We start from the raw sequence: 72089 nt of genomic DNA, 5'->3' as shown, positions 1-72089 counted from the left end.
TAGTAAATAAATGTTTTTTGAATGGATAAAAGGCTAAACCTCTATATTTATTTATTTATTTTTATTGTTGTTCAAGTACAGTTGTCTGCATTTCCCCCCACTCCAGCTATCCCCACCTCTCTCCCCTGGTCCCATCCCCACATGGTTTTGTCCATGTGTCCTTTATAGTTGTTCCCGAAAACCCTTCCATCTTTTTCCCCCGTATTCCCTCCCACATCCTGTCTGATTACTATCAGTTTCTTCTTAATTTCAGTGTCTCTGGTTATATTTTGATCGCTTGTTTGTTTTGTCGATTAGGTTCCACTTAAAGGTGAGATCATATGGTATTTGTCTTTCACCAACTGGCTTATTTCACTTAGCATAGTGCTCTCCAGTTCCATCCATGCTATTGCAAAGGGCAGGAGCTCCTTCTTTCTTTCTGCTGTGTAGTATTCCATTGTGTGAATGTACCATAGTTTTTTGATCCATTCATTTACTAATGAGAACTTAGTCTGTTTCCAGCACTTGGCTATTGTAAATTGTGCTGCTATGAACATTGGGGTGCATAGGTTCTTTTAGATTGGTCTTTGAGGATATAATCCCAGCAGTGGAATTGCCAGGTCAAAAGGCAGTTCCATTTTTAATTTTTGAGGAAATTCCACAGTGTTTTCCACAGTGGCTGCACCAGTCTGCATTCCCACCAACAGTGCACTAGGGTTCTCTTTCTCCATATCCTCTCCAAGACTTGTTGTTTGTTGATTTGTTTATGATGGCCATTCTGACCAGTGTGAAGTGGTATCTCACTGTGGTTTTAATTTGCATCTCTCTAATGGCTAGTGATGCTGAACATCTTTTTATATATCTCTGGGCTCTCTGTATGTCCTCTATATTCAACATGAAAGACAAAAGGTACAACTCTTGAGGAGTGAGTCTGTTCCCCTGATCTGTATATTTGCCTGACCCCCCCTCCCCCCCGCTTCTTTCCATTGGATTAGTTTGTTTGTCCTGGAAGTATGTGAGCTAATTTATACCCAGGACTATAATACTTGAGCAGTGTGCGCTATCTTGTGTTCAGAATCACCATGAATGACAATATCTGCTCTTTCTACTTCAAAGGTGGTTGTGAAGATTAAGGGGATAATAGATAATAAAGTGATTTTTTAAGATGCAGTGTGTTATAAATATGTAGGAAATTAATGTTATTAAGACTGTGCTAAGGAACTTTATGGTTCCTCAAGGCTCAATAGATACTGTGGCTATAAAAGAGAGAAGAGTCTTTAATCAGAATCTCTAGGCCGACAGATTCACCACTGAGCTCACCAAAGTGATTCAGAGAACAGATTTAAAGTAAAGAGACGTGGAGAATTAAAATTATAAGACTGGGCAAGGGTACACAGGCCAAGGCAACCCAAAAGAATACTGAGGGATCTTAGTATTAATATCAGGAAAGCAGAATTCAAGGCAAAATATCTTAAACAGGTCAGAAAGGGAACTTTTATAGTGATGGTGAGTGTGGTTCATACTAGGATACACTGTCATGAGTAGTTATGCACCATGAACATAACCCTAAAACACAGAAAGCAAACTATTCATAAAAATCACCCCAACATCAAGTTTATTTTTTGGAACTTTGGCAGACCAAGTGGGTACAAAGTTAAAGAGGGTGTGAACATAATTTATATGATACTCCTGGTAGAAGTATATTGAAGCTTACAAAAAATATGTAAATCTTTTTTTAAAGCAACCATGGAATAAAACTTTACCATAATGTAAGCCTAAAATACCCCAATAATTTATTCAAAGAAAAATAATGTTGAGCTGGGCTGTCAAATATTCACATCTGGCTGTTGAACTCTTGCAATGTAGAAGATAAAGAAAGGAGGGAAATAAAAACTACATTGTACAGGAGGTTTTATAGTCAAGTCGGAGAAAGAAACCTACCAATGTACAATGATATCTAATTGCTCTCAGTATTGAATGTCTACCTTGAGCCAAGCAGCAGGGGCTCACCTAAAAACACACTATAAGGGTGGCATAATTGTACCCATTTATCAGATGATTAAACAGACTCATCAAGATTAAGTGACTTGTTCAAGTCCAAACAGTAGATGTGTGATCAGAATTCTGGCTCTAATGCCTGTGCTGCTTCCAGTTAATCACACTGGTTCCATAAAATGTTCGGCTACATGGTTGAGAGTCCATGGTTGAGAGGATAGAAATGTGGAGGATAGAGAATGGAAAAATCTAAATCATTACATTTGCCTTGTTTTGGTTGGCATCCCTTGATTTAGTTTTAGGAATTCCAGTCTCCTCCTTTATAAAAAGACAACAGTAGGTGATTAAAGCCCCCATTTAGAAGGTGGCAATGAAAGGTGCTTTGAGCAGGTCAACTTTCCTGGCATGATGGGTGATACTAGTTCCTTCTAGAAAAAGCCTCCCATTATGGAACTGCACGCAGTCATATGTATGGAGCACCTGACACATGTCCCATTAAGTTACCCTGAGTTTAGGTCAAGGAATACTCTAAAACTTACTTCACATTTGGGCAACATTACTAAAGATTTATTAAAGCTTTATTAAAATAGACTTCACCAGAATTTATTTCCTCTTTTATTTTAAGAGAAAGGGGGAAATCATTAAAAAAAGAATTAATTCATTCATTGGAACATTCTGGTCAGTGGAATCCATCTGAATATATACTTTGCAATCTCCTTCTGTGAGCTGGCACCAGGGACAGACAGAGCTGCAAACACCAACCTTGGGAGGGACCATACAGACTCTAGTACTGTGTTACTTTTCAAGTTTTAAGAACAGACACTCTCCCAGGTCAACTCAGGAGATACTCAATAGTAGATTACTACTTGAATGGACAACCCAAACACCAGGGAACTCAGAAGACCCCTTAGCCTGTGGTAGGGGTACACAAAGGAATAAGGAGGAATAGAATTTCAGTTACACAGCTAGACCCCTCATGGGGGCACTTGAAAGTTCACGACCTTCCTAGAACACTAACTGACTACTGCCACTCTTTCAGCCACCACTACCAATTTCTGTTTAATAAGCATGCCTATTAAGGGCCAGGCACTATGCCAAATACTTTCTAATTCTGATGATTTTCTCATTTTCATATTGTCTACTACTTCATGGCTGTTATTTTACCTTCTTGTACCTGTGTGCTTGGTATCTGGCTCTGTTATTACCTTCTCAGATCACTGTGCCTGGATTTCAAAAGGTTATAGAACTCCCTGATTGTTCACTTCACTGATTCATTTAACTGGTATTTATGGTTCTCTGGCTATGTGTCAATGTTGAGTTCAGTTCTGAGGTTTCCAAATTTAGTGAGAGAGTAATGGGGGAGGAAAGGAGGGGTGGAGGAAGGCAGAGGGAGGGAGGGAGAGGTAGAGAGAGAGAAAGAGAGGAGATAGGCAAAGAGATGGAGAAAAGAAGAAGAATGAGGCAGAGGGGGAGGGGAGGGAAAGAGAGAGAGACCAATAAACAATATGATTTCATTTTTAAGAATATTCTTTTTCATGGGTTGAGGATAATGCATCAGGAATCAGGGATGGGAGGAGGTAACAAGGAAGAGGTGCAGACAGGCAGGAGTCTATTTCAGAATCCATGTGAGAATGATGGTCTGGATTGCAGTGCTGATAGAAACAGAGAAAAGAGGGAAAACGTGAGATCATATTAGTTGTTGCTTGGATATTGGTTTTTACTGAAAGAGTGGTTTCTGGTTTGATCAGTCAAATTGATAAGCTAACACTTGCTGAGGAAGTCTAGAGAATGGGAGGCAGGCAGGGAACAGAAGATGTGAGTAAGAAATTCTGGACATTCTACATTTGAAATATCAGGGAGAAAGACATCCCATTGAGGTGGGAGAGGACACCAGGTGATTGTGGTGTTACGGAAGCTGAAGGAGAAGCATATGCTAGGGAGGGAGTAGTCAGCTGTGACAAATGCTCAGAGTGTGAGTAAGATGAGGACAAAGAGATTTCCATTGGATTTAAAAACATGGGGTTATTGATCGTTGATCTTAACATGAACTGTTTTTTGTTGGGTGGTGGGAGTGGAAGCCAGAACAGGGACTATTGAGAGTAAAAGGTTGAAGATAAAGTCCTCTTTGTCCCACACTTCCCGTTTTATTCTGATATCCCCATCACAGGAGCAACCGCTGTCATGGATTTCATGTCTGCCCTTTTACTTCATTAAAAAAACACATACACAGATAAATATCCAACTCTTTCCCTGTATTTTTAAATTTTCTAGAAAAATACATTAAGTGAAAAAGAGCAATAATGGGAAGGACTTGGAAATATTGTGTGTAGATAACTGTTGTTAGGTTTGGCTATGAATAGGGATAGAGGAATGCTGTGGATGCTGCAGGGGTCAAGACTTGTGGTAAGAGCAGACACTAGAGGTTGTTTGCTTATTGATGGGAATTATTTAGTAGAGAGACGGGGAGACTAATCATATTCCAGGAAATGGCATAACTAAGGAAGTGAGGTCCTTCAGAAGGCAAGGATGACTCCATGGGATAGGATTCAGAGCCAAGAGGAGGGTTGGTTTTTATGAGGCCTGAGGATACTTCCAATATCATGGTGGGTTAAAAAAAGAAGAAAGTGAGTATAGATACTGTGGGCTTGGGCATGGGTGGTGAGAAGTTGGAGGAGTTTGCTTCTGGTGACATGTATTTTTGTCAACTAAGTATGAGGCAAGGTCATCAACTGACACTGTGGATGGAGGAGAAGGTGTGGGAGGCATGGGGAGAGAGGAGTTACTGATCTTGGTGAGTGGCGAAGTGAGCTTGCGAGAGAAAGATGGTCAGCTCTCTGGGCAGATGTGAGAGCCCACTGGTACTTGGAATTGTTACGTTAACATGAACCTCATCAGCTCAGTTGCGTGATCATTTTCTCCAGCATCATACAGCAGCTTGGGGCAACCACAGAGAGGGGAGATGGCTGGTGTATCTCAGGCAAGAATGATAAAGGGGGCTGTGGGCGAGGGGATTTGCCAGACAGTACTTAAAATGAGTGCTCATGAATCTAGGGTGGTCAAGAAGGGAAGTAAAGTCAGGAGAGACTAAGGGATGGTGAAAAAAAAATGATAGGGCTTGAAGTATAAGATCAAAGAATTGTGGGAGTTGTGAGGGCTATTCTGCAGCATATAATTTAAAATGATGGGAGGTGATGGGCAGAGTGTGGGATGTTTAAGCTGATATTTTATATGATATAGTTTCTGTTGGTAGGGAGATCCAGGATGTGACCGTGGGGAGTGGGTAGCTGAGATAGAGTGGAGCAAAAGGTGAAGGAGCTGAGATACCAGGGTGCTGGATGGCCCATTGTGTGATGTTGAGACTGGTGAGAATAATACAGAAGTTGGGATAAAGAGGAAAATCAAGCGAGGAGCTCAGGTCTTTAAGGATAAGGGAGTGGTCAGGTGGTCAGTAGATAATAGCAACAAGGAAAAGGTGTGAGTTCGTGAGAGCCAGAATGTTTTATGAGTAAGGGGGAGGAAGGGTGTGGAAAAAGAAATGGGGAAAAAGAAGGACACCCACTTTATCTTAAGACTCTGTGCTGTGGGATAGAGAGAACAAAGCACCTCCCTGTTGAGAGGCCCACGGGAAAAATGGTGTCTCAGAAAACAGCTAGATTTCAAGTAAGGCAAAAAGATGAAAAGAACTTACCAAGAAAAGTGATGATTTATTACTGCTTACCCTGGACTAGGATTTCCAGAGGGTTACAGTAGAAGGTTTGTTGGGAGGGATTGGGTTACATTAGGAGATGTATAAAGCAGCAGCATGGAGATGTGCACGCACTTACCCTCTGTTGCCCTGCAGAGCCAGACTAATTCATAGACATCTGAGCATTCTATATGCTCCATCAGGGGTGACCTATTCTTGGTCAAATCTTCTAAGGCCAGATAGTGGTGATTTGGGTACAGAGTGTGGCTTCCTATGCTTAAGAATCTACCTAGAAGTTTCCCTCAGCAAAGGCTGAGGTCAAGGCAGACTCTCTTAGAGCAATGAATTCTTTGACACCACTCACCTCTTAGCTGTGGTTTACTTTCCACAGTTTTAGTTACCCATGGTCAATCACTGTCCAGAAATATTAAATGGAAAATTCCAGAAATAAGCAATTCAAAAGTTTTAAATTGTGGGCAACCTATGATATGATCAAATCTCATGTATCCTGCTCCATCTCATTGGGGATGTGAATTACCCCTTTGTTCATCGTCTCCAGACTCTCCATGCTTTCTGCTCATTAGTCACTTAGTAGCTGTTGTAGTTATCAGAGCGACTGTCATGGATTCACAGTTCTTGTGTTCAAGTCACCCTTATTTTACTTCACAATGGCCCCAGAGTGTAAGAGTAGTGATGCTGGCAATTTGGATACATCAAAGAGAAGCCGTAATATGCTTCCTTAGGTGAAAAGGTGAAAGTTCTTAAGGAAAGAAAAAAAAATGTATTGTAAGATCTGCAGTAAGAATGAACCTTCTACTCATGAAATTGTGAAGAAGGAAAAAGAACTGTGTGCTAGTTTTGCTGTTGCACTTCATACTGCAAAAGTTATGGCCACAATGGGTGCTAAGTGCTTAGTTAAGCTAGAAAAGGCCTTAAATTTGTGGGTGGAAGACACGAGCAGAAAAGATGCTCTGATTGACGGCAATGTGTTGCACCGGACAGCCCTGAACCTGTGCCAAGACTTCAGCAAGGGGTCCCCTGGAAGGAGTGACACTGTGCTGTTTACTGCACGTGAGGGATGGCTACACAGACCCAGGAACAGGTTTGGATCGAAAGATAAAAAACTTACTAGAGAGGCTGTGACAACTGATGAAGAAGCTGCTGCCACATTTCCTGCAAAGGTGAAGTTGATTAGGGTTTGATACTATCCTCAGTTTCAGGCATCCACTGGGGGTTTTGGAATGTATCCCCCATGGATAAGGAGGAAACTACATATAGAACCTTAATCAATCCCAACTCTTTTTTTCAAAACAGAAGTTTTCTCTATACCTGGAGCATTGGCAGTGTCTAGTATAGATACGTGATTATTTTAAAAATGTTAAATAAAATGTCAATAAAATGTCATCTAATCCCCCTTATATTAGCAAAAATAATAAAGATTGGTAGTACCCATGGCTAGTGAAAGTGTGGCACCAAAATGTCTTTAATTTCCATTATTGTGTATGGCTTTTCCTCCATTGTTGCTGCCGAGTAGTTCATTGCATGAATGTAACACTATTTATTTATTCATTCTTCTGTTGATAGACATTTGAGTTGTTTGCACTTTAGGACTATTATAACTAAAGCTGCTACATTCTTCTACCTGTCTTTCTGTGGATATACGAGGTCTGTCCGGCCATTGTTAATATAATGAGAACAGTTTGTATGGCATGGATGTAACCTGGCAGCCAAGGAGAGTGGACTGGAGTGCACATGGGTGAACAATGATGACTTCACTGTACTAGTCAGTGGGGCACAGTAAACACCCTTGAGTGATCATGTGTACTGTGTGGCTGTCACATTAAAAATGACTGAGCAAATAAAGCAATGAATCTGCATCAAATTCTGTGTTAAGCTTGAACATCCTCCATGGAAACTATTCAGATGATTCAGAAGGCTGCAGCTATGGGCAACTGGTGATTGGCAGCTTCATCCAACAATGTGCCCACTCATGCGTCACATCTTGTGCAGAGTTTTTTGGCACACCCATGTGATTTGGCCCCGCTTACAGCCCAGATTTGGCATCCTGCAACTTCTGACTTTTCCCAAAACTAAAATCACCCTTGAAAAGAAATGAAATTCAGGGAAATACCAGAGGGCAGCTGATGGCGATTGGGAGAACTGTGTGAGGTCCCAAGGTGCCTACTTGAAGGGGACTGAGGCATCATTGTCATATGTACAGTGTTTCTTATATCTTATATCTTCTTCAACAATTGTCCTATTTTCACATTATATGGCTATATGCTGTCTGGACCTCATGTGCGTATGACCTCAATTCTTTTAGAAATATGCCTAAGACTAGAATAGTTGGGTCATAAGGCAAGCATATGTTTAGCTTTAGTAGATATTAGCAAACAGTTTTCCAAAGTGATTGTACCATTTTCACTTCCCCCAGCAATTTATCAGATTTCTAGTTGCTTCACATCCTCACTGACACTTGATATTGTCAGTCATTTTAATTTTAGCAATTCTGGTGCATGTGGTATCTCCTTGTGGTTTTAATTTCCATTTCCTTGACTACAAATGATACCAAACGCCTTCTCATATCCTTATTGGCCAAATGGGTATTCTCTTTTTTGAAGTTCTGTTCAATTCTTTCTCCAGTTTTAAAATTAGTTTGCCCATTTAAGATTCATATATAGATGTTTTTATTTACATTGGGGATGTGACTTCTTTGTCATATATATGTAGTAAACATCTTTCTAAATATCTGTGGCTTTTCTATTCACTTTCATAATGTGTTTTGATGAATAGAAGTTCTTAACTTAAATGAATGTTAATTATTCATTATAGTTGTGTATTTCATACTACAGAATATGTTTTTGTCTACCTCAATATTATGAAAATATTCTCCTCTATTTTATTATAGTAGCTATATTATTTCATTATTTACATTTAGGTCAATGGCCCATCTCAAATAAATTTTTATGTATGTGCAAGGTAGGGATAAAAGTTCATTTTTCATACAATTGTTCCAGCATCATTTATTAAAAAGAACATTGTTTCTCCACTAAGGTTTTTGTCACTATTCAAATAATCACATGTGTGTGATTAGATCACACTGCTTTGATTATCTTAACTTTATAGTAAATTTTTAAAATTTTATTTTTAAGTGTATTTTATTGATTATGCTATTACAGTTGTCCATGTTTTTCTCCTCTTTATCCCTCTCTGCCCTGCACCTTACCTCCCACCAGCATTCGCCTCCATTTTAGTTCATGTCCATGGGTTGTACATTTAAACTCTTTGGCTTCTCCATTTCCTGTACTATTCTTAACCTCCTCCTGTCTATTTTGTATCTATCAATTTTGCATCTTATTCCCTGTACCCTTTTCCCCTTTCTTCCCTATCCCCCACCTTCTGATCACCCTCTATGTGATCTCCATTTCTGTGATTCTGTTCCTATGGTAGTTGTTTGCTTAGTTTGTTTCTGTTTTTGCTTCTCAGGTTCAGTAGTTGATAGTTGTGAGTTTGTTGTCATTTTACTGTTCATAGTTTTGATCTTCTTTTTCTAACATAAGTCCCTTTAACATTTCATATAATAAGGGCTTGGTGATGATGAACTCCTTTAACTTTACCTTATCTGGGAAGCACTTTATCTGCCCTTTCATTCTAAATGATAGCCTTGCTGGACAGAGTAATCTTAAATGTAGGTCCTTTGTCTTTCATGATTTTGAATATTTCATTCCAGCCCCTTCTTGCCTGTAAAGTCTCTTTTGAGAAATCAGCTGACAGTCTTATGGGAACTCCTTTGAAGGTAACTGTCTCCTTTTCTCTTGCTGCTTTTAAGATTCTCTCCTTATCTTTAATCTTGGGTAATGTAATTATGATGTGCCTTGATGTGTTCCTCCTTGGGTCCAACTTCTTTGGGATTCTTTGAGCTTCCTGGACTTCCTAGAAGTCTGTTTCCTTCACCAGATTGGGGAAGTTTTCAGTCATTATGTTCTCAAATAAGTTTTCAATTTCTTGCTCTTCCTATTCTCTCTCTGGTACCCCTATGATTCAGATGTTGGAATGTTTAAAGTTGTCCCAGAGGTTCCTCAGCCTCTCCTCATTTTTTTGAATTCTTTTTTCTTCATTGTGTTCTGGTTGAATGTTTATTTCTTCCTTCTGCTCCAAATTGTTGATTTGAGTACTGTTTCCCTTCCTTTAACTGTTGGTTTCCTATATATTTTTATTTCACTTTGCATAGCCTTCACTTCTTCCTCTGTTTGGAGACCATACTCAACCATTTCTGTGAGCTTCCTGATTACCAGTGTTTTGAACTCCGCATCTAATAGGTTGGCTATCTCCTTGTGGCTTAGTTATTTTTCTGGAGCTTTGATCTGTTCTTTCACTTGGGCTATATTTCTTTGTCTTGGTGAACCTGTTATGTTATAAGGGGTGGAGCCTTAGGTATCGCCAGGGTGGAGCAACCCACTTCACTGTATTGTGGACTGTATGTGGAGGAGGGGTCAGAGAGAGAACAATGCCATTTGTTCAGCTGTCGTCCTGCTTTCAGTCACTTCCTCTGCTACCCACAAATAAATTGGGTCCTTCTGGTGCTGATTGCGTGGTAAGTGGGTTTGTGTACGTTCTAGGACCTTGTGGGTCTCTCCAATGAACTCTCCTGTGAGACTGGCAGTTTATTCCGCTGCCACAACCCCCACAGGTTTTTACAGCCTGAGGTTCTGAGGCTTTAGTTTCCTGTGCTGGGACCCTGGGTTGCATGGTCTGCCATGCTCCCTAGTTGTTCCTCCTGGTTTATCCGCACCGAATGTGTGACTTTCCATTCCACCAGCCACTGTCTTGCTGCATGTCCTCTCTGCCCCGGCTGCTCCTTTCTGCCCCTCCTACCAGTCTGGATGAATGTTTTTTTCTTTGACTCCTTGGTTGTCGGACTTCCATAAAATTCAATTTTCTGGCAGTTCTGGTTGATTTTTGTTTTTAAATTTGTTGTTGTCCTTCTTTTAGATGTGCAAGGAAGCAAATCATATCTACCTATGCCTCCATCTTAGCCAGAAATCCCCAACTTTATAGTAAATTTAAATCTGATAGTGTAAATTTTGCAACTTGCTCATTTTCTTTGAGGCTATTTTGTCTATTTTAGGTTCGTTGCATTTTCAAGTAAAGTTTATAATCAGTTTGCCAATTCCCATACACAAAATACCTACAGGGATTTTAATTAGAAAAACTTTCATTCTGCAGATCAATTTGGGGAGAATTTACATAATAATATATCAAGTCTTCCAATTCATATACCTGAAATATCTGTTTGTTTAGGTCTTTAATTTCTTTCAGCAATATTTTATAATTTTTAGTCTAGAGTTCTTTTACATTTTCCTTTAGAGTTTTCCCTAGGTATTTGATATTTTGGGGTACTACTATACATGTTGTATTTTTTGAATTTTTTCTAGTTGTTTGTTGTTAGTATACAGACATGTAATTGATTTGTATGTATCGACTTTGTATTTGACAAACTTGTAAATTTTTTTGTAGACCCTTTGTAATTTTTAAAATATAATATTTGTATTATCTGTTAATAAAGACAGTTTTACTTCTTTTGTAATCATTGTACAATTTATTTCTTTTTCTTATAGCTCTGGCTAGGATCTGCAGTATAGTGTGGCACAGAAGTGGTGACAATGGACATCCTTGTCTTGTTACCAGCCAGGGGCAAACACTCAATATTTACCACTGAGGATGATTTTAATTGTAGACTTTTGGTAAATATATTTCTTCTGTTTCTTAGCTGAAATATTTAAAAGAATAATGGGGGTTAGTGAGGAACATCTTTTCTAAATGTTTCTTTCACATGACGGAAACTTAGCATAACTCCATTTCTCTCTGTGCTCTTGTTTATTTTGACACAGGGATGGTGGAATGACTTATTTGGGAAGAGTACAATGGGCATGTTCCTCTCCAAGGTTCTCTTTATCTTCCTCTTGGGGGACCCCTGTCTTGTCCAGGATTCAGTGATGCTGTAACAGGCAAGTTTGTCTAAATCTGGGATTTGGCTAGTGATGCTGGCCCATTTGACTCTTAAACTAAGCTACATCCTCCAAATTGACCTTTCACAACCATAAAGTTGATATTTTAATTTCCCATCTGAATTTTAATTTTCGCTTTGTTCCAGAGGTTTGATACAGAAAGGAAGGACTTGCTATTATTTTCTCCCCCTGCCCCCCAAATTTTAACAGTTATGTCAGGGGATACTTTTACTTTTTGATGCACTAGTTTTAGTATTTTTAAATAAAACAAATCTCTTTCTCAAGGAATTTTTAAAAATCTGTTAAGGCAAGGTATTTTTAAGGTATGATTTTCACAAACCATTTAAGCATGCTTCCCTATTCTTCCTAGACCACCTGTGACCTCATCTCAATTACCTTTTATTCTCCTCTCTCTTCCTACTGTGTCTTAACCATGCTTTGGACCCTTCCTCCTTGAAGGCCTGGGCTTCTCCTCAGCACCACCATGTTTGCACAGCTAATTTCTCTTCTGGATCCCCTTCTTCCCTGCCGGGCCAAGGGTGGGGTTCTCCAAAGTCAAATCCTGCAGTTATCACAGGAGTTCTATCCCTTAGCAAGACATTCTCAAGACAGGCCCTGCTGTAAATTAGCCTCTCCAGGCCACATTTCTGTATCTTTAAATTGTAGATATCAATAGGACCAACCTCATAGTATACCTGTGAAGATTAAAAGAGACATTTGGGCCTTGGCTGGTGTGGCTAAGTGGATTGAGTGCTGGTCTGTGAACTACAGGGTCACTGGTTTGATTCCCAGGCAGGGTACATGCCTGGGTTGCAGGCCAGGTCCCCAGTAGGGGGCATGAGAGGCAGCCACACATTGATGTTTCTCTCCCTGTCTTTTTCCGTCCCTTCTCCTCTGTCTAAAAATAAAATGAATAATTTGTAAAAAAAATAAAAGAGTCACTAGGGTAAAAAGCACTCAGACTAATCTGTGGCACTTGTTAGCTGTTATTATTAGCTGATATTATTGCATTTGTTGGGCTTTTTAATATATCATTTTATACTTTTATCAGGAAGTTTTGAATATATATAACATTTTCCAAATTCCCTTTTAAGTTCTACAAACACACATATGAGTTTTGTACTTTTTTTGCATTTACTTTGTGCTAGTCATTTTCACTATTTGCAGTAGAATAGCAAAATGATAATTTTGATAGTTCAGTATTTTTTACGTGTATTTCTGAAATACCATGAGCCTGATCCTTTTTGAAGTTTTGCCATTTTGACGATAATGGATATGTCTCTATTATGGGGAGATTTAACTTCTTTAAGTATTCAGAGAAAGAAATGTGGTTTAGAATGAAAACTAATTTGGTTGCTGAAACCTGGGTTGAAGTCTTGGTTTTTCTATTTATTTATTAGCTCGGTGATTTTCCTCTCTGATTCTCTCTCTCTTTTTTAAAAAAAAATTACAGTTGTCTGCATTTACCCCCCACCACTACCCACCCCCAGCCATCCCCACCTCCCTCCCTTGATTTCACCCCCCCCCTTGGTGTTGTCCCTGTGTCCTTTATAGTTGTTCCTGAAAACCCTCCCCCCTTTCCCCGCATTATCCCCTTCTCTGATTCTCAGTGTCTCTATGTCAATAAAATGAGGATAGTAGTGCCTTTTTAATGCAGCATTTAGCTTTCTTCTGTATTTCAATATTTAGATTAAAATACTATAGTAGTATTTTTTTGACAAAAATATGATTTAAAAATAGTGGGAACACCAGAATACTGTAAACCTGTATTGCAATCACTAGTGCGCTTATATATATCTCATATGCCTACATATATAAGCATATAGGCATATGAGACATACACATATGTATGTGTATATGTGTGTATATATATGTAGGTAGGTAAATAGGTAGGTAGATAGATAGGTAGATAGTAAGTATTGTTAACAATTGCATAAAAGGGTATAGACGGAACAATGTTTACCAAAGATTGTTCTTTGAAGATGCCAATAGACCCTCTCTGGTGGGGGAGGGACTTACAAATATAGAAAACTAGCAAAACTGTTCAATATCCACAAAATAATAATCAGTTGCATTGCATGGGGCACAACTTTCATTTTTATGAAAAAGAATTTTTTTGCTATCAATTTCCTACAACTTTCAGGATTGTAAAAAGTCTCTGAGACAACAAAAGCTTAAAATAATCTGAATTCATGAGCTAGTCAGTACTCTCACTGAACTTCAGTCTTTTACAATTTTTCTTTGTCCTATATGCTTTCTCAAACAGAATGCTGTTATTGCTAATCTTTTATTTAAAAGGAGTCTTGGGTTAATTATTTTGGAAATATAAGTGTATATAGCTCATTTAATGAATATTTGAACAGAATATTTTCAGTTGGAAAATAGATGGAACTAAAAGGAAAAATTCAATATATGAAGGTGATTTTTGTAACGGAACTAAAGGGGCTTGTTTGCCTGCACACATCAAAGCCCAAACACCAAGAGGAGTTTGCAGCAAAGGTTGATTTAAGGAAATGGTGCCAAACTCAGAGTCACAAGTGAGCTATTACTCCAAAATCTGGCTCCCTGATGGTTTCTAGGGCGTGGGTTACATAGGGGACTAAGGGAGTTAGGATTGTGATTAGGGTCATGACCTCTATTGATTGGTTGGAACTCAGGTAAGGGGCAGTTGATCAGTGTGTCTGATCCTGATGTCAGCCATGGTGGTGCACTGCCTGGTTTTGCAAGGGTGTGTTGTTGGTGGGGGTTGTTCCGCTTTTCTGGGTCTGAAGCTGGAACATAGCTGAGGCCTAGATAGTATCTCTAGTTTGACTGAAATTCTGTCTTTGGGTCAATAGACCTGAGACTTTGTTCCTAAGATTATTTGATACTGACAAGAACCACCTTGTCCTGGAGGTTTAATGATTAAGGGAGTGGACATGCAAGGGAGAAAGAGGCAGGTGAGGTAGGGTGTTGAATGAAGCCAGTTTGAGTCAAAAGGAAAGAAAGGGGAAAAGTTCATATTAAAGGAATGAAGTTTCTGTGCAGTTAACAATTTCAGCTTCTGTTCAAATCAAAAAATATTTCATAAGTAACTACCATATCATTCAAAGAGGACTAATAATGATACCCTGTCTTTATTGGACACTTACACTATTCCACCACCCACCATGTTGGCTTTGTCACAATATTTGAATATAACCCCATGTCTGATAGCATATTTCTGGAACACTGGATAATTTATTCTGGAAAATAGCCACATATAAGGCTCCATAGTTCTCCTAGAATTCATTAAGTCTCCTTTACTAGTGAAAATGAAAGCTACATTTTCACATCTCTTCAGATACCATCCATCTACTCACTGTTTCTAAACTCCCTGGACTAGCTGATTGAAAACAAACAAACAAACAAACATACGCATCTAAGAGCAAACAGTAATTTTCCTGGAGCAGTACATTCTAAATTCATATTTTAGAAAAAAAATTCCGCTTAAAACCTTTTTCATTATTATAAAGAAATTCAAATCCTCACACCTCAAAAATTCTTTCATTTAGAACTCAATCTTTGTTTTATATAACAAAAAGGTCTATTAGTGTGTTTATTAAAAAAACAAAAAACTCTTTCTAAAAGGGTAATTTACACTTCTGAGTTTGAAACCTTTTGACAGCTTTTTTTCTAACTCGTCTTCAAGATTTAATAATAATAATAATGATGATGATGATGCAAGAAATGCTGTTCAGTGTCAGCTACGATGTTAAGATTGAACTGAACTGTGTCATTATAAGGGTGTGTAGGGCTTTCATTCCTGAGCTATATTGTGATTTTAAATTATTCTGCTTTTTATGGTTCTGTTGTCCCCTCTTACTGAAAGCCATTCCTGCTCACTGTGTTTGGTGGACTTGCCTCTGAGGTTAGTTCTTCTTTTGTTAGGATGGATACTACCATGGTAAAAGCTCATGCATTCTTTCATAGAACGCAGCACTCACAGACATTTTCTTTTTTAAATTTATTTTTATTTTTCAGTTAGAGTTGACATGCAATGTTAGTTTCAGCTGTACAACATAGTGATTAGACATTTATATATCTTAGGAAGTGATCACCCTGATAAGTCTAGTACCCATCTGACACCATAAATAATTATTACAACATTATTGACTATATTTTATATGCTGTGCTTTATGTCCCTGTGACTGTTTTTATAACTGACAAATTTTACATCTTAATTCCTTCCCTTTTTCACCCATTCCCCCAACCCCTCCCATCTGGCAACCATCAAAATGCCAGCAGGTATGTTCTATATTCAATTCTAACACGATTGACACTCCGTTCCTATAGCTGACAATATTGAGAAGTTGAGGTAGAGGCAGTAGCCAAATCATTTTCTTTGTAGGTGAATTTAGCATGTGTGTGTGGTATGTAAACATATATTGTATTTTGCCATGTATAATGCACGTTTTTTTGCCCAAATTTTTGAGGGAAAAATAAGGATGTGCATTATGCATGGGTATAATGATTACATGCCATGGGTATAATAATCCCATATATAATGTGCACGAAACTTGGGTGCCCATTATACATGGCAGAATATGGTCTATCTTAACATATATGGAGTCATCATTAATACATAAAAGGATTTGGCAAACATTGTCTATGAAGGGACAGATAGTAAATATTCCAGGCTTTGCAGGCCGTAGAGCCTCTCTTGAGTTCTGGCGCAGCTACTCACCTTGTAATCATTGTAGTTCAAAAGCAGCTCTGGACTGTATGTCAGTGAGTGGACAGAGCTGTGTTCTAACAAAACTTTATTTACCAAAACATGTAAAAGCTCCAGAGGCTGTAGTTTGCTGATCCCAGAATATAGTATAGTCTGGACAAGAAATCAGAATACCAGGGGCTCCCAGCTCTGCCCCTTACCAGCTGACTGAACAGCTTCATTCCCTCATCTGTCACTTGAAAGAACAGTTTTATAAACTCTATAAAGTACTATGCTCACAGAAAACAGACTGATGTTACCACAAGGGAGGGAGGTGGGGAACTGAGTGAAAAAGGTGAAGGGAGTAAGAAGTACAAATTGGCAGTTACAAAATAGTCATGAGGATGTAAAGTATACTATAGGGAATATAGTCAATAATATATGTATGGTAGGTGCCATACATATATTAGGGTACTGGAAATATTGGGAGAACACTTTGTAAAGTAGATAATTGTCTAACCACTATGTTGTACACCTAAAACTAATACAAAATAATATTGAATGTAAACTGAATGAAAAGTAAAATTAAAAAATACTATGCAAGATGGTATTCGTTTAATCTTTCATTTATTCAACAAATACACATCAAATGCCCAATGTGTGTTAAGAATTTTCCTAGAACAGCAAGGTGGTAGTTGACAAGAATGAGTCATATTAACTTTGGGTAGGGTACCAATAATGGACAGCTGGATGACTGTCAAGTTGGGATCATAGGGTAAGATGACAGCCCTGTAGGTGGAGGTGGGGTTTTCCCCTGAAGGGACTTAATATTCACACAGTCACTCTTTTTGGGAAGTGGTTAATTCTGGGCAGGAAATGAGTTGGCACTTTGGGTTTGGGGTGGTCGCATTTCTTTCTGTCTCTGGGGCCAGGAAGAGTTGGACCAAGATTCTAAGTCACGGAAAGGCCTTGGTCATTCTGGCTGTGGGGAATTAGATGCTTTCTGGCTATTTGGAATTCAGCCTAGAATGATGGGTATCATTAAGTGTATGATTTTTCCGCTAAGTCGTGATAGTAACCAAGAGGAGAAGCAGCCAGCATGAAGGCTTGGGCTTGTAGAGTTATGGCCTCAAGGTAGCGGTGTCCTTTCCAGAGTCTAGAGTAGGGTATGAATGATGGGAGGCCATGCCAGAATCATTTGGAAGCAAGAATCACTTTATGTTGTAGACATTGGAGGAAGAAGTATACTACATATAAACATTGTTCTTACTATGAAGTGCACAGTCTAACAAGGGAGATAAACACATAAACACACAATTTTAGTACAGGGTGATGACTGCTTAGAGATGAGGACGTCAAAGCCTGGGCTGGATGCCTGACTTAGCCTGGAAATGGTTCTTGAGAAATAATAAAATCTTATGAATGAGATTAGTTAACCAAGCAGAGGTGGAAGGGCAAGGACCCTGTAGCCAAAGGAAGCAGCACGTTCTACGTCAGGTGGCTTCACAACAGAGCAGTGCAGGATCCTCAGGGATGTGGCTGTGCAGTCAGACTTCAAACATTTATATTCTGGCTCCAAGCTACTTAAAGTTGGACGTGCTTGTGTGTTTCTTTCTTTTTTTTAAGTTTTGGTTGGTTTTTAAATTTTATTGTCTCTTGTTTTTTAAAAATTTTATTAAATTTATTGGGGTGACGTTGGGGTTTCAAGTATATAATTCTGTAACACATCATCTGTATATTGCTTTGTGTATAAAGGGGGTCAAAGACATAGTGTGACAGAGGAAGGCTTGACTTTGGGTGGTGGGCACACAAAAAAAGAAATTTTATCACAAATTAAATGGGCCCTGTACTCTTGAGCACTTGCTTTCATTCCTTTAAACATACTTTTTTTTAACCAGCTCTAAATGGACAAATAAGCATGTAATTATTTCTGCCTATATATGCATTTCCTTTTTAAAAAATAATTTTTTTTATTTTTCAATTGCAGTTGATTTACAATATTTTATTAGTTTCAGGTGTATATACCAGTGATTGGACATCATGTAACTTACTAACTGATCACCCCAATACATCTGGTACCCATCTGACATCATACATAGTTGTTACAATATTATTGACTGTATTCCCTATGCGGCACTTTACATCTCCGTGACTGTTCTGAAACTACCAATTTGTATGCTCATGCATTTCTTTAAGGCTGTTTCCTCATCTACTAACATGGGAATAACAGTCTTTCTCATAAAAAGTAGTGAGAATAGGCCAGTATCTGAAAGCTTCAAAATGATGCTTGGAACCTGGTAAGCAAGCATTCAGTAAGTGTTAGCAATTGTATAGATTTATATAATATAAAACTACTTAAATAAACACACCCTAGTTAATGAAAAGAGGAACAGGTAAAGGTCAGATACAGTTGAGGGCTGTCTGAGTGTATGAATGTCGCTTTGGCAGTAGAAATTCAGCCTCCTTATGCATCTCTTGCTCTGTCCTTGTCTTGATGTGTCAATTCCATGACTGCTTGTGGCCTTTCTTTCTTTGACTCCTCCGCACCCGATGCTGAGTGCATCAGGCCAGCTGTTAAAATGAAACTAGTGTGAGAGCAGAAGGCAGAGTCAGAGGTCATGGCAGTGATGTCATCTGTACCACCAGCACAGACAATGTAATGATGAAATACCTCAGCTAGTTTTCACTTGCCTTCTGGTAGTGAAGGTGGAGGGGACTTCAGTTCAGTATGTTCTCAACTAGCTGCGCTGACACCCTCAGCTGGTAATTTCTTGTCTTGCTGCGAATGAAATCTACAGACTTCCTGAGTGTTAACTTAGTGTCAGACACTGACCTAGGTATTGAGGTTCAGAGGCAGATTCTCGCCTAAGTAGTCCATTCTAAGTGGAAAAAATACTTGAAAACACCAACACTCTGAAGTGACCAGTGCTGCTGTGGAGGAGACAGGAAAGGGACACCCAATACCCCATGTCCCAATGTTCAGTTGGCTTAACCAGGCCAGTTTTCCCAAAAGTATGAAAGCATCCCATGCGCATTGGCCTTGTGTTCACCTTTGTTGTTTCCAGTGGCTGGTTTTTCAGGAGGCAGGTGGCAGTGGGATTTGGTGAGGTTGTGGAAGCTTCATTCCTCTCAAATTTGCTCTCAATTTGTTTTCCTGCTCCTTTTCCTGCAGTCAGACTCCTTTGAGGATGCTGAATATCATTTGTATACATTTCAAGCTTATTGTGTATTTGTTTTCCCTACAGCTTTGGGGCAGATTATGCTTCTCATTTTATAACTGTGGAAATGTAATTTTGGAGGATGTTGGTGGCTTATCAAGATCCTAATGCTAGCAATTGCCTGAGCTAGGATTCAAACTCAAGTTTCCAAATTGTTTTTTCCTATCTGCTTCCCCCAGACTTGTTTTCTCTCTTTCCTTGGCTGTAGGGAAAACACATAACCCACTCTGGACTATATTCCAAGCTTTCCACATATTGGCCAGTACCTTGTACAATCTTGTACAAGATCTTGCCTAAGATTCCCAAGGGCCAAAAGCTATTTAAAAAACTCAGTGATGATAATTCCAAATGAATACTGTCATGGTGACTTGAGCATGCTCTTGGTAGTGTCTGGACCCTCATATTTGCATAAGCAGCAGCAGAACGGGGAGACTGTCTCCCAAGTCAGCTTGGGAAGCATAATGGATTCAGTGCAGTTTTCTCCACTTCACAGGGAAAGTCATCAAAACCAGTGTTCCTCAAAAATTAAATGGCTTATGGAATTGTCAAGAGGGCTGAGGAAACAGAATCCAGGGTGAGCTTTCATAGGGTATAGGTATCTGTGAGTCTTTTGTGGATCTTATTAAAATGGAAATTCTGTTTTAATAGGTCTGGGTGGGTGTGAGACTCTGGGCTGCTGGTCCATTTGGACAGCAAGGGTTTAAACCACTGACTCAAACTTAGCTTCAAATTTGGGAGCTGAAAGTCATCCTGACGCCTGAGTTCTGACCCCAGAGATTCTAACTTAATTGGCGTGAGATGTGCCCTGAGGGTTTAAAGAAGTCTTTCAGTTGATTGTAAGATGCAGTAAAATTTGATTTAAATTCTCTATGGTGAGCATTCCCCACCTACAAAAGGAATAGAATAGCATCTAGCTATCTCATAGGGGTAGGAACAGAGATGAATTATATAGAGGATATACGACACCTGGATCATAAGGGGTTCAATAAACTAAATGAGAGTTTTTTCAAATTCTCAGATGGCAGTAGTGGATTTTGTTTTCTGAAAATTTCCCCTTTCTTTAGTCTGCATCCTTACTCTCCTGAGTACTGAAAAACCATTTAAAGAAAAAAGATTGTTTTCAATTTACACTTTCATACTTTGTAAAGAGTTTTTATTCCTGAGGGGGGGGGGGTGGTTTATTTGCTTTATTCTCCCTAGAATGTGGCCTGTGTTTAAAGAGATTTTCTTTGATTACTCATTTAAGAAATAGTTACTGAACAACCGTTTTGTCCCAGGAGCTGTGTTGGGCCGTGAGGGCCCAGTGCTGAATAAGATAGGGTCCCTGAACGTGAAGAGTCCAGATGTTGAAGAGAACCAGGGGTGGACAGCACAGTGTTATGCACTTAAGGATGGAACAAGTATGGAAGAAGGCAGAAGGGAATTAGGTGAGGCCAGCAGAGTCAGGAAGACTTCTCTGAGGACATCAGACCATGATAGGTGGTAACCAGGAAAAATGAGTGAAACAAGTATTCTAAGTAGAAGGAAGAACATCTGCAAACACTTGGTGGCAAAGCTGAGCACAGAAAGTTTGAGGGATTGGGAGAAGTTCAATGTGATCTGGGGGTGAGAAGTGACATGAAGCTAGAGAGAAAGGCAGGATCTAGATGGAGAGGGAGCTGGTTTGGAGATCTTGAATTTTAGGAAGGCTGGATTTGTAGTGATTGGGCAGGTAATGTTGGAATGTGGATGGTCACACACCAGGGCTTGAATCCCAGCTCTACCAACCACTGGCTGGGTGATGCTGGCCATGCTACCCAGTGTCTCCGAGTCCTGAGGTCATTGTCTGCTGAGTGGAGATAATGATGTCTACCTTATAGGGGAGTTTTGAGGATTAAATGAGCAAGGATATGAAAGTGCATAACATGTGAGACCTGGGTAAACAATTATTACTACCAAGCTCAAGAACAATGGGGAGTTGTTATTGCTGTTTGGAGATGGGATTTGTGAGGAGACAGGAATCAAGGATGTGAGTTAGGAGGTGATGAGAGTAAATGCAAGTGAGATGATGGTGGGTGGGCCAGAGAATTGGATGAATTGAACAGATGTGGATTGGATGGGAAATAGGAAAAAAGGGTGATACAAAACTCATGTAGACTTTGAGATTTAGAACATGGGAATGGTGACAAGTTGGGATATCGTGAGGTTGGTTCAGTACCTGCTGAGACTATCCATCAGGGATCAGTTGCAGAGATCAGGCTTCACCCCAGCTTGCTTAGCAGGAAGGCATTTATCACAGGGTATTAAATGGCTTACAGAATTGTCAAGAGGGCTGAGGAAACAGAATTCAGCTTGGGCTTTCAGGAGCAACTTCTAACCCCTCTCCTAGGAACTGGGCTGCTCAGGTATCTCTTCAATAATCTTGTACCAGGAAGCTCCCCCCTCAGGAGCTACCATACTGCTGTTTCGAACAGGAGAACACCACAATCAGGAAGCTGCTACCACTGCCAGTTATAGGACCAATGGAAATCTGCAATAGACCATCTCAGCAGCTTGGATGCTCCTCTCCCTATGCCTGGACTCACCATACTTACTAAGCTAGTATCTAAACATGGGAACTTCTGCAAAAGCAGCTGCAGAAACGCCAAATGCCTCCACAGCTGGGCTTGCAGCAGAAGGGATAAGCATCCCAAAATCTTGTTTGTCTCAGCTGCAAGAGCCCAAGCTTCGAGAAAATAAGGAAAGTATATCTTTAGTTTTCCAACTTCTGGAGTAGGGAAGGTCACATGAGGACAGTATTTTGCAAATTGTGAGTTGTGACTCATGAAAGCATCGTGAAATCAATTCAGGTGGCCACAACAAGATTTTTTTTCTTAGTCACAAATAGTAAGGGCAACTCTTACTTAATGCAATAAAACTTTAGTCTTAAGGGTGTGTGTACACGTGTATATGTATCCTTGTTTGCAGAGGAGAACATTTCTTTCTCTGGGTCGTGGTAGAAAAAGCAAACCTCAGAAGTCACTGCACTAGACATCGAGTGCCAATCTTCCATTGCAAGGTCTCAGAGAGAACTAATGGGTAGAGCCCAGAGTCTACTGAATATATAGGGCTGGGTTTTAGGAGAAAATCAAGGTTGGATATCTAGATTATATATAGTCATTGACAAGAAGATGTCATTTGAAGCCATGGGAGTTAAGTCACCCAGGGAGACAGTATGCAGTGTCAAGGGAAAGAGGTCTGGAACAGACCACAGAGAACACATTTCATCTTGAGGCAGAAATATTCTTCTGGGGTTGTGCTTGTCCTTCTTGCACCCTGGCATTTTTCATATGCTCTCCAGAAAGAGAGCTGGATCCAGGGAAGCCCCAGAACACTTTGGAAAGGCATGTTCCAAACACTTGTTAACTAGGGCTGATTTTACAGCAGCCTGGCAGAGCGATGGCACACATCACACTGGGTCATCAACTGGCACCTGGCATGGGGCCGGCTGCACATGGGCACTCATGACATGTGTGGAGTGGGCTCACAGAGCAGAGAAGTGCTTAAGAAAGGTAGAAAGAGCTGTTCAGATTCCAAAGCTCTGGCTCATGAGCTGTGACCACAGAGGGGTCTAATCTCACTAGCCACAGTTGACTCAGTAGGTTCAGGCTACTACAGCAGTCTCCCTTAACCATGGTTCCACTTTGCATGCTTTCACTTACCCTCAGTCAACTGTGGTCTGAAAATATTACATGGAAAGTTCCAGAAATAAACAATTCGTAAGTGTTAAATTGCAGACTGTTCTGAGGACTGTGATGAAATCTCATGCCGTGCAGCTCCCAGTTGAGACATGACTCATCCCTTTGTCCGTGAGATCCAGGCCCTACATGTTCCCTGCCTATTGGTCATGTAATAGCCGTCTAGGTTATCAGACCAACTGTCATGGTATCACAGTGCTGGTGTTCGAGTCACCCTTCTCTTACTTCATAATGGCCCCAAAGTGCAGGGGTAGTGATGCTGGCAATTCCGGTGTGTCAAAGAGAAGCCCTTAATTTTTTTTTAAGTTTGACTTTATTTTTTAAGTTAAAAGGTGTGTATTGGAATACGTATAGGAAAAAACAGTATATATAGGGTTTGGTACAATCTGTGGTTTCAGGCGTCCACTGGGTGTTTCGGACATATTTCTTTGGATAAAGGAGAAACCATCATATTTATAGTTTTTAAAGCGTATTTTTGTTGTATAGAAAAATGGCAACAAGCAGTGGGAGCTGTGCAGGAAGGTGTGCTTATTGCAGCAAAATCAGGAGACAAAGTAAATGTTCATCCATAGAAGAATGGCAAATGGTGGGATATTTAAATAATGAAATATTAGCACATAGCAGTTAAATGAATGAGCTAGAACTACATATATCAGTCTGCATAAGTCTCAGAAACTTACTATTACATGAAAACATTCAATTCACAAAATACATAAAGTATGATATTGTTTATTGAAATTTTAAAAGCCACTCTAAACTCTACTATATAATTTTATGAGGACAAGTATAAATGTATGGAAGTGAAGGGGACATACAAACTTCTAGGCAGTAACTATTCTCTGGGGAGGGTGTTGGGACATGGATGGAGGAATGGGACTTTAGCTCTATATGTATTACTTTATTTTTCAAAAGAAGCAGAGACAGATACAGCAAAATATTAATAGTTATTAAATAGGCTGGTGAGGCATGGAAGAAATATTATTTTCTATTCTTTTTATAATTAAAAATAAATATAAGTGAATATAAATTTTGTAATGACCAGAGCAAGAATCAGGCTCCCTCCCCTGATCCCAGAATACACAGATGACCTTTAAAACAATTACTAAAGAAAGTACATGCACACATACATGTATGTATAACACACACGTGTGTATGGTGCACACACATAGAGATATATAGATGTACACACAGATATGCATTAACATATACACACATATACACATAATTTCAAATTAAAACAAGTTTTTAATTTTTTTATTGGAAAAAAAATACCAGCCTTACATATTTCTTCAATTTCTGAGAGATAGAACTTTTATATCATGGGACACTGACCTTTCACTGACCTTTCCCTGAGATTTGACCATGTACTGAATCTACAGACCACCTGGGTCTCACGTTAGAATGATGATCCTGGGGTGACTGCAGTGGGGGCAAGGCAGAGCAGAAGACAGCCCTGAGTACTGGGGATGCTTCAGTACAGGCCTGGGAAGATGTGGCCTGAGGAATTACAGATTGGCTGCAGAAGGGGATCCATAAAGCCTGGTGGGAGGTAGTGGAGTCAGAAGGCTGGGCTCAGACCCTAGGGCTGCTACTAATCATGGGGAAGGACTCCCCAAGTCCCTGGCTTATATTGGGCTTCCATTCAAATGTTGGCTTAGCTGATCTCTCAAGATCTTTCCAGAGATGACAGACTGACTATCCTCTTAACTAAGGCTTTGTCCTTGTGTGGGAATGAATCAGTGGTGTGAATTTTCCTGAGAGAAGCAATACATTTAGTCTACATTGACTTGTTACTTTTCATCAATTCATGCTCTTCTACAAGTTCTACAAGTATACTCTGTGTGTGTGTGTGTTGGGGGGTAGAGAAGAGCAGTTGAGTTTTTATCAAAGAGGCATATGTTTCAGGTATCCTTACTTCCCAGTTACAAAAATCATTTATTTTACTTGCAAAGATGGTGTCATTTGCTCACAATATGTCCGGGGGCTGGTTAACCATTGGGGAGTAACTTCAGTTTCGAACTTCCTAGGTTGTCCACTCCCTGTATAACTATTAGGTCGTCCACTCCCTGTGTAACTATTAGGTGACTGACTAAAGATTGCTCTCTTACTGTTTTGTCTTGCTACAAGATTCCTTTCAATGCTGTGCCCCCTGTGTCTTCAGCTGTTGGCTTGATAGAGCCTGAGATTGGGAACCACTCACAATGTCCAAGTCAGGTACCTTTGCTTGGAGGATGGTTGGTGAAAAGTGCAAATGGAATAGTTCTGGAGTTGGAATGTGAATGGTGAAAAATGTGCTTAATTTACACATGCTTGGGTTGCAGATACATTTTCAAGAGTGCATGAGTTGGTCTAAAGCAAGATTCGTTTGCCCTGTAGAGTTAGGGTATAACTCAAATGGCAGAAGCCTCCTTATTCTCTAGCTTTGGGTCCTCAAAACCTGCCTTTGTTTTTTACCACATACCACTTGGCTTGCCTAGTTCAACACTTCTTCCAATGCTCCTTGCTCCCAAAGAATCTACTCACAGAAAGCGTTTAAGAGAAATGTAGACTTTACTGAATAATTCATTGATGGAGGAGGAGTCAACAGAGCGTGCTGCTCAGCTACTCACTTAAAATTTTCTCTTAGTCATTTCTGTTCTCCCAAGTTCCTCTCATCCATACCACCACTGCTGGGTTTTTTCTTCTTTTAAATCTTTTCTAATCTTCCTCTGACAAACTTTCCTGAATTCTTAATCTTTTCTTTCCTCTTCCCCTTCCTGAGAAAAATGCAGATTTCACTTCACTCTTTTGCATAGAGTTAAAGGTCCCTTTTCTTTCTGAAGCATAACCTCAGAAGTTTATACTTCTAGTCCAATGGCCTTTTCAAACAATAAGATGCTCCTTTAAAGAGGATGGACAGCTGCCAAAGTTGACGTAGCGAGTGAAATCTGGCTTTGTTCGGGAGTCCTTTTCACTGTCTTCAGGGTCATCACTGTCTATCAACAACTTTGTGGGGCCTTATAAACCCTGCCCAGAAATGGTTTTCTGAGAGGTGTTTGAAGCAGAGGACAGAACGAACTCATGAGGGAGATGGCAGCAGCTGTGCCCTGATCAAATGACCGCATCATTTGGACCACTACACGCTCAATTTGAGAGTTGACTGAACGCACAGCACTTTCCTGAAAACTAGAAACCATCTGCTGTTGAGTTATTGTCCACCTTCACTGGAATGGGCCCACAAAGCCTCTTAGATTCAGAATGGTCAGTTTGGCAGTTTGGGTTTTTTGGTTGTTTTTTTTTTTACACATTTCAGGTCCTACAATTCACACCATTTGTCAAGGTGCCCTGAACGTTGTCTCCAAATTCTGACTCTGTGGAGGTGACATGCAGCCAGACGATGCTAGTGCCATTGGTTTTATGCTGGTGTGAGGGCCTTCCCTTTGGTTGGGGGCTTCCAGAACACTGTCTGGAATCTTAGTTCATAGATCTGTGATGAGAGAGACTGGTCTTTGGAGATGAAAAGACTTTGCAGAGATTCAAATCCAGCCCTTTCATTCTTCAGACGTGGATCCTGAGTTCCAAGGACAGGAAAGGAATAGCTCCAGGTGACACTGTGACTTAGTGGTTGGGGCATAAACCCATCCCTTCTGATTCCCTTGTGGGGCTCTGTCCACCACACCACATTGCTTCCCTGCTGTCTATCTGAAACTCTCTTTTTAACCCTGGAGCTGTATCTTCCCAAAAAGACAGAAGGAGAAGCATACTATTTAATACCCTTTGTGGTTTCAGTCTTGTTCTAGAGTTTCCTTTTTGCCCAAGTGTTTGGATGGAGGAAGTGCTATATGACAGAGGCCAGGAGAAAGGGTTCAGTCTGAACTACTGTATAGGAAGACGGACAACACATTCTCAAGAGGAAAGGTGTTTGTATCCACATACTGGAATTTGTCCACCTGGACTGATATGGTGCTGTTGACCTGTAGGTGCTGCAGCAGGAACTGAGAGAGATTCTGGTATATCTTTTCAGTTTGCCCTCCAGACTCACACACTGTCACCAGTGTCTGCTTTTTGACATCTTTGTTGATGAGAAGTTCCAACTTTAGGTCGATAGAATGTCCTGGGCATTTCACATAAAACTGCAGTTGGCAAATAATGAAGTACCAACCTGGGAACTGGATGACCAGGTTCCCATCCTGATGTCTGACTCCATGGATGATGCCATCTTTGTTCCAAGACAACTTGGTTTTGTTTATATGCTTTGACACTGGAAAGAGAAGAAAAAACAAAACAATTATGGGGCAGGTGGCAGTAGTAGGCTAAAAAATGTGAAGTGTTTTTCAAGGTTCCCCATTCAAGACCTATGTCTTCTATACTATTGCCTGCTATTACTACCATCTGAAATATCTTCTGTGTTAGTCTTTCTAGGTGCTGCTTAATATTCTTGCCTTTCTCTAATGCTCAAAGCTGAGAGTAAGAGCACACAGGGTGCTGGACCTCTATCTACCTCCTACAGAATTATTTTCCACTTCATTATTATATTATTCCATTATTACAGTATCTTTGCCTTTTCAGACCACAAGCTCCTGGATGTATTCCCCTCAAGTTCTGGACTATCATGTTCGTTTATCCAATCAATCAATGAATACTTGATCAAGGGGGGACTACTATTTGGTAGGCATTGACAAAATATCAGAAATAGGACATTTATTTTTGTTCATTTAGTAACCACTTTAGGCATCAAAATGTCCAGGAGAATCTCAGTCTGTTTGCTTTCAAAACAAGATGCATCCTTTAACCACTCATTATCTAAATTTTTAAATGTCTTCCTCTTTTTGGAAAGGCAGCCAAATATTAAATGCAGATACCCCTTACATGCACATTAAGGAGCTCTTCCAGGCTGGGGTTTATAGAAAGGCGGACGTTAGTAGATCCTCCCAGGGGTGTTCAGCCTGCGGCCCACGGGCCGCATGCAGCCCAAGATGGTGTGAATGTGGCCTGATACAAAATCGTAAATTTACTTAAAACATTATGAGATTTTTTTGTGATTACATATTGCAATGTATTTAATGTGTGGCCCAAGACAACTCTTCTTCCAGTGTGGCCCAGAAATGCCAAAAGGTTGGACACCCCAGATTATTTATGTGCCAACATACTCATGTCAGAAGCCAAGTCTCTCCGGGCCCTAACAAGTGGAAGTCAGCACTGATCATCAGGGTGCCTTTCAGAGCTGGGAAGCAGGCATGTTAGTTTTAACAGCCTCTATGCCTTCCCTTTAAACCTCCTTGCAATTCAATTGAAGAGTGCAAACTAATCTAACTGCAAAATTGAATTTCTAATATGAGCAGAATGGCTATTCAGAGAATCTTGGCCATCCCCTCCATATCTCATCTTTCCCAGTGTAAGTGGCTCTAATTATTTTGTTTATAAGGGGGCTCTTACCTTGCAATATATGCAAATAGGCCCTGTGCTGACTTGTTCATTAAGCTGTCAATCTAGGGACAGGGCAATTTTGTGTTCCCCTTGTGAACTAAGGCAGAGATTAAGTGCCTGCTTCCCTTGAATGGGGAAAACCACTATGCACTTGGCCTGCAACTTGTAGGGGGCTGAATAGAGAGGGGTGGTGGGGGTGGGACACAGATGCCTCTGGGAGCCAGGTAGTCAGTGAAAAGGAATGAATGCAGGTGGCTGAGGCTAGAGGAACCTTGTTGTTTTAGAGTAACTCTTCTCTTTCCCCTAAGGCATTTCAATTCAAATGGTAAAAGATAGCTTGCAGGCTAAACAGAACACATCGGCAGGTCACATTTGGCCACAGGCCTCTACTTGTGACCTCTGGTTTAGAAGTTTCAGAATGAGGAAAGCAGGTGGAACAATTGTCACTGAACAACAGTAAATTAGAAAAAAAAAAGTTTTCCAAATGCAAAAATGGCTGCAGGAATTGGCCTTCAGATGGTTGGAGTTCCTAGATGCGGTTACTGACCTTGGAGGTAGGCCCACGACTTCTTGAATGGAGCCCTTTCCAGGATACATGAGATGTCCTCTGAGCAATTTCCTAAAAATGAAATCACACATTAACTGTCTCTCTCTGCTCTGGGAGTGGGAGACACCAGATCTTTTCCCACGGCCCTTTGATGAAGACCATTACCGTGCTGTTTCCATTTGGGGGCAAAGGGCATCTGTTTGTTTATTATTTTTTGTTAGTGGTTTACTGCCTTTATTTTTTATTTTAATTTATTTTTAATTTAATCTGACATGTTATATTTTGTAAACTTAAGGCACACAGCATGTTATTTTGATTCAGTTATAATATGACTGCCATTGAAGCAATATTTATCACATTACATCTTTATAGTATAATATTCATTATATTATACCATGCATTAGCTCTCTATAGCTTAGTTTTTTTCTTTTTTAAAATTGTTAACACTATTATAGATGTCCCCCATTTCTTCCCCCGTTTGCCCACTTCCACCCAGCCCCTTTCCCCCCTCCCCTGGTTCTCACCACAGAAATCTGTTTATTTCTCATTTTGCCATCAACTACCTTAGTATTTTAAAAAATGGATTGCTTCTACTTGGGCTTTTACCAGACTGTGGAAGTTGGGGAACAAAAACATATGACCCAGGTTTCTCTATGAACCAGGTGCCATTCTTGTCCTATTACAGATTTCACCTCACCTAATCTTTTCCCATGTCACTCAGCCCGGCTGTAGTCGGGGCAATGATATGTAATTGTTGATGGTAATTGTTGCTGTACTTCCTTTGAGAGTGCACCAGATACTGAACTGTGTGCTTGCACATATTTCAGCTAATTCAATTCTCAGAGTAACTCTGCAAGGTTAATCCTGAGGCCTAGACACAGTCAGTGGTACAAGGTCAAGCCAGTGAGTGGTTGGAAATGCTGAGATTCACATCTAAGTCTGTATGCATCCAGAGGCCAGGTTTCCTCCTTGAGGCTGTTTTGCTAGACAGTGGAGATAAAAAGCATCCTTGTTCTCAACTGTAAGAGGACATAGGATCAAAGAAATCTAAGAAAGGAGCCTGCTATCAGGAGCTCCATTGGCAGGGGAAAAAGACAATGTTTATGTCATTATGGCTTAAAATATAAAAAATATTTTATTAAATATATTCACTGGTGATGGTTGCTTAGCTTCTTATTACTGTAACTCTTTTGTATGCAAAGAACCAAGTTACGTTATTTCCTGCATTGCCTCATGAATTCAACTTATTCTGGGCAAATTCCTTTTTTTCTTTGGGCCTTGGTTTCCCTATCTATAAAACTGGTAGATTTATGACTTAACATTGACATCTTTTGGATGATGTCATCATAAATGACTATTCATTATGTCCATCAGACACTAGACAGCCATAGGCCAATTCAGTTGAAGGCACTACACCCGTGAATTTGCTTACAATACTTGCTGGGCTCACAATCTTCCCACTACCCTCTCCTCCCAGGCCTGAGAAAATCCCTCTTGACTCTTCACAGTACTGGACTTGGAATAGTTGAATGTTAAGTGAGGAGTTCCCTCTGCTGTCTGAACAAGCTTGCTGCTAGGGACATCTTCACCAGAAGCATTACCCTCACCCCTTAAAGAGGCTCTCTGATCCAAAGGTCTCTTTTGTGATGAGGGCTGGAAGGCCAGCTGCCAGGCTTTTGAATCCATCTTTCACTAATACTCCAATGAGTGTTCTTGCCCTGCCTGTTTCAGCCCACAGCCCACATGTTTCGGGAGTATAGAATTGAGATAGAATAGTAAGAAGCTAGGAGAATTCCTGGGCAAGTGGAATGGGGAAACTGAGACAAGAAAATTGAACAAGACCAAAGAGTTTAAGCAACTTACAGTCAGCTGGTGAATCACAAGACCTTATCTCCCCTGACCAAGGGCACTTGAGAGTGAATGGTTTATACCTCTCCTCCCTAACCAGAGAATACAAAGCTTTGATGGCCATAGATCACAGATACCTGGGGGAAGAGAGCAATGCTAATGTGAATGGAGAGATAACACCAGAACAAAGGGAGTGAGCTTGGGAAGAAGCTGCCAGGCTCCCCTCTCAGCTCCCTTAGGAATTTCCCCCTCTCAAATCCCCACGTTTCCCCTATAAACTTGCTTCTGAAAGCTCAAGGGAGAGTGGATGTTAGGGCTTTAATCCTCCACCTTCTCAGATGGCTGGCACAATTATAATCCTATTCCAATCTCTGTGTTTTGGCTGAGTGGTGACAAGCCCTGGACTAGGTTGCCCTCTTGTCTCAGAATCAGAACCAAAACACAGCCTGCCCTCCGGCTGCTTACTCTCTAATGCACTGTGACAGCTGTTGAGATTTCTGTGGTCCTGCCTTCACTTTGTGGGGTGCGGAACATCAAGTCGGGAGGAATCCCAGAGAGGCACGTTTAGCTGCGTTCTGCCTGAATCCCCTTCCTGACGCCTGTGTGCCTGCAGGATCAGGGCCAAGCTCCTCCACATGGCTTTCATGTTCCCTTGTGTTCTCATCCCTCCCCTCTGTCCTAATAAAGTAATAATAGTAGTAGTAGTGCTAGTAATAATAATAGCTAATACATTTTGAGTGATGGCAATTTTCTAGGTACCTAGCTAAGCATGTTATATGCATTATTTTACTTAATCCTTACAACCATCCCACAAGAAATGTATTATAATGATTTCCATCTTGTGCCTAAGGAATCAAGGTTTTAAAGGGTTAAGTGACTTGTTCATAGCCACACAACTAGTTGGTGGAGTGGAGATTCAAACCCAGGCTGCCTGACTTTAATGCCTGAGTGGATTGCTCATCACTACTGGAGTTTGGGGGCTTCTGCTGCGCCCCCCACCACATGTTGATTTGCCATCCCACTGGGATTCCCCTTCACTGGGCAAGTAATGGCTCATTTAAAGCACAGCCTGGCAGTTATTCCTTCTAGGAAGCCTCCTCTGACTGTCTCCTTGGTTTGCCTAGTTTCCTCCATTGGACCACAAAGGGACTACTGTTTATATATCCCCACTGCCCAGCGCAGAAGATGCTCCGTGGATATTTGTTGAATTGGATCATCTAGTTCACCTCTCTCTCTTCCCTCTGTGGATATCAGGTAAGTTCTTCAGGCATGAGCGAGGTGAATGGGGTGCTTGGCTTGCCTTTCCCCTCCAGGTTGAGATAACTTGGCCTCATTCTCCCATTGGTTCTGCAGGTTAGCATAGCTTAAATGAGAGGATAAAACTTGTGCCCTGGAGTGAGGCCAGCATGTCACACCTAGGACAGGCTCTGCTCATAGACCAGAGGTGTGCTCACACAATGCCATATCAGGTGAGCTTCTGTAAACAGATGGCTGTAAAAGTACAAGCCTGGGCTTGCCTCTCACATAGGCAGGTTCTTTTTTTCTCCCCCTTTGGTCTTTGCATGTTTGGTAGGTTGACCTCAGTTGTAATTCTGAGAAACCCAAGGATGAAAAAAAAACCATATTTGAAGTATTTGCATTTCCTGAAGTCAAATGGCATGGCATATTTTAATTTTTCTTAAAGAATCTCTTAAATGGTTTCAAGCGAAAGGAAAAACATGGGCACTGCCTGTGAGAATGACATTGCTAAGGAAAGGGGACTGGGCCCCAGGATCTAGGGGGCATTGCAGATGTATTGAATGCAGTGGTTGAGCCTGGAAAAGAGCTCAGAGGAGGCCTTGGCTGTCTGACAAGGCTGTCAGCAGGAAGGCGGGCAACCTGCTCTGCGGCCCCAAACACTAAGGCTGTGAGTGCACGTTTAAGGAGTTGACCCACTCCGCTAATGGCTAATGCTGCTCTCATCCCCATTTCTCAGATGAGGCAATGGAAGGACCTTCACTAGGGGCAACCAAATTAGACTGGAAGTCACAGTACTGGGACCTCAAATATTTGACTAGTCAAGTGCTGTTCAAAGAGGCGTTGGGCTGCTCCGAGGGTCATGTGGCTCTTGTCAAGAGCTGGATGAATGTTTTATGTGGCTCGTGTCTCCTTAGCACCCTGGGAGTCCATGAGATGACTTTCTTTTCTAGTTCTGAAAACAGGAAGGAGTGACTTATCAATGCGTAGTGCTACCTGCAGCTGGAATTTTGTGTGCTGGGAGCATAGAGTGCAAAACATTCCCTTTTCATTCATTCCCCAGATGAATGTAAAGCCTGGGTCGGGGTTAGTTTGAAGAGCTGTAGACTCCCATGGGGAAAATGAGAACTTTCTGTAAGTCATGGCTAAGTACATGGCCTGGGAGTTAGAAACTAGGAATTTCCCCTCTTTGGGCTCTCATGTCCCTAGCTAGATGAAGAGCAGTATGGATTTGATGATCTAGGAAGGCCCTTCTCACTTATTCTAGCAGGCTGTGTAGACTCAGCTGTACACTGCCAGGCCTGCTATGGGGTGGGGGAAGTCAGTCCTAGCTCCAGCTGTCTGTGTGGACATGCTGCTCTTCCCCAGCCAGGAGACTGTCTTCTCATAGTCAGACTCCAGACACCTGCCGTGGTAGAAGAGAACATTTCAGCTCTGGGGATAATCAAAGTTATGTAGAGCCCGGTTCCTTGAGGATGTGCATGCTTCATAGAAATGGAAGTTCCCAAGAAGTCACCTGGTCCAGGCTTGGTAACCAGCTAATAATACATGTGCTCCCCAATGTTACCCCACTGCCTGCTTGTCCTAGGTCATCCCATGAGTTAGGGACAGAGGCAGGACCAGGGTCCAGGGCTCCTTACTCCTTCTGTGGGGCATTCCAGCTTTCAGATAACTCAAGTACCCTGTTAATTCTTCTGAGGGCCAAGGCTTTCAGATGGGAAAGATTTGTAAACTGTTTTCCCAAGCTTTGGACTTCTCTGGAAGGATCATGAACTTTCTTAGGTTTTTTGAGGGGAAGAGACCTGAAGAGAAATAAGTGCCAATGAAACCTTCCTGGCCAGTTGCACAGAGAGAGATGTTCTTAAAGTGGTTGAAAGGACCATGTTCTAGAAGTGAGAATAATGTCAACCTGAAGATTGGACCACACCTTGAGATCTTATAAGGTTAGGCCTGAAAGGGCCATTAGATGTCAAGTTAACCACAATCCTAGTTCTATGAGTGGGGACACGGACCCCAGAGGGACTGGGCTGAAGGTATGGCCCCAAGCCTCACAGTAAGTAGTGGAGCTGGGTTCAGAGCACCCCCAGTCCAAAGCACTGTTCCTGTTTTTTGGTCTTTTCATGGAGCAGAGAGGGTTAAGTGGAGGAAGCACTGGGTTTGTAGCTACTAAACTCAGCAGCAGGGCACTGGACTGCAAACCAGACAGCTGGAGGCTCTAGGAAAACAAGCCTCTGGGCTCCCTCTTGTGGGAGAATGCCAGAGGTGACTTCAGGCTCACGTGCTGAACCCTGCCAAGTCATCTGTCAGCGGCCATCAGGATTACATTAAGGTGCAACAATGCCCAAGGTGGCAAAACAAACCATACCAACCATTGTAGCCAGATGGTATGTGGTCTGAATGTCAGGCACCTTCCAGGTTGATATCAGGACTAGACAGACACAGTGCATCTCCAAACAAACACCTGGGTTCTGGTCAAGGCTTTTAGCTTCAGACCTGTCACTTCCTCTTACTCCCAGGTACTGCATCTATAAAGTAGGATAACAGTCAACCCAAATGCATGTATCCTGTGATGATGCAATGAGATGATGGATGTCAAGTGGCCAGAGCAGTGTGTGACGTACAGGAGACAGCCAGCAAATGGCACATAGTCCCTTCCTCCCCTACTCCTCTTTTCCTTGGTACAGTGGCCTGGCCAAACACTACTGCTAAGCAGAGAAATCTGGCTGATGAAATGCTCTCTGAAACAAAGCTATGGCATTATATGATGGATTAATCTCTCAATTATGTATATAAGTGTTTGAGGCCATCTGACACTTCCAGAAAAGTGCGCAGAATCTTCCTTCCATCTTTTGAAATATTTTAATCCTCCCAGGAAATAGAGGAATTTTTCTAATGACTCTGCATCTACCTGGGTCTGGCTGTATTCCATCTGGCCAGTGGAATATCCAGCAGAGTCCCGACAGTGACATCTAGGGGAGCGTCTCTCCTTTTATCAGTAGAGTTTGGTATTCAAAGTGAATCCCTAGCCTAAGTTAAGGGTCATTTCAATTGGCTTTAACTTAACTATCTTCCTGATGCCACCAAGCCAACTAGTGATGGAGAAACTCCAGGATAAGTGATCTTGGATTTAAAAAGAGCAGTTTGGGGGGATACCTACCCTGGCCTGCTCAGTGTTAAGCACCTATAGAGAAAGTGATCAGTAGTACAAACTGAGATCAAGTTGGAGCTCATTTGAACCCCTTGGAGGTTCCTAAGGATTTTAGGGTCTTTTCAATCCTGACTCACTGCAGTTTCTGAGATAAAACTATCTGACCCTATGGGTATTTCCTTGGAATTCACTTACAGTAAGTGCAGATTGAATTGATAATATTGGGGGGTATTTAAGAAGCACCTTTAAAGTCTATAATCCAAAAGACAAGGTAAATCTGGAGTCTTACAGTGAAATCTGCTAAAGTTTAAACAACTTTCTGAAAACACTTCTTAGCTTATTCTAGATGCAGGAGTGTGACAGCACACTTAGAACGTTAGTCTTGGGATCAAACCAGCTGGTTCACATTCTTCCCCTGCCACTTACTAGACACTCAGCCTCTTTGAATTCTCCTAAAAGTAAGGATAATAATAACCTCCCTTGAAGAGTTGCTGGAAGGATTAAATGAGATAATGCATAACAATGAGCTTTTATCCACCACCCAAAATATACAAAATAACGTCTGGCTGCATTCCATGGTTCAGGGCTTGCACTGCTGGGCTCGTAGAAATTTCAGCCAACACACGCAGCTTCCTGAGGGCTTGGATGAAATAAATAATGAAGCCAGTTTGAGGAATAGGCCTGCTTTCCCTCCCCCACTTCTCTTTCTTTCCGTTTTCCTTCCTCAAAGTATTTGAAAGATGAGGATTTCTTCTGGATTTAGAGACTTGTGATTTGTATGTACTGAATTCAAGTCACACATTTTAATGTTTCTTAGTGATCAAAACATTTTTTATCTTTTCCTCCCCTTTCCTCTTGTCTTCCATCTCCTCCTCTCTCTCTCCTCTCTCCCTAGCACCCCCTCTCTCCTCTCGAGGGCAGAGGGTGAGGGTTAGGTGTAGATCCTTTAGCACTCTGGACGGCGACATGAAAACAAAGAGATGCCTGCAGGTTCTGAGGAAGTGAGGAAGGTATTGGGAAGATCCCAGTCTCGGAGAATTGACAGGGGCCCTGGAAGGGAACATGGTGGGATTTTACTAAGCAACTGGATAAGCAAAAGGGCTCCAATGCAGGTCAGCCTGGATTTTGAGGTCTTGCTCCACTCCTTGCTAGCTGTACAATTTTAGGCAAGTCAGTAACCCTCTCTGTGCACCAGTTTTTGTTCCTATAAGATAGAGATAACCCTTGGGGCTCATTGTGAGGAGTGTGTGAGTGAATCGCGAAGCCCTCAGCCCCATGCTTGGCACATCAGTGCTATTTGCACTTTGCCAGATCCTCAGATCCTCATTCATATGAAGTGAGGGAATAACAGAAAAACTGACTTAAAACTTGTCTACAGAGTTCCTTGAGGGCAAGGAAGAACTGCCATTTGGTTGTCGGGATGTTGGGAAGTCCTGGGAGTGAGACCAAGATGACAAAAATCTTTCTGCAAAATAGCGTCAGTAGAATTTGAATTTCCGCAGCGTTTAAGAGGGGAAGTTGTGTGTATGGGCATGATGGGTGGAAACGGGGAGAAGAAGAAAGTAAAAATAGGTAGGAAGGAGAATGGGTCAGCATGCATGGTGGAGGGCTGAACCCTAGGCAGAAAGCTGTCCCTCAGGCCACGCCCACTGGCTGGAGTGGAAGAAGCCTTAGGAGAACAGAAGGGTGCAATTCACAGTTTGCGTCGTCCTCTGCGAAGGAGTACACTGCCCACCAGCTTCTCTCATACCTTAAGTCCTGCTGCAAATGTTGCTATACACAAGTGTTGCTATAGGAATGCTGGGGAAATTAAAGCAGAGGTGTCTTTATTCTGTGGTTTGGACAAATGAGCCGCATGAGCATATGCAAGATACAAAATGTGGTGGAAACAGAAAATTGGAACGAGAAGTGAGGAGCAGCAACACATGCCTCACTCTCCCTGCAGCTCTCCTGAGTTCCTCATTGTATATGCGGTGGGATGAAGCCCTTTTATTTAGTGGCAGAGGAGGGTTGAATTTGTTGTCACATTCACTCTCATAGCGGCTCTGTGTGGGAGTTATTATTAACTCTCTTTTCTAGGGGAGAAGAGGAGGGTGCACTGGATGGTTCTCCTGGCTGACTGTCCCAGTGAACCCTGGAGTGATCCACTGAGTCCTAAGCACAACAGAGCAAGTGTGAATTGGCTGCTACTGATCAGCATCCTGGCCAGGAAGAGGAAGCTTATTTTGGGACTGAGATATCCTTTCTCTACAAAAAGGGCTTTGTTTCCCATGGTTTCCCTGCAGTTAATGGTCAGGCTGTGCTGAGTTACTTTAGTGTTCATACATGGCTCTGCTTCCCAGGCTCTGAACTGCTGCCAGCTTCCTGCTGATGGGGGACAATGTCCATCAGCCAGTGGCACAGGGCTCCCTGAAAGTGTCTGGCTTCTGCCCTTGTCTGCTCCAGTGAGGAAGCACATATGCCTCTGGAGCTTCCTCCTAGGAGTTTCTGGGAGATGGTTTCTCTCTGCCCGGAATATCTTGCAATGGCTTTTCTAAAGGGGCGATTTGCTGCTTGTGTCTGTGTAGACAGGCTTGCTGGAGGCAGAAGCTGTGGCTGCAGATTTCCTCGAGGTTATTGTTAGATTTTTCCTTACATATTTACATATTAAACAACAGAATTATGGTAAAGTGTCAAAGCTGGAAGGACTTTCCAGTTTATTGAGCACATTGCCATTACATTACAGATGAGGCCCAGAGAAACCACCTGCTGGAGTGAAGGTCAGTTCTGGAGACTAGATCTTTCATGCTTTCCGCCTCACTCTTCTACCATGTATGCAGTGGGCCAAGTGAAGGGAAGAGTGGGCTTGCATTAAAAGCAGGAGAAGACCAGGAACCACACACAACAGGTCATGGACATTTACAGCTGAAGCACATCTTGCAGGGAAATAGAGAGGAGCCTTGGATTCTGGTCCCTGCTCTGCAGGCAACTCCTTGGTTGACCTTAGGCAAACCTCATTGATTGCATGGGTGTCAGCTACTCATTTGCAAAATGGAATCAGTAATTCCCATGTTGCTCACTCACAAGAGGGAGGCTAAGATCTCTGCAAGGGAGATTCTGGAAGGTCTTTAACAAAAGTTTCATAGCCCTAGTGCAAATTACTGTTAGCATTGTTTTATCTGGTTGTAGTAACATTACATTGTGAACTGAAGTTGGTTTTGGATTAGTTTGTGTTCTGATAATTCACAGTGGTAGCCAAGATAAGAAGAGATCTAAAAAATGGTCTAGTTCTTGGTGCCCACAATTTTGGATTTCATGGATTGATGAAATTTGCCCCAAAGTGAAAATTCAGTGACCCATACAGAGTGGCTAGCTTTTGATTTTTTCCTATTGTAACCATTAAAACAAAACAAAATAATTTGGACAAAAAGCAAACCAACTTAACTTCTATCCATATCAGCTTTGTGTTGTAAAAGAGAGGACATTTTAACACTATAGGAAAAGACACTCTCAGAGCAAAGGAGCAGCCCTAACATTAAAAACGGTTGGCTGTGGGAAAAGGGGTGACCTTGTCTTTCTTTTTCTGATTCCACTCTGGACTGTTGAAAACTATAATAGGGGCAAAATCACTGGTTAGGGCCCCTGTGCTTGGCAACCTATGCTGGAAGTTCTCTCCAGGTACCGAACTGAGACCCTAAGGGGCTGAGGTTGCACTACCTAATTAAAACTGTCCTTGTGACTGAGGTCACATTCCTGTTAAAGAAAAATGAAACTGTGTCCTTGGCTTTCTGAGAACATGTGTTACATGCTGTTGTGTCAAAGCCTATACTTTTTCCATAATAGGGGTTGGCAAACTCTGGTGCATGGGTCAAAGCCAGCCTACCACCTCATTCCGTAAATAAAGTTTTATGGACCCACAGCCCTGACCACTCATTTGCAGAGTCCATGGCTGCTTGTGCACTACAACAGAAGAGCCGACTAGTTGCAAGAAAGGCCTTATGACCTGCGAAACTTAAAATATTTACTATCTATCTGGCCCTTTATGGAGAAATTTTTTTGCTTACCTTTTCATTATACTGTGATTCTTTTTACTTTAATGTGACTGTCTACAGAGGCATTATGAGAATTGAGGTCACATGCTAAGTAATTAGAGCCACAGTTAAGATACTGTTGACAAAGCTATAATTATTCATCTTCCCCGAAAGATCCAGACTGCTTGTCTGTTTTGGGGCCTTTTGCCCCTACTTTCTAAGCCTCTGGGTGACAGCAGGAGAGACACGCTTAAGGGAACTCCAAGATGTTGGTGTGGAGGGCTGTGTCTAGACACTTGTGTCCTCCTCTGGTCCCAAGAATGTTCTGGCATTTCTACCTGGGTGCCTATGATGACGCATCCTTTTTCTCTTTTACGTTTTTTCTCTGTGCTGTCTGGTTGTCCAGCTGTGTTTGTTACTGAGGTTCTGAAGATTGCAGAACTGAGATGGGTTAATGCTCTCGAGTGAAAAGAATACTGGATAAGAGATGAGGACATCTGGGTTCTAGGTTTAGCTCCATATAACCTTGGACACAACACTTCACTGGGTCTTACTTCTCCTCTGTGCAGTGAAAACATTAATCAGACGATCTTAAAGTGTTTCACCCTCAGTGCTAACCTAACTCTGCATATCAGCCCTCTGGGGCTAGTAGAGACAATGCATTACTTAGTGACCTCAGTGATAAAATATGTGAGAGGTGTGGAGAAGGTCTGTTTTCACAAGTCCTCAACTGCAATATGCATTTTGGTGACCACCAATTATTTAATGATTACAGTGTATTGGTGGCCATGCTAAACAATTTATGGATGAGATCTGATGGGCTTCTTGAATACCTTCATAAGGTAGTATTGTTATTCCTGTTTCATAGATAAGGAACTGAGGCTCCCAGGTAGGGCGTAGAGCCAAGATTCATACCCACACTTGCCTGACTCCAGATTGCAAGCTTTTAACACAACACTGCTTTGTGTTCCTGCCCATGTCCATGTGACAGCCTATGCCAGGGGTAGAATTTTCATCAGTGGGAGAGTTGAGGGATGGTGGAAGACTTGTGGGGATGAGAGTGCAGATCAGAGCCTGCTCTGATGAATCAACTTTATCAGCTCTGCCCGAGCAGCCTCTACCTCTGCTTCCACCCACTTTTCTGTTGGGCACTGCCACGATGTTCCTGGTGGTTCATCACCTGTGGTGTGATGTGGATGACTCACTACACATTTACTCTTAATCGCAAGGTCTTACCTCCTTTAAGGGGGAATTTTCCTGGTGAGTTGGGAATGTAGTCCTAGAAGAGAAGAAATAAACAGCGTAAGGATGATATTCAATTGAAACAATACACTCCCTGCGCCCCCACATTTTGATTGTCCTCAATGTACTGTGCTATTTAGAATTCATTCCATTTGACTCATATTTTAAAAAATAAATTCACTGACTTAGTTATAATGTACTTGCTCATGCATTTGCTTCACAACGTGCCTATCAGAAAAGCAATTCAATTACTATCCTCATTTCACAGGTGAGGAATGGGGGGCAGGGCTGAGAGAGGTAAGATGAAAAGTTAATGGCAGCTCAGGGACCAGGATCTGCAACCAACTCCCAGTCCAGTGCTTTTGTTTTTTTTGCCTCCACATGTGTTATTTTTTCCCTCTTTGGTCCACCTAACAACAATCAAATATAGTATAGAAATAAATGTGGGGTTTTTTTCCATCTTTGATTCATCAAACAGTAAAAGTAGGTTGTAAACATACCTGGGAAGGTACATTTATCTCTCTCCTGTGGTTGGAAATTCTGAATTAATTGAATGTTTATATGCCAAGCATGATGAGGATAACATAAATAATTAAATTGAGTCCCTTCCCTCTGGATTTATTGCAAGTTAAAAATTGAATATAATGTCCAAATATTTATAAACATAAAAATAAATGCAAAAATATTATCTATGTATATATTCACTGTATATTTTATATTATTTACTCTATAATAAGCATAAATGCATACATCAATATTTACACAGGTAACTATGAGATGGACAGAAACAGATTGTGTTCTGTGGGGGGACCACCTGGGTTGGGGCATTGCAGGGGATGAAAGGGAGGTCTTGTTGAGGTGCACTGAGCAAGCAGGCAACAGAAGCAGGTGGGCACAGTTCTTCACCCCTAATAAACTTTTTAGAGACTAACTTCCCCACAACTAGTCCCCCTCCCCCTTCTCTCCACCTCAGCCATGGAGACACCCCTCAGGTGTCCTGCCAAGAAGGAATAAAGTGTCTTAGCCATCTCTTGACCTGACCAGGTTGAGATCTCCCGTGGGTCATTGGATTGAAATATTAATAAAGACCTAGAGAGGTTGGAGTACTTACATACATGAGAACACTTTCCCTACCTCTATCAAAGCAAGAAGTTAGCAGCTGCCTGTATCTTATTTTCTTAGTGTTCAGTATAAACACCTAGGACCATGTCTAGAGTTCTCCTTTTATTCTACTATCTTCCTAGGGGCTCTGCCTTTTGCCTTCGACTGAGGACTCTCTTCCTGGTGACTAGGTCTCTTCTCCAAGCCAAAGTGGGTGATGTGAGTCCAGTAAGAGTGCTGGAGACAACGCCCTAGCTCAGCACTGATTGGGAGATGGCAGAAGTCAGTATGAACTCTCGGGCTTCAGCTTTTCAGGGAAAAGAAAGTGGACTTGGCTTTGCAGGTCCTTCCCTCTTTGCTCTCATATTCTATGATTTTATTGCTATAGTTTAAAACTCTTAACCTGACTAACAGTACCGTGCAATTGTGGTCTCACCGTTGTGCTTGCAGGCCATAGGAAAACCTGACATCACAAAATTCCCCTCCATGTTGCCTCTGTGAGACAATAAACAGTATCTCAAAATTTAATCGGCACCTAATTTACTGCAGATCGTGACCATCGATTAGCATGATGTTCAAATGGACAAAGAAAGTTATCTACGTTTGGGTGTGGTACTAAGAGCATTGAATTTGTTGGCTGCCCAGGAGAGTACGCAGGTACAGTGAGAGAATGCCAGAACAGCAAACCTGTGGAGCTGTCCCAGGGGCTGGTAGCAGTTGGGGAATACCAGAGAAATGAGCACCTGGTGTGTGCCAGGCACCAAGTTAGTCATTGGAAAACATCCTGTGGATTTTATGGCTCAGTCATTAAAGCAGTTATTTAAAATATACAAATAAATATATAATTAGAATTTCAAGTTGCTGCAAGAGCTATGAAAGCAAAAAGTCCAAATATTTCAAGGTTGTACAGTCGTTCCCTCTTATCCAAGGGGGATGCCTTCCAAGACCCCCAGTGGATGCCTGAAATCGCAGATAAAACTGAACTCTCTATATACTATGTTTTTCCTACACATACTGACCTTTCCCCTTAAACAATATCCAAATTGCCAGCATCACAGTAGTGATGGCTTTGGAGCCATTATTAAGTAAAATAAAAGCAACTTCAACACAAGCACTGTGGTAAGATACCATGACAGTGGGCCTGAGCACCCCGATGGCTGCTGAATGACTAACAGATGGGTAGCTTATACAGTATGGAGATGCTGGACAAAGGCATGATTCACATCCTGGGCAGGTCAGAGGGGGATGGTGGGGGTGGGGGTGAGATTTTATTGCGCCACTCAGAGTTGTTTATTTCTGGAGCTTTCCACTTAATATTTTTGGATCACAGTTGAGCACGGATAACAGAAACCACAGATAAGGTGTGGAGGGAGACTGCCACACTCCTCAGGCACTTGAAGTTAAAATACAAATTCTGACTCTGCAGGTTTGGGTGGAGCCCGGGAGTCTGTATTTCTGACAAGCTCCCAGGGAATGATGATGCCGCTGGCCTACAGAACACACATTTGGGTAGCAAGCCTCTAAAAGATAATACTTGGGAGGAGGACCTCATTTATCTGGGGGTCAGAGGGAGCCTCTGTCTATCATTTGGGGGCTTCTTGGTTTCCTAACTTCAGACAGGAGATGTCAAAAACAAGGTATCTTTGTAGAGGAAAGAGTCCTGTGGCTTAAACCTTTACCCAGGGCCCGGGGCAGCCAAGACAGGAGTGTAACAACACCTGTTGTAAAGAGCTCTTGGGACAAAGCCTCCTAGGTCTCTTGCAGGCCCATGGTAGACAAGATCAGAGAGTCAGAGCCAGAGGAGAACCTAGACATCTTCAGTCCACCAAGCTAATTTTACGGAAGAGGAAACTGAGACACTCATGAGTCAGTGGCAGATGTGAACTGAAGTTCTCTGGTGCTCTTTCCACTTCCCCAGAAGTAGTGGCTATCTTTAGAAGCCAAGGACAGGAAAGCTCAGTCTTCCCTCCTCTTCCCTCCCATTTGGAGATAGGAAATCAGGGTATAAAGGAATGATGACTTACAAAATTGGCTGAGGACTGTATGTGCCCTAGGTACTATGCTAAGTACTATCCATCAGTTCCTCCATGGCAGGTGCCCCGCAGTCCTAGAATTCTCTCCCACATCTTGCCTGGGGATCTGGGTCCTGGCTGGGGAAATGAACAGTCTTGCTCAGTGACTTGGCTTTGAGATGAAAAGTACACAGGCTAGAGACAGACATAGCCAATGGACCCTCCTAAGTTTTCATTCTCAGCTCCACTGAGTAGCTCAGGAAACTTCATCTCCATGGTTACCAACCAGCTACACTTCCTTCAGTGAACTTCTTTTGGTTCAGATTCTGGGTGTCTGATGGATGTCCCCAGCAATGTTTCTGTGTGTGGAGGGAGGAACTGTCACATTTAACCTGCTCATCCAGATGAAATGACCCAATCCCAATGATCTTCCCTGCGTAGGACTCCAATTTCCTCACTTCCTTTAATCATTGTGATTACAGGACTAATAATCCTACTGTCCACTGTGTTGTTGAAGACATAATAAGATGTTAGATATAAAGTGTTAGAGAATGCTTGAAAATGATACTATTTTGGCTATTCTTTAGATCCTAATGATGTGCTTAATTTGCCTCAACACCTTGAAAGGCTATTTCCTTTTACAGAGCAATGCTGTGCAGAGATAAACAGCTCCCAAATTTGCTTTTGATAGAATATGCCCTCTTGGATTGAAAAATGACCAAAGGCAACTAATGTTTGGAATATGCCAGGGGCATTCCATATCCCCTTCCTTGCTGGCCTTGTGCTATCTTATAAGATGGGCCATGGAGATCTTTGCCAGGAATGCCTCTCTTCTCTCTTTTAAAAAGATTTTATTTATTTATTTTTAGAGACAGGAGAGAGGAGAGAGAAAGAGAGGGAAAGAAACAACAATGTGTGAGAGAAACATTGATCGGTTGCCTCTTGCATGGCCCTAACTGGGGACTTTGCCAGCAACCCAGGCATATGTCCCGACCTGGAATTGAACCAGTGACATTTCAGTTTGTGGGACAACATCCGACCCACTGAGCCACACCAGTCAGGATGCCTCTCTTATTTTCAAGTTAACATGATTAAACTCTTAATCCTCTGGGGCTAAATACTTTGCGTGTATTATTTTATTTGGTCTTTACCCCGAGTTAGTGACTAACCAAGACTTAGAGAAGTGACAATGATTACAGAGGTTCCCACAGATAACAAATAATGGGAAAGGATTCAAACTCAGGTACGTTGACTTAGATGACATGCCATGTTGCCCTTCTAAGGAAGGGCAGGATTAACCTGAGGCAGAAAATTCTGTGACTCTCTGAGAAAGTGGATGGAGGTCATAGAAAACTCCCAGGAGAAAGGTGAAGTTCACTGAAGGAAGCGTAGCCTTTGTCTTGGTATGGTTGATGAAAGTGGAAATTGAAATAGAGTGGCTTATAGTAGTGATTCTTCCTGTGGGTGTCTTGTTCAAATACTGATTCTGATTTAGTAGGTCTGAGATGGGTCCTTAGGTTTTGAATTTCTAATGAGGTTCTGGATGATGCCCATGCTTGCTGAATAGCAAAGGCGTAAAGACATTACTGAACAGGCAATCAAAGCACCTAAGGAATGGGGGGATGGCTACAGGAGGCTGAGTGTGGAGCTGGGCTCAAAGAGGGGCTTAGGAAAACTTCTTCCTAGACTGCTCATGGGAGTGGCATCCTATCTTCTCACCTTCCTCTATAAATGCTTCTTGCCACCTAGGCCTATTTCCTGCTGCTACCCTCTGCAGTCTGGACTGACCGCTGTTCTGGCTCTGCCTTTACTCTTCTCATGCCTAGGCTTTCCTTCCTCTGGAATGTACCTTTGCCTCACCTGGAATGCTCTGTCCCAACTCTACCTGCCACCATCCTTCGAACAGAGCACTCTTCTCCATTGAAGAATGCCAGCCGATAAATGTAGAAGGAATGATAGAATTAGGCAATCATGCTTCTACACTCAGTGTCTTAGCTGATTCAGACCAGGGTCATCAAGGGTGCCAAAACCACTGAGTGAAGGATATTTACATGTCATCGGAGTATTATTGCTTAGAGTATTATTGCATCAGAGTATTGTTGCCCCATAGATTGCTAATTAGTAAGAAAAATAGTGTTTTACAAAAGAGAGATCCAGTGGTTACCTTAATCAACTGACTAAACATCTTCGCCTGTGATGGGACAACGTGACAGGCGTCTCCAGCCATGCTACAATAAAAAGTCTATAACGTTATGCACTATAATTGCCCAAAATGTTTCACCTGCATGTAGTCACAAGTAAACACTAAGACAAATCTAAAAAGGGAACTATTCTATAACAGAACTAGCCTGGACGCTTCAAAAAAAGTCAATGTCATAAAAACAAACAACAAAGGGCAGAGAAGACTCTTAGATCATCGCTTCTCACTCTTCAATGTGCATATAGATCACCCGGGGACCTTGTTAAAATGCAGATATTGGTTCAGTAAGTCTAGAGTGGGGCCTGAGATTCTGCATCTCTAATAAGCTTCCAGGACCGCCCTTTAAGTAGCAAAGATCTAGATTAACAGATATAGCCAAATGTGGTGTGTGACCTGAGAGTGGATTCTGAATCCCCAAACAAAATAAGGCACAACCCCTGTAGAAAATACCTTTGGACAAGTGGGAAAATTAAAATATGGACAGCATGTTATTATTATTAGATGATCTTACTGAGTTAACATTAACTGTCTCAGCTATGATAATATCTTTGTAGTAAGTAGAAGATGGGGGCTGAATACGTGTAAGTGAAAGGTCACATTGTCTGCAACTTATTTTCATTCATATATACATATACACACGTACACACACATAGTAGGAGAGAGAGGGAGCACAAAAATATGGCAAAATATTAACACAAATTTAGGTTATATGGGCATTTACCATTCTAGTTTACTCTAGGTTTGAACATTTTCAAAATAAAACTTTGGGCATAAGATGTGATCCTTCTAACCCTTGGAAGAGGTTCAGCTTGCATTCCAGCTCTTCTGTTAACCCCTTTCTCAGTCTAAGCAGAAATTGTCTTCCTCTCCTGTGGTCTATAGATTCTGTGCCATTCTGCCCCAAACTCAAGCTCTTGGATATTTGGACCTCGCTCTTCAGTCTAGAGAATTCCAAGCAAACAGAACTCCTGCCCTGTTCATTTGGTCCTCCCATCACAGCCGATCACAGGGCTTAATCCTGAGATTTTCGGAGGATTTTTTTTTTCATTGATAAATTAAATGCATGAAAGAGGGTAATTTGGGTAGAGGGAAGTATCACAGGGCATTTCAACTCACCTCTTAATTTCATTTGAACTTAAAAGTAAAAAAGAAAACCCCATATTACCACTCTAATCACTACCCTTAAACAGGCATTCAGTTCCATGCTTGGTAAGGATTCCTTTTTTTGTCTAAAAAAGGAATTTTGTTTAATTATAAAGAGAAAGGAGGCAGCTGCTTGCTTTTCTTTCTTGAAAGGGTCTCCTTGAAAACCTAGTGATCTGGTGGGAATGCAGACTTGTGCAGCCACTGTGGAAAACAATATGGAATCTCCTCAAAAAACTAAAAATGGAACTGCCTTTTGACCTGGCAATTCCACTGCTGGGATTATACCTTAAGAATCCTGAAACACCAATTCAAAAGAACCTATGCACCCCAATGTTCACAGCAGTGCTATTTACAGTAGCCTAGTGCTGGAAACAGACTAAGTGCTCGTTAGTAAATGAGTGGATCAAAAAACTGTGGTACATTTACACAATGGAATTCCATGCAGAAGAAAGGAGCTCCTGGAACCGGAGAGTATTATGCTAAGTGAAAGAAGCCAGGCAGTTAAAGACAAATACCATATGATCTCACCTGTAAATGGAACTTAATCAACAAAACAAACAAGCAAGCAAAACATAACCAGAGACATTGAAATAAAGAACAAACTGACAGTCACCAGGCGAGATGTGGAGGGAGATAATGGGGGAAAGAAGGGAAAGGGTCGTCAAGGAATGTGTATAAAGGACCTACGGACAAAGACAAAGTGGGGTAGGATTGCCAGTGGGAGGTGCGGGTAGGTGGGGCGGGGGACAGTGGTGGTGGGAAAATGGAGACAACTGTATTTGCTCTAACCTTTTAGAAAGTAAATTAATCTCTCCAGGGGCTGGAGAAGCCCAGTCTCAGAGTTTATAAGAGAGCTGTCCCTAACACTGAAGACCCCAGAGTCCCTTGAAATGTAAACACTTCCGGGGTCAACCTCACAGCCCACCTCCTTATCTAACTAACCCTTTGTAGGAGACGAGACATATTTTTTTCCTTTTTGCTTTGCTGTGCAAATTGTGTGAAATTTCATCCTGACATATATGCGTGGACTATGCTGTGCTAACATAATAATATATCACTTTTCTTTCTTTCCATATTGTGGCGCAAAGGTGTCTCTTTGTTGGTTGTACTTTTACATCCTCAAGGGTATATTGGTACAACCTCTTTGGAAGCTGACCGACAAAATTCCACTGGGAATTTATCCCACACATATACTGTTAGATATGCACAGCGAGAAAAATTGTAGACAACATTGTGCCTACAGTTGTAAAAACATTGTGTCCTTCATTAGGCACAGATAAAATAAATTATGAAGCAGTCACACAATAGAATACTATGTGACTCCTCAAAGGAATAGGTGAATTTCCATGTATTGGCGTGGGAGAATCTCCAAGATCCACTGTCAAGTCAATAAAGTAAGGTGCAAAATTATGAGTTTACTATAATCATATGTGTATACTATGTATTTGTAGGTAAAGGGATTTTTGGAAGAACAAGGAAGAATCTGTCAGTGGTGGTTATCTCAAGAAAGAGGGATTGGTAGTTGGGTGGGGAGGGTCTAAGAGATTTTTATTCTTTTTTTCTTTTCCCTTGTTTCCTGTTTACCAATCTTAAATAATTTGAATATAATATTTTATAATGCACTACTAGTTTTAAATGTAAGTAAAGCAGAGTACAACCACCACACAGACTTAGAGACATCACTAGACTAATGTGGCACAAGCAGCATGAAAGCAGGACGTCTGTTGGCTTTGTTTAGGTCTATGTATAATCCCATTGCTTAGAACAGTGTCCTGCACACAGTATATGCTCAAAAAATTTGTAATCGAAACCTAAGTGCCTTTTTTGTGTTGCCAAAAAAGCTTGACCTTGGACTTATTTGATCTTAAGGACAAATCTCAAGGGAATCTTTGTCGATTTTCCTGCACGCGTTATATCTGCTCTTCTCCCTCACTTTGCCTGTGTTGTTCTATTGAGCAGGGGTTCCCTCTCCTTTGACCTCCCTTCTCCACCTATGGGAAGCGATACACGTCTCTCAAGCCAACCTGAAACTTCAATCTCCAGTGAAGGTTTTCTTAAACTTGCCTGGGAAAATGTTCTGTCTCCTTAAATCGGGATCTCATAGTAGTGCTAGGTTCCTACTTTCCATCACTTATTATATATTATTTCTCTTGTTTCAGTTGTGTCTGTACATGTGCCCTTTTACCTGCAACTGTGACTTTTTAGGCTAGTAAAACTATTCTCATGGTTCTCCACCCTGGCCCCATCCATCCTCACACATATAGAGCTATGTGGCTATCAACACATTTTGTTTTTAATAATTGGGATATGAGTTTAAGTTCTTTGGTTATCCCCCATTGATTTTTTTTTTTCTTACCAGAAGTCCCGTTGAAGTCTCTTCATTTGTCTAAGCTATATCTGTCCTAAAAGTCAGCCTGCATTCCCTCTCCTGCACGAAGCCTTCCCTGATAACTTGAGCTCCAGGGAATAACCCTTCTTATCTCTTGTAACGGTTAATGTATTAACAATTTATTGGAAATGACATGTGTAAAACACTTAATATCACAATGCTTTCAAGCGAGTAACTGATACTTTTCAGGCTGAGAAATCACAGCATACCAAACCATGCAATCAGCTGTGAAGTGAATCTTTTCATATACAAACATGAGGTCTAAGTCAAAGAAATGGAGGCACGAACAGTTACAGCCCCCAGAGGAGACTGGGAACACGGTTCGGCAGTGCTTCTGTTGCTGTCTGTATTGGAAAAGAGAATGCTTTCTCAGCGCACACTCAGGCAGTGGACTCCACCACTTTCTCAGGATGACTTAGTTCAAGCCCTGTTCCCTTTCCGTTCCTCATTTTCCACGTTTGCAAAAACAAGGCAGAAAAATCCATGCCAGTTCCCGTGTGAAAAGAATCAATTCAACTAAACGTGGGATTTGCATAAGAGCCCTTCTGGAGCTTGCTCTAGCTTTAAATGTCCTCATCACCACACCCGCCCCCATCCCCTCTCTCTCTCAGCAGTGCTAGTGGGAACCTTCAACTAGACCTTAAAGGCCACTTTGATTTCTTTTCTTTGGCCTTGGTTCACATCAAATTAGAATTACAGAAATTATAGAGCCTCTACCAAAATAAAAGTGCCCTGGAATGTTTTCAAGAGTATTATTCTTAGTAGATGTAGATAAGGCCATTAAATGATGAGTTTCATACATTCTACTACCAAAATCAAATATGAGCAATTATTTCCTTTCACTTTTATGGAGATACAAGACTCAAAGCTTCATTTAAATTTCAGAGCTTGAGGACACTTGAGAAAGATACCACCGAGGCCTTTTAAAACCTGTTCTTTTTATAAATCTGTAAGTCATAGAGCATTCAGCCTGAGAGAACTGAAAGAAAACCTTCAGGAACAAATTCTGCAGGATTGTAATACTGTGAAAAATGAGAACTATGAAGGAATAAACAGAAATGTTCTCACTTTGGCAGAGTGGGGAGAGAGTACAGTTCTTGAATCACCAAAATTAACAAAAATTTTACTTACTGCATCAGCAATCTATACTTTCAGCACACTGTTTATTAATAATAAATACTGGTGGACTCTCTATAACACCAGTTTTCTGAAATATAAAGTAGTGTCCTCCTTCATCTCTTCTGTTTTTGCAACAGAGCTTATCATTTACTTCAAACAAAGTAAGTCTCCTGAGATGCTTTGACTCCACTGTGGGCAGCCGTAAGTGCCGGTAGTTTCAGTGTTCTGAGCAGTCTCAGAGGGAACAGGTGTTAAAAACATTTCTATGCCCTGCCTCTATGCTCTGTTTCTTGTGACACCCTGAACTCTTCAAAGCAGGGACTTGGGAGGAAGCTTGCAATTTGCCTTGTAGGTTTCAATGCTGAAATGCGCACAGCTCTAAGCAGCCCTGGTCTTCTCTTTCCCCTTCTTCCCTTAGCCTCTGAAACTGAGATCCTTGCTTAAAAAAACAAAAAGCCCCTGGAAATGGGCGAGGCCTCAGAAATCTGAGAAACGTTTGGACTGAAAATACAGAACCTAGGAATCTTGTCCGAAGACCTTGAAGACAAAACAATAAGTTGTGCAAATAGGTTACCTGGTTTCCTTATTGCTTCCCTCCTTGATACGAGTCTCTGTCTCTGCAAGATTTAAATCTTAATTTCTCAAAGCCTGTAACTCTCCTGCCCTCGTTTGGCTCATGGGAGTCTGGGAAGTTTTGAGATGATGGTTCTAAATGTTTTTCTTTCAAAAAACTAAATATTTCAGTTAAGTTCCCGTTTCTTTTCTCCCTTTCACTACATGATACATTCCTTTTTTTTTTTTAACCTCTCAACTCATTTATAGTCTATTACCAAGGCTCTCTCTCTGGGGAAAACTGAATATAAATCAGAAAGGAAAGGCGAGGAAGAGAAATTCACTTACCGTCTTCTGAACTACCAACACCATAATGGTTGCCACAGCAAGGACGAGACACAGGGCCAGCGTGGCCGTGGTGAAATAGAAATAACTGCGGCTAGTGGTTCCCAGGTGGCTGGTGACGGAGACTGTTGGCTCCTGCATGGCTGTGTCTTGAGAAGGGGCCACTCGGTTGAGTGCTTGCTGCAGTCCTGGGCCCATTCTTATATAGTCTTCCCCACATCACACCTTATCTCTCCTCATCTGATTCGGTTCTGGGCCCATCTCGGTTCCAAGAAGGATTCTCCCCTGCATCCTGGATCATGTGACTTGGAAAAAAACCTTCACCAGCTGCCTCATGAAGCAGCTCTTCTCTGGGGGCGTGAGGTGAAAGGCAGCAGCAAGGGTGGGGGAGAGGCTCATTTTTCATCGCCAGGGATTAATTTGAGTGCAGAGAAACTGTAGCTACACAAAAGGTAGCTGATGTCAGAGGGCGAGTAGGAAAATGACAGTTTCCCTATTCTGGGGGTAGGGGGTGGGGAGGTGCGCGCGCGTGCACGCATGCAGAGTCACTTCTGCTTCGCTTAGACTCAGCCACAAAATGCCTTCCGGCTTGAGACGCTGCACACTCTCTTTAGGGAGGCTTGCAGATCAGAAGATCTTGTCAGAAAATGTCTCTTTGCTGGGCCTCAGGGAGGTTGGACTCCTTGGATTCAGTGTGACAATATCGGCCCTGCTGAAAACTGGAACTGCTACCAGACAGCTGGGAAGGAAGAGCCCATGAATGTGAAGATTTACCCAAAGCTTGTGGCAGCATAACATTTGGGGACAGGTGCAAAGAGACTGTTTGTGAGCAGGGAATCTGGACACATTGATCTTTTGGACAAAAATTTCTGCAAAGTGTATCGGGATCATTAAAAGTTGCAGATCACCTGGGCCACTCACAAAAAGGGGAAGGAATGTGTTGTGTGTGGGGGGTGGGGAAGTGGTTGCATGCCAAAAGTGAGGGGTGTGTTTGCACGTGCTGTATGTGGGTGGTTGCATGTGTGGGGTGCACATGTGCATGTCGTGTGCAAATGTATACGTTGTGTATTGTGTGTGGTGTGCAGGTGCGGGACTATTATAGTTGAACCTATACTGTTTCAGGCACTGACTGTGCAAGGAGCTTTACACATGGCCTCACTTCACCCTCATCTCTGCCCTCAGAGGCAGGTAATATTTCTCCTTTCCAGATGGGAAAATTGAGAATCAGAATGAAAACTGTCCCAAGCCAAGTCACAAATGTTGATCAATGAGATAACTTGGGTGCATAGCGATATCTGGATAGCCCCCAAGCCCAGGCTGAATCATTGAGCTGTCACTGCACTTGAAGGCTGAAAGCCTGAGGTTGGGTCTCAGCCTTGCCTCTTACTGGCCTTGGGTCCTTATACAAATCCTTATGGCCCTCCCTTCTCCCCATATGCTTTGACAGCCACTGTGAGGATGAAATGGGATGATGATGTAAGAGCACTTCATGAACGGGAATAGACTTGGCTGTGGTGTTGGACCATTCCGGTTAAGCATCCAAAGTGGTCCCCTGGGCCCATTCTGGAATTTAGATAGATTCAATAAATAGATTCTCTGGGGGACAGAGCCTCTCACTTCTGTGCTTGTTAATGCTCTGCATGCCAAAACACATTTGAAATGTGAATCACTGTAGAGTTGGTGCCTTCAGATACAGCTCCTTGAAAACCTCATCTGGAAGTACCCAATTCTTTGTAGCACCCCTCCCCTTTCTGCTCACTTTTTGTCTCTCTCTGAGAGTCAGCAGAAACCCCAGATCCTCCTAAGGAAATGTCTCGTGTCCCGAGCCAAGCTTGGATCCCTCTGCAGGGATACCAAACAGCTGAGCATCACCGGAGTTAGGTCAGACCATAGGAACTGGTCTGAATATTCCTTCCCAGTGAATCTATAAAATCGCAGATTCCGGGTATGGAAGAGCCATCCAGAAGTGCATTGTTTTCTTGGGCTAAATAGAGTACGAGGCTGTAGACCCATTTTACCCTCAAAGAAGCTGAAGCTCCTTGATCCCAAGTTGGGAAATAATTGATATACATCACTGTATGTTTAAGGTGCCCAGCACAATGTTATATATAAATGTGGTTATATGTTATATTGGTATATGAATATTATATACAGTGTATATAATGATTCCCACAATAGGTTCAGCTAACATTTGGGCTTGGTTTAGGATGAAGTCAGTACACACACTCATTTGGTCTGGAAATTGAGGTGGGAATGAAGCAAGCAAGCCAGTGGGCTTTTTTTTTTTTTTTTTTGCATGTGTATCTGGCTGATTTGGGGAGAAGGCTATGTCCTGTGGGGGGCATGGGCAGTGAGTGGGTAGCAGGGGATTTAGTAATCTGCCCAGGGCTGCTGAGAACAGCCTGCTCCCTCGGCCTCTCTCTTCACTCTCTTTGATGAAAGTGGAAAACTTCTGGTTGTTGAATGGAAGCTGTGGGTGTTGAAAAATAAAAAAGGTTTGCTTGAAGTGCAGGTCTTCCTGAAGGCCTGTGGGGCTTAGAAGGGCAGTGGAAAAAAATGTTTGTCTTACAGTTACCCGTTTTGCATATAGTACAATGTCCTGGGAGGGAAGGCTGACAAGGGGGAAAAATCAACCTTTGTGTTTACTCAGAACCTTCTAAGCAGTTGAGATTTTCAGATCAGTTTGCTTAGCAGCTTGTGGCACTTCTCCCATCGCAAACCTCCAGTGAGTTCCCTGATTCTTGCCCCCTTTGGCTGAAACTCTCTGCTGCCAAGCTGTTCTAGGAGCGAGCCTGTCCAACCCAGCAGCCCAATCCATTGTGCTAATTGGCTTCTTTCTCCTTTCTATTCAGCCACCCAATGTACCAGTGGAAAGAGCCTTCCACAAACTTTCTTGTGTGATTCTCAAATCCTTTCTGGAAATGAAACTGGACAGGGAGTGAACACTGTAAGGAAGCGGAGCTTCTCTGGCAGAAGCAGACAGGACAAGGAGAAGGGCCGAGCCCAACCTGCTCATTTTACCTTTTAATGGCCTGTGGTCTCTTCAAGATGGAACACCATTTGGAAACTTGTGATTTAGCTCAATACCTTCATTGCTCAAGTCGGGAAACTGAGATAAACAAATGGAAATGACTTGTGGGAATTCACACGGGGAGGGTAGAGACAAGCTCAAAAGTCCCCTGTGCTCATTCTCATCCCTTCTCTGCTAATATTCCAGGAACACCCAGGTTTCTTTTCATGTTCTCCTCCCCTTTCCACTGCTTCAGGTCCTTCTTGTTCCCCTGGGCCACTGCCAGGCTGCCTCACCTCCTCGCGGAAAGCCTGTCTAGACCTCTCAAGTCTACCAACATCCTCTCTCTAGAACTCTCAGTCTCCATGCCCCCTAACATTGCATCTCATTATCTACTAATGGCCTTGACGTATGATGGTGAAGTGCGTGAACCCATGTGAATTTTGCCTTTCCTATAAGATTGGGAGTCCCTGAGGGCAGCCTGCACTTTCCCAGTCTCCTTCTGATTCCTAGCATCCCACCCTGCATTAGTTGGCACAGGGCCTAGGAATGATCAACCCTCAGTCAGTGCTTGTGTTGATTTTGTATATGGAGAAAGAAAGTTCTAGAAGTTTGGCTTATACAAAGGAATTGTGTGATGTTCCCCACCTCCCTGTCCTTCTATAGGTGGAGTGATCCCAGCCTCCTTTTAGCCTTGAGTTAGTAGTGAGGTGTGGCTGCAGCATCTGAAATTCAGTATGTCAAAAGAACAAATTTCTAATCCCTTCAAGAAGGAGCCCCATTCTTGAAATGAGGAACCAACTCTAGAAAACCCTCCCCCTACCAGTGCTTCCCCATAGAAGGGACTGTAAGGTCTCTAGCACGTAGACTAGTGGTCCCTAAAGTGTGGTCCCCAGGCCAGCAGTAGCAGGACTTGGTGGCTACACATTCTCAGGCTCCACCCTAGACTTACCAAATCAAAACTCAGGCTGGGGTCCAGCAATCTGTTTTGACATACACCCCCAGAGAGTTGTGATTTATGAAACCCTTTGGAAATTGCTAATGTAAAGAACTGACCTGTCTATTCCAGAATGAATCTCCAAGGGATTATCTGGTCTAGACTGTGCCTTTGGGCAGGTGAACCCTTACCCTCATTGTAGACATGAGAAAACTGAGGCCTAGGGAAGGGATTGTGCAGATTCATGCAGCTGGGGAATATTGACATGAAGACTCGTTTTTCTGTCCCTTGATTGAGTGATGTTTCCAAACTCAAATGTGGCTATAGGCCGTAAAAATACTATTGCTTACGCAGATAGAGATATATTTATAATATGTATCTAAAGTTCTCTTGTGGTGATCATTGTGGTAAGAAAGATATATTTAAAAATGGTTGGTATATGCAAGAGGAACAAACTCCTCCAGGGTATTTTCAAGCAATAAGATTTGTAATGACAATGCTACTGAGGAGGGAGGGTCCTGTCCTGTATTAGCGGGGCAGCCCTCTGTTTTCCTGGGGCTACCTTGACTAGATTGGACATTAGAGTTAGCCAGAGTGACACTTCCTGAGAGGATGCAGTGAAGACAGACACAGTGGGGAGGGGGAAGGTTTAGAGTAGGGTCAGCAAAATCCAGTTACAGGCCAGACCTGGCATGCCACTATTTGATAAATAAAAATGTAACATAGTCATGTCCCTTCACTTATGCACCATTGATGGCTGAGTTGGCACTATAATAGCAGTATTGAGTACTTGCGATAGAAACCTCATAGCCCACGAGGTCTAAAATATAACTATTTATCCCTCTACAGAAAAAGTTTGCCAACTCTTGGGTTACAGCATTAAAATAAACACAAGGCAGGATAACCAAATAAAGGATTTGGCGAATAGAACAGAAATGTGTTTCCTCAGGGTCCCCTATGAAATCTTTACTTACATTTACATTGCTAACTCATGCCTTCCTGTGAGAAAATTCTTTTTAAGGATTCACCAGTTGCAGAGGAGCTAGATGTCCTCTGCAGTTGTCAAAAATGAACTACTAGAGAGGACGCAGGAGCTGAGAGAGAGAGGTGTGGCAGAAGATATGGGGGAAATATATATGTTTTCAATATTGGATATATATGTGTTCATAAATATGACACACATACATATATGAATATATGCACACATATACATAAATTATATATACACATGTACATATATACACACAGGTACTTACATATACATAATTACTGCTGACTTAAAAAATGTTTTGAGGCAACTTAAAATCAATACACAGATTTATAAGAACTGAAGACATAAGACAAAGCAAAAAGTAGGAGCCAGGGTGGAACGGTAGGGAGAAAGTGAATGGATTGAGAAACCCTGGCTGATGACAGTTTCAGCAGTTGGGCACAGCATGTATACCTCGAGCTCCCTGGTAACAAAGAAGAAAACACATTGGGTTGCATAATTCTCTTTGATCATAAAAAGCAGATGAGTTCAAAAGGAGAAATGGACCCTTTGCTTGTTATATAGGTGCTTTGAAATGTACACATTCTGAAATGGTAGATGACTGTAATCTCTGAATTTAAAGTATGCCACTGAAATGAATTAGAATAAGAGCCAATCTTAAGGATCGAAAATATTGAAGTGTTTCAAAAGAAATGTTTTATGATTTTCAGCGATTCAGAGCTGATGATAAACAAGCACTAGGGAAGTGGGAGATTGAAGAGCAAAAATAGACCATCACTCTCCTGACCTCTACGGGCTTCCAGTAGAATTGAAGAACTAAAAAACTCATCAATTAATGGTCCCTAAGAACTCCATTGTCATTCAAAGAAGAGAGATGAGACTGTACTTTTTGCAAAGCTGAGGTGAGGTCCTTCCTTATCAATAAAAAAATACATAGGGGAGAGATGGGTGTTTTATGGTACATTGTGCACTGGGCATTTAAGAGCTTACTACATGCTGGGCACTGTCAATATAACAGTGAAGACAACAGGTATCATTCCTGCCTTTATGAGACTTGAAATTGGGTAAGTGATATTGGTAACAGAAGACTCAGGGTGTTATACGTGTACAGTGGGAAGATTCAAGCCGATCTATCATTGTCTAGGGGGCTTCCTTGTGGCGAACTCTTTGACCTCTATGCTGGGTTTATGAATAAAAATCCCCTTGAACACTTCACTCCATTCCTTTTCCACTGTTAGTACTTAGGGAAGATCCCTAAATCCTTTGGGATCTTCCTTTGCCTGTGAAACCTGGTTATGTTTCCTTGCAAGTCCTACACGGTCTTCTCCTAAGCTTCTTTTTCAGTCTCTGATCCCACTAAAACCCTACCTCTACTCCTGTTGTGCTGTGTTCTAATCCCCTTCCCTGCTAATCCCCTCCCTGACTCTCTATTTTTTGTGCAGGCAGCGAGCGCCCTCACCACATCAAATGCCCTTTCTTATATCTCTTGCTCTGATAATTCAACACTTTTTTAAAAAAAAAAGTTGCTCTTCAAATATTGTCTCTTCTCTGAGTTTCCACCCTAAACTTCCAGTAAGAAATATATCCTTCTTTTTCTGTAGGGTTCCATAGCATACTTCTATCTCCAGTCAATAATGATGAGAGTAATAATAATTATTGTATGATGACAACCATCATCTACATGTTGTGAGCTTATATTGTGTGTTAAGCACATTACATTCATAATTTCACTTCTTTTTACAATTATGCCATGAGTGCTATTATTCCCACTTGGCAGATAAGGAAACTGAGATTTGGAGCTGCCAAATGGCTTTTTTCCAAAGTCTTACTGTTATGCACTGATGGAGCTGGCATTATGACACAGGTCTGCCCGACTGCAGGGCAAGTTGCTGAAACTACTGTGCAATTATATTAACTGTATTCTGGGTGGCTGCCTAGGGCTCTGTCCCCCAACTACACTATAAGCACCTTGAGAACATAGCATGTCCTTTGAGTAAATGAGTTGCAAGTATTTACCCCAGTAGGCTCCCAATAAGTGTTTATGCTGTACCTCTACCTAATAAGTCTATTTAAATACATATACTGGGGGAAATGCCATTTGCTTAAAGACATTTAAAATTTGTTTTTTCATAAATGAGGTCTAAACATGAATCTGTCCCCAAAAAGAGATCCCAGGTCTGGTCCTTTCCCCAACCCCTTTCCTCTTGCTCCCTTCCAACCTCCAAATTCCTGTCTCTTTGTACTCGAGTCCTTGCCTCTAAGTATATTGGCACATGTGTCCTGAAATAGAAGCAGACAGAAACTGTGACACATGGATGTCTAAGAAAATTGTTGTCTTCTTAGAATGGTACCTGAAACATAACTGGTGGGCAAAGAATTAGGTGAGCAAATGTCATATGAGAGAGAGAGAGAGAGAGAGAGAGAGAGAGAGAGAGAGAGAGAGAGAGAGAGAGAGAGAAGGAGAGAGAGAGAGAAGGAGAGAGAGAGAGAGGGAGAGAGATTGAGATTTGAATGGCTCATTTCTCTGGTTATGCTAGATTTATGGACTGCACTGAGGGTGGAGGTTGACGCTAAAAGATGTCCTAAAGTGTTTCCTGATGTTAGCCAAATCAGGAAGTGACCTTTTCTTTTCTCTTTAAAGTGCACTTTTTTTTTCAATTTCTGTGAAATTTGAAGCTCGAAGGGTCTTGGTTTTGAAGTAATACTTGATTTATCCCTGGAATAAACTATTTCTAATCAGAGGTGCTTTTGCTGTGCAGTGCCACATATTTTTAGTTGTGAAGGGACACCCAGAGGAGGAAACATGTGAACCACAAGAATGTGCCCCTTCATTTTGCGTAGTTGTTATTTTTACTGGGAAGGAGAACAAAAAAGTCCCAACCTAACTTTGCTTTCTTAACATCAAACTTTCAGCTGTGCAAATAAAGGGGGGATTATCCGACTGAAAACGCCAGCATGTGAGCATCTGTCTGCAGAGGAGATAATCAAGAAGGGGAAAACACAGAAGGTGTTAAGAAATAGAAGAAAACATGTAGTGGAGCATCTCTCTGGGAAACTTGTCTTCCGTGGGGCCACAGTAGTCACCTCTTTTTTTAAAAACTTTTTTCTTTTTTTTTAAATCATTTTTATTGTTATTCAATTACAGTTGTCCCAATTTCCCCCCTTTGCCCTCTTCCTCCCTTCCCACCCCCCACTTCCACAGTCAATTCCCACACTGTTGTCCATGTCCATGGGTCATTCATATGTGTTCTTTGTCTAGTCCCTTCCCCTTCTTCTACATTATCCCCTTCCACCCTTGCCTCTGGTCACTTTCAGTCTGTTTCATGTTTCCCATGATGGAGAATAAAGAGTCCATAAAGTTTTAAGTTAAAATACTTTTAAAATTTTAAAGAAGTGAGATCATATGGTATCACCTATTATATGAATCTAATGAATAAAATAATCTAATGAATGATACAGTAGTCCCCTCTTGTTCACAGAGATACTTTCCACGATCTTCAGTGGATGCCTGCAACTGTAGATAGTGCCAAACCCAACATACTCTGTTTTTTCCTATCTGTTTATACCTATGGTAAAGTTTAATTTATCAGTTAGGCACAGTAAGAGATTAACAACCATAACTAATAGTAAAATAGAACAATTAATATACTGTAGTAAAAATTATGCGAATGTGGTCTTTCTCTCAAAATACCTCTTGTGCTCACCCTTCTTGAGAAGATGAGATAAAATGCGTATGTGATGAGATGCAGCGAGGTGAATGATATAGGCATTGCGATGTAGCACCAGGCTACGATTGTCCTTCTCACTATATGTCAGATCAGAAGGAGGATCATCTGTTTTGAGTGATCCTGGGTCATCAAGCCATGACGATGTTGATGGTTGGATGTCAGGAATAGATGATGTCAATAGTTGGAGAAGATTGATTTAATTTTTGAACCACGATTGACTATAGGTAATTGAAAGTGTGGAAAGCAAAACACTGGATCAGGAAAACTGTTACATAGAAGAGTGTGGATGTTTGGAGAAGCATTCAGAGAAGTGACCTGATTACAAACGTGATTTCAAATTCTCTCCCCTTTCCTTCTATTGAGAACGAACATTTATTGAGCACTCACAGTAAAATAGGTATTTCTAGCACTTGGGAGAGGGTTTACTTAGTTACCCTATGTGTCAATTATTTTCACTGGTAGCATGACAAAAATTATTTTCATTTTTAGGATGGTTAAAAGATTGATACTGTATTTAAAACACCTTAGAACATCTCCTGGTGCATAGTGAGTACTTGGCTTACATTTGTTGAGAGGATCTGAGTCTTGTTGACTTGAAGCATTAATCTAGCCGACTGAGCCATTGAGTATGCGTCCAGGCCATGAAATTCCTCCGGCATTGCTGGTCCAATCACCAAAGACATCCATTCCTCCTTTCTTTTCAAGACTTCTCCCCTTTCAAGGCCTTTCCCTCTTTCTTTTCTCACTTATCCTTGTTTCCTTCTTGGTTCTTCTATTCCCTTCTGCTCACCCAGCTGTAATTTTAGCCAATTATATTTCTCTTATTTTTGTTATGTATTTTTGTCTGAAATTGATTATAATGAACATGTATTGCTTTTAGTAAAGAAGATACTAGAAACAACCCATAATCCTCATGACAACTAATATCTTGTGATCATATTAAATATGTTACACGAGGTTTGTCTGGAAAAAGTCCAGCCATTGTTAATATAATAATGGTTTGCATAACATCAATGTAACCTGGCAGTCAAAGAGAATGGACTGGAATGAGCATGCGTGAACAATGATGACTTCACTGTACTAGTCATTGGGGTGGTAGACGTTAGTGAGCATGTATATACTGTGTGGTTGTTGCATTCAAAATGACTGAGCGAGTAGAGCAATGACTCTGTATCAAATTTTGCATAAGGTTGAACAGTCCTTCATGGAAACTATTCACATGATTCAGGAGGCTTTCAAGGATGATGCAATGAGTGCAGTGCAAATAAAAGTGTGGCACAAACTTCAAAGGTGGTTGGGAAACTGTTGAAAGTGATCCATGTTCTGGAAGGCCTGCAACAGGCAGAACACCTGAGAATGTTGAATATGTACAGGCTGCAATCAATAAAGATTGGAGATTAATAGTGCAAGAACTAGAAGCTGATCTAGAAGCTGACAAAAACTGCTGTGTCCAAGATTTTGACGCAGGATCTTTGCTACATGTTGTAGCAAAATTTGTTCCATGGCCTCTGCTACCAGAGTAGAAGGAACATCATGTTGCAGTTGCTAATGACTTGAGTCAGACCACTACCAATGAACCAGATTTGGTGCCCTGAGACTTCTGGCTTTTCCCGAAAGTAAAATAACCTTTGAAAGGGAAGAGATTTCAGACTGTCAATGAGATTCGGGCAAATACTGTGGGGCAGCTGATGGCTATTCCAGTAAAGGATTTTGCAGAGTGTTTTGAACAGTGGAAGAGACCCTGGGAGAACTGTGTGAGGTCCCAAGGTGCCTACTTTGAAGGGGACTGAGGCGTCATTGTCCTATGTACAGTGTTTCTTGGATCTGGCATCTTCTTCAGTAAAGGTTCTATTTTTCATATTACATAGCTGGACACTTTCTGGACAGACCTTATACTCTTTCTTTTTTTTTCTTTTTAATATATTTATTGATTATGCTATTCTCAAAAGAGACCTTACAGGCAAGAAGGGGCTGGCAAGCAGTATTCAAAGTCATTTTTTTAAAAAAATTATATGTGTGGTAGTTTTCTCAGGCCATAGGAAAATCTATTATTTCCTTTTCTGAAAATCCTGTACTACCTTTCACTACCTCTTTCCAGGGAATGTGAAATGTATAAGAAACAAAATTAAATTTCTCCCTCTGAAACCACCCCACAGAGTGGTGGACCCAGCCCTGTGTGTCCTTTTCTTCTTGTTGTGGAATGGTGCTATCTGGGGTGGCTCCTTCTGTCCACACATCAGAAAATGTTAACATAGCTGACAAATAGCTGAACAGGCTGAAAACCCTTTATGGGAACTGAGAGAGAATAAGATGTCAGTCCAAGGGGCTCATCTGCCAGTCTGGCAGAACTTTAGAAGATGATTACCCTGTCCTTAGAGGACTGGGACCTGGGGCACGTGCCAGCAGTGAGCTGCTCCTGTGAGGTCCGGTCTTTGGTTTCCCGGTGCATGCCCTCTGCAGGATCCAGGCTAGACAAAGCTGACCCAGCTCTCCTGTACTTCATGGGACAGGGGGACCCCCGCTTTGAGGCCATATGGCTTTGCCATCCTTTCCTCTTTCTTTGATGTGATGGTGCTTGATAAGCATTTTTGGAGAGAAGAAATAAAGCCTAAAGTTTAATGCATTTAAAACATTGTGGAAATTGTTGTCTTCACTGCGTGGGATTGAGGGCTAATTGATTAGTTGTAGGTTTAAATAGCACAACGTAATCTCTCTTACAGAGTCCTCTGGAGAACATCAGTAATGCTGTGATTAAAGAATTACAAGTAAAAACTAGAAACAACAAGAAAAAAATACACACGAATATGATTTGACCTGGGAATGAGTAAGATCATCCTAAGAGCAGTGGAAATGGGCTGGTGTCCACTCTTATGCCCATTCTGTGTGACCACCAGTTCTGCTCCTGGGTTCACCTTTTTTCACTGCCTTGGAAACTAATTATGCATAGCAGTTGCCTGGGGATCTTGTTAAAATGCTGATTCTAATTCAATAGGTCTGGGGAGCTGCTGACCACATCAGGCAGGTAGCGTTAATGCTATCCCTCCAAGGTCAATACTTGAATAGCAAATATCGATAGTCAAACCAACATGACCCCAGTGGTCCACTTTGCTTAGAAGAATGATGCAGAGGAAGCATTGCAGGCCAAGAGGACAGCATTAATCATGTCCCTTCAGTAGGGGTCTTCATGGCAGTCCAAGGGCTATTGTCATCCCCCCCAAAACTCAGGTGTTGACCTTGTAATGAGGCGATTCTCTTGGGTATAGGGGCCACTCTGGTTTAAAAGCCCTAAGTTCCATTGGAACCAATATCTGTTTCTCAGCTTCCAGGTTTCACACTGTGAGAAGCCTAAATCTATGCCTTTCCACCTGGTAGTCATAGTTCATTCCCAGTCTGCTCTGACTAGAGGCAGTTTATCAATCAAGGGTCATTTTCCCCATGAGCGATGTCGGTCCACCTTTATCAGATGGACCCATACTCATGTACCCATAGAGAAGGTGAAGGCACGTTGTTACATTTCTACTCATACTCATTTGTTTTTTGTTTCTGAGCACACAAGATCACCATGAAGTCTACAGTAATCTGTCTCCCTTGCAGTTAGGGTGGAGCTCTGTGTCTAGTTTGAGGCAGTGAATTATGATGAGGAGTTATGAGTTGGCATATTTCTCTGCTCTCTTTCTCAGCAAGTGAGTGGGTGCATCGGATCCAGTGAAGGACTCTAGGGAGGACCTGTGGGGGATGGTGGAGTCTCAAGGTGGAGAGAGAACAATAGTGTGGACAGAGAGATGACTGGTGAGAGTTGTTATAGGTTGTGTATGTGTAGCTTACCCGATGATGTTTTTTTACTTTCTCAAGTATTTATTTATTTATTTATTTATAAATTTACTTTATTGATTATGCTATTACAGTTGTTCCATTTTTCCCTCCCCTTTATTCCCCTCTGCCCAGCACCCCCTCTCTCACCCACATCCCTCCCCTTAGTTCATGTCCATGGGTTGTACATAAAAGTTCTTTGACTTTTTCATTTCCTATACTATTCTTAACCTCCCCCTGTCTATTTTGTACCTACCATTTATGCTTCTTATCCCCTGCACCTTTTTCCCCATTTTTCCCCCCTCTGTCCCCACTAATAACCCTTCATGTGATCTCCATTTCTGTGATTCTGTTCCTGTTTTAGTTGTTTGCTTAGTTTGTTTTTGTGTTTTGTTTTTTTTTAGGTTCAGTTGTTAATAGTTGTGAGTTTGTTATCATTTTACTGTTCATAGTTTTGATCACCTTCTCTTTCTTAGATAAGTCCCTTTAACATTTCATATAATAAGGGCTTGGTGATGATGAACTCCTTTAACTTGATCTTATCTGGGAAGTGCTTTATCTGCCCTTCCATTCTAAATGATAGCTTTGCTGGATAACATAATCTTACCTTACAATTTATTGTTTAACCAGGATGCCTAACAGGCAAAGGGGGCTCTAACATTAATAATTACAGTGAATTACACTAGGGACAATAGGTCTAAGTTTTTCCAAAATAGATCCAAACTATACACAATGGTCACCCAAGGTATGATGTCTTTTGTTACCACCCAACAAATTCTTCAGTAAAACAATGTTATTTACCGCTGCCTTTGGCGTTGTATGGATGTGTAGGAGAGAAGGACATAATGAAACACTGAGTCCAGTTTGAAGGTAGATTAGGGGCAAAATCAGGGACCATTCATGGTGGTGAGTAATGTGGATGAGAAAATTCAGAGCCAGAAGAGGTGACTTTCCAATGTCACATCATAAGCTGATGACAAAGTTGGACCTCAAACTTTTGGTCTCTTCATTTCTTTTTCCAGTCTTCCACTCTGCTTCTTAGCATTAGTCAGGATAATACTAGGACGTGCAATAGTAACAAGTTAGCCATAAAATATCTGAGACTTAATAAAAAACCTATTACTCACTTATGTAGCAGTGGGTGATAGGTAGTGCTTGTGGCCTCCAAGGTGGCTGTGAAGAGGGAAGACAGAGTGGAAAATTACACATGGAATATTCTATGAGCTAGTCCTGGAAGTGGATCCTATCACTGCTACCTCTATTCTATTGGTCATAATCAGTCATATCACCCCAATCTAAGTATAGGGGAGGCTGGCAAATGTAGTCTGTGTGTGTCTAGGAAGAAGAAATAGTGTGGTGAACATAAAGCATTTTCTCCACACACTCTGTCAGAACTAAGCTTTGACAATGGGCTTTCACAATTATGTAGGGAACTATATAAATAAAGCTGAGGGCCCCACCCCCACTCTGTATTAGTCAGCTCAGGCTGCTATCACAAAATACCACAGACTAGGTGGCTGAAACAACAGACATTTCCTGCCTATACCCAGGATACTATATTATTAAAATATATGAGTACTTAGGTTCTGGCCCACCTATGATTCTGGGAACTGGAGTCTCTAGTCAAAGAAGCAAAGCTCATGTCTTCATGGCCATGGGATTTACAATCTGAAGGTGCTTATAGACAGCTTTGGAGGCTGGTGCCACCATGGCTGGATTCTGGTGAGAACTCCCTTTCTGGGATGTAGATGGTTGCCTTCTTGCTATGCCTCACATGGTGGAGGGAAAGAGAGCTAACTCTTTGGTCTCTTATAAAAGCACGAATCCTATCAGGAAGACTGCACTCTTGTGATCTCCTCTAAATCTAATGGCCTCCAAATGTCATCACGTTGGAGGGTAGGGCTACAACATATGAATTTTGGAAGCACACAAACATTTAGTCCATAACATAGAACTTCTTCCATTTTCTGCCTATACTCAGGATACTATATAATTAGAGATATGGGTCCTTGGGTTCTAACCCACCTGTGACTCTGGGAACTGGAGTCTCTAGTCATGGGACTTCTAGATGTGTCAGCGTCCTAAAATATCTATCTTTAGAGCTCTTGAAATAGTGAACATGAAGGAAATCTGTGGAATGTGGTGGTGATTTTTGTGCCACACTCAGATGGGGAGACGTTGTGTGTTCATCTCTTCATTTATATGTATTTTGAGCACTAAGTGTGAAACATTTTCTTAGAATTTATTTTTTTAAAAAAACAATTTTTATTGTTATTCAATTATAGTTGTATGCCTTTTCTTCTCATCTCTCCACCCCACCCCAGCCGGACCCACCTCCCTCCCCCACCTCCACCCTCCCCCTTGATTTTGTCCATGTGTCCTTTATAGTAGTTCCTGTAATCCCCTCTCCTCACTGTCCCCTCCCCACTCCCCCCTGGCTATTGTTAGATTGTTCTTAATTTCAATGTCTCTGGTTATATTTTGTTTGCTTTTTTCTTCTGTTGATTATGTTCCAGTTAAAGGTGAGATCATATGGTATTTGTCCCTCACTGCCTGGCTTATTTCACTTAGCATAATGCTCTCCAGTTCCATCCATGCTGTTGCAAAGGGTATAAGCTCCTTCTTTCTCTCTGCTGCGTAGAATTCCATTGTGTAAATATACCATAGTTTTTGGATCCACTCATTTGCTGATGGGCACTTAGGTTGCTTCCTTTACTTGGCTATTGTAAATTGGGCTGCTATGAACATTGGGGTGCACAGGTTCTTTTGGATTGGTGTTTCAGGGTTCTTAGGGTATAATCCCAGCAGCGGAATTGCTGGGTCAAAGGGCAGTTCCATTTTTAGTTTTCTGAGGAAATTCCATACTGTTTTCCACAGTGGCCTCACCAGTCTGCATTCCCACCAACAGTGCACTAGGGTTCCCTTTTCTCTGCATCCTCTCCAACATTTGTTTGTTGATTTGTTTATGTTGGCCACTCTGACTGGTGTGAGATGGTACCTCATTGTGGTTTTAATTTGCATCTCTCTGATGGCTAGTGATGCTGAGCATCTTTTCATATGTCTCTGGGACCTCTGTATGTCTTCCTTGGAGAATCGTCTGTTCAAGTCCTTTGCCCATTTTTTAATTGGGTTGTTTGTCTTCCTGGAGTGGAGTCGTGTGAGTTCTTTATATATTTTGGAGATCAGGCCCTTGTCTGAGGTATCATTAGCAAATATGTTTTCCCATACTGTTGGTTCTCTTTGTATTTTAATGCTGTTTTCTTTAGCCATGCAGAAGCTTTTTATTTTGATGAGGTCCCATTTGTTTATTCTTTCCTTTATGTCCCTTGCTTTGGGGGACATGTCTGTGAGGATGTTGCTGCGTGGAATGTCTGAGATTTTCCTGCCAGTGTTTTCCTCGAGGACTTTTATGGTGTTACAACTTATATTTAAGTCTTTTATCCATCTTAAATTTATTTTTGTGTGTGGTGTAAGTTGGTGATCGAGTTTCATTTTTTTGCACGTAGCTGTCCAGATCTCCCAACACCACATTTTCCTAGAACTTAGAGATACACACAATGATGACCAATAACACACTTGTTAGGTTCACAAATCCTTTATTTTTTTTTTTTTTGCCTAGTTAGGGACATATACATTATGTTTTTGATTATGTGAATCATATACAATTATGGATTGCCATTAGTGCTATAAAGGAAAGGTACTAAATCACATGAATGGTCAAGATTAATGCAGTCAGTCTAATTTGGGGGACATTAAATCTTCCTGAAGCAAGTAACATATGATTAGAGGTTTGAAGGAAAATTTGGAAATAATCATTAATGATGATGAGGATGACAGTACTTACTGAGATCTTACCATGTGCCTGGTGTTCTTTTGTGGGCCTTACATGTACTATCTCAATTATCTTATTATATCCATTGTTCCTCACAGTCACTCTATGATCTAGGTGTTAGTATTAGCCCCAGTTTACAGAACTAGTTGGTGGAAAAAGGGGTGAATCTTAGTAAAGGAGAACAGCAAATATACAATACAAGTCCTGTTGTTGGAGAGAACATGGCACTTGACACATCTGAGGAACTAAAAGAATGATGAAAAATTTGGAATTCTTTTTTTGTGAAAACGCTAAGGAGAAAGACTTCCTTCTTCTTTTTTTTAACTTTTTGTTATTGTTCAAGTACAGTTGGCCGCATTTTCCCCTCACCACTCCCCCCCGACCTCAGCCATCCCCACTTCCCACCCTTGATCCTTCCCCCCTTTGGTTTTGTCCATGTGTGCTTTATAGATATTCCTGAAAACCCCTCCCCCTTTCCCTCCATTATCCCCTCCCACCTCCCCTCTGGTTACTATCAGTTTGTTCTTAACTTCAATGTCTCTGGTTCCATTTTGCTTGCTTATTTGTTTTGTTGATTAGGTTCCACTTATAGGTGAGGTCATATGTCATTTGACTTCCCCTTCTTATCCAAGTATGAATGTATTGACAAACACAAATGTAGAGGTTTGTGGTTGGGTATCACATTTAGCTGTCAATAAAATACACTGGCTTATGAACTTATGGAGAATTTGATTTAAAAGTTTGTGTCTGGGTGCCTTCTAATGTCATCACAAGATCTCAGAGAAATTTAGTCTTCTGGAAGATGCATAAAATCTCAAGACCAGGAGAAGGGGATTTAGGGTTTGCTAGCACTTTCCTTCTTTTGAAGCTATGAAGTTGAGTATGGAAGCTTCCAAGGTTTGTGGAGAACAGAGTTCAAGGAGAATACTTCCACTTGATCTTATTTAAATCTGCAGCATGGGTTGGGGAGATAACAATTTTGTATGATGCAGTGATAGCCTCTTTAGTCTGGTTCTGAGTGTTTTCATAGCAGGTAATAGGAAGGACTTTTTTTTCTTCTTAGAAAATGAGCAGCTCTTTTTGAAGTTAGAGTTTGATGTTCTATGCTAGGCAGCAATTTGTTTTCATTGAATTGACTTTGATGTGAAATTTCCTAGCATTTCTTAATTCTGTAAGGAGGTTTCTACCTTTGAAACTGAGGTGTGTATGTGTATAATTATATGTGTGACTATGTCTCTAATTGATGCCTGTATTCACTCATTCCTAGCAGTATTTATTCAGCACCTACTATACACTAGGTTCTGGGAATGCTGTAGTGAGCAAGCATGTCAAGCAAGGCTCATGTTTTCATAGCCCCGAGGTTTACAATCTGAAGGTGCTTTTAGATATTCAGCAAAAAAAGATACAGACGTGAACATTGTATTGAGGACTCAGATGAAAAAGCACGGGTTGCTATGAGGCAGAATAACAAGAGGGTTTACCTGAGAATGGATAATGCACTGGGCAGCTTCTGTTCACCCTGACAACCTTCTACCTGCCTTGTCCACCCTTCCCAGGAGGCTGGCCTGCATGGATGGCCATTAACGGCTCCTCTGCTCCCAGCTGGAGATTGGTCATTGGGTCAGTGAGAGAATGAGGCCTGAGTATTTACTTCCCTAGTTCTTTCTCTGCCAGGCCTCCCTGCTCAGTTGCAACCCTCTACTGAGGGCTACCAGTTCTTTAAGGCAACCTCCTTCTTACAGCTTCTCTCTCCAGGTTCTTGTACGTGTTCCCTCTGCTCCTGATTCAGGCCTGAGTGAGGTAATGTCTGCCTGCTGTTGTTAGCCATGGGGCACCACATTATTTCTCATGGGGGTTTCTAAACTCTGCCCACACCTTTGTACATAGCCCCGTTATTAACAGTTACCTGACTTGGTATGTGACACCTGCTTCCTGCCAGGGCCCTTGCTGAGAGATATCCAAGAGGGTATTTTTTTTGAGGATGTGGCTTTTAAGGTGAAACCTGAAATGTCAGAAATTGTGGACCAGGAAATTAACGGGAGGAAGTGGGTTTTAGAAAGAGAAGAGCGTATGTGAAGGCCCAAGGCCTGAAAGAATTTTATAGGTTCAAGGGTCATATAGGGGAGAGGTGTATATGTAGAACAAAGGTGAGATAGTGCCAAATGACACTGGAGAACAGGACAGGGACAATCACACCTGGCTTTGTAGTTGCTTTTAGAAAGTGTGTTTAATCTGAGTATAATGGAAGCCACTGAAAGGGTTTAGGTAGAAGAGGGTCATGATCAAATTTGATTTATTTATTTATTATTAATTTGCTTAATATCATTAATTGACACTTCCTGTATGCCAGGACCTATACAGAGTATGAGGGAGAGGGAGGCACATAGAGAGACATATAAGACATAGCTCTTTGATCAAGTAGCCGGCTGGAAGAGTTAGGATATGGGTATGTAGAATGCTCATACAAGACATGATATGAGTGGTCTGAGAGGGAGCTCCAACTACAGGTTGTTTTTAGTGGAGGTGAATAGGGAGGAGTTCCTGAAGGTAGTAGTATTTGAGGTGGGTTTTAAAGGACAGATAGCTCTTAGAAATTGATGATGGAAGGGCGTTCCAGGGAAAGAGAACTGTATTAGTCAGTACTATTCAAAGTAGCTGGTCTGAGTACCAATCAAAAAATAAACTTGTGTTTGAATGAAATGGCATTGTGTCCTTCATCAAGAGAGTCTTGCAGTGGACCACCTGGTATTTGTAGGTAAGAGGTGGAGGAATAAACAGAAAGAGAAGTTTGGTAGAGTGGGATGCAGCCAGATCATAGAAGGACACAAATAGCTGGGTCAGGAGTTGGGATTTTAGGCTGTGGGCATTGGTAGGACATTGGGCATTTGGAAGAATGGCAAGTTTAGAGCTGTGTGCAGAAATGTGATCTAGCAGGACAGTGCTAGATTCAGGCAGGAGAGTGTGAGGTGGCGATCAGGAAACCACTGGGGAAGCCATTCCCCAGTGACTCAGTGGGGAATGAGACTCAGTTCTCTTTATTGGGGCCTCATTAATTTAACAGGTGCTCTTTTATCTTTGAAATAATGGCTATGGTCTAAAATGTGCTGTCATTTACCTGCTCCCTTTCCATGCTAATTTTTGATGTTCTGGAACAAAGCCACGGGTATTCAATGAAATAAAACAGAAGTCTTGAGAGCAAAAGTGAACTGTAGTCCGCTGATTTTTAGCTTGTTAATTTAGGGTAAGGGGGTGGGGGTACAACTATTCTGTAACCTGTGTGAACTTGGACAGATTGCAGAATTTCTTGGTGGTGGGAGGAAAAGGATATGCATATCTATTCTTAACCTGTGTAAACTTGGGTAAATTATATCTATAGAATATTAGTAGGATGGACCCATCACTTTTAGAGTAATGTCAAAGTTATGCAGAGAAATTTGGTGAATTATTAGCATATTGTTTATTTGTAGGTGGAAGAGATCAATAGTTTGAATTAACAAAGGTCCCAAATAAGATTCGTAGAAGAGAAAGGGTGGTGAGGGAGGGAAACAAAACCAAAACATCTGCAGGCAAGTGTGGATCTCCTGTGCATGTTTTCTGGGTTATCCTATTAGCTAGCATTGAGCGAGTGGTTCGGTTTGGACAGCATCCTGGAGGAGACCGGCTAGGTGTGTCACAGAGAACCACCTCGGTCAATCATGGATTCTCTGGAAAGCCTGCAGAGTTTAGTTATGCACCTCACGTGGCAGACTAGGTGACTGTGAGTATGGAGGGATTCTGAGAGCTTCCAGGTGGAAGGAATAGCCTCAGGAAAGTGCTGAGGCTGGAGGAACCTAGCATAATCAAGGACCTGAAAGATGGCTTTTGTGACTAGAATGCAGAGACTGGAAGGTAGGCTGTGGCCTCTGCATAGAAGCCGTTCTATGGCTCCTTGAATCAACAGGCTGTGTGAACATCCAGGATGTTGTTGCTGCATCCTCATTACTATGAGCTGCATCATCACAGCTGCCACTGTGGGAGCTGTCACTGTGCGTCAGGCACTGTGGTAGGCACTTGCCATGCATCAGTCTATCCGAACTTCCCAGCAACCCTAGGAGATGAGCGTTGTCATCTCATTTTACCAAGATACTGAGTTCTACAGAGTCCTTCGACATGCCCAAGTCATACAATTAGTGAGTGGCAGAAAGGGATTGGTAGCCAGTTCCAAATT

The 72089-nt window shown here is 41.6% G+C and overlaps 1 protein-coding gene across 1 annotated transcript; it reads right to left on the bottom strand.

The window, feature by feature from the left end:
• Nucleotides 1–23617: 23617 nt before the first annotated feature.
• TNFSF8 (TNF superfamily member 8) lies at nucleotides 23618–52064 on the bottom strand. The gene is made up of 4 exons (XM_024562347.3): nucleotides 51578–52064; nucleotides 40705–40747; nucleotides 29227–29298; nucleotides 23618–27513 (listed from the first exon to the last, which is right to left on the bottom strand). The coding sequence occupies exons 1-4, from the start codon at nucleotides 51770–51772 to the stop codon at nucleotides 27119–27121; spliced, it is 705 nt and encodes a 234-aa protein (XP_024418115.1). The 5' UTR covers nucleotides 51773–52064; the 3' UTR covers nucleotides 23618–27118.
• Between the last annotated feature and the right edge of the window lie 20025 nt (nucleotides 52065–72089).

Source organism: Desmodus rotundus, chromosome 1, assembly GCF_022682495.2.
Source record: "Desmodus rotundus isolate HL8 chromosome 1, HLdesRot8A.1, whole genome shotgun sequence".
Lineage (NCBI taxonomy): Eukaryota > Metazoa > Chordata > Mammalia > Chiroptera > Phyllostomidae > Desmodus > Desmodus rotundus.
Note: the sequence above shows the minus strand (reverse complement) of the source record. Positions and strands in the feature narration are given on the sequence as shown.

Bases quoted from the DNA above. Each gene is read 5' to 3' on its own strand.
- TNFSF8 (XM_024562347.3), bottom strand. From the start codon at position 51,772: ATGGGCCCAGGACTGCAGCAAGCACTCAACCGAGTGGCCCCTTCTCAA. The intron at 29,299-40,704 runs GTAAGACCTTGC...TTTCATTTTTAG, and splicing joins AAAATTCCCCCTTAAAGGAG to GAAATTGCTCAGAGGACATC. The intron at 27,514-29,226 runs GTCAGTAACCGC...TTCTCTTTCCAG, and splicing joins GTCGTGGGCCTACCTCCAAG to TGTCAAAGCATATAAACAAA.